Here is a 67,959-nt window from a genome sequence, read left to right on the forward strand (position 1 = left end):
TCTACCACTATCAAACTCTTTAGACAATTTTTTAAAAAAAGTGATGCCAACTGCTTGTGACCTCTGCAAAAGTAACTACGCTTACGTTTTCTATTCTCGACTTAATTTTGTAGAGATAAAAATCACAATTTCTAAAATAAAAGCTTTCAAAATTTATTTGTTGGCCTTATTTGCTGGATTACTATCATTTCTGATCTCTACAGATAAGTGTTTATTATTTAAAAATTAGTTGTTTGGGTAAAAGAATTAATCATAATAATCAAAGAAACTTAAAAAAAGAATTATGTTAAGTAGAAGTTACTGAAATACTATGTGTAGGCTGTAGTAATAGGTAAAAAATAATATTGATAATTATTATTTACGTTATTTTCTTTTTGTTCCATTCCTGTAATAATCTTACCCACTAAAACTTACTCTCTATAAAAAAAAAATACAATTTGGGTTTTTCTTTCTCCTTCTTCGGGTTTCTTCTTTTTCTTTGCAAATATTCTTCTTCTTTTTCTTGAGCCGTGTAACATTTCAGCAAGAAATGAAACCAGAATCAGTAGATCGACGATCACACTTCAAAACAAGCTTTGTAGTTGAATCATTAACGAGTAAAAAAGAGAAGGAATCGAAGGTAGAAGATCAGATATGTTTTATTAGGAATCGTTTTTAGCATCTTTAATTTGAAAATCCTCCATTTTTATCATCTTAAATCCCTGATTCTTCTTCTTTGTTGCTATTGATTTTTTTTTCTTTTTTGGTTGTTTCTTCTTCTTGAATCAGGTTCAACTTCTTGTAGTCATTCCTACTATTGTTCTTATGAAGATGATAAATCTAAACAAGTCTTTGTTCTTCTTCTCTCTCTCTCTCTCTTAAAATTGATACCCTTAATTTTGATGATGACGACGAATCTGATGTTGACGATGAATCTGATGTTGATTTTGATGTTGATGGTCATGTGGACCCAGTTTTGAACCTCTAATTTATCCTAGGGAAATTTTAAAAGGCCCCCCCGTTTTTGTTAAAAGGCCTCCCCGCTAAAAGCGCCCCTCATTATAACCCATTTGGTTATAGGGCCCCCTCTACAAAAGAGCACCTCCTTCATCAATATTTGACCTAACGGCAAAGTTAACGCCGTTAGGTCAAACTTAACCCAAGACCGGTGATGTTGACCACGCCACATCATCATCTTCTCCGGCAGAGTCGTCGCCGGCCGGACAAACTTCCGGCCGGCGACCTTCAAAATTTTTTTTTTTTATTCTCTCTCTCTCTAAAAGCAAAAAATTTTTTTTTTTTTTTTTTAAACTCTCTCTCTCTCTACAGATCTAGAGAGAGAGAGAGAGCAGATCCAAAGGGTCTGCGAACAGACCCTTTGGAGGTCTGTTCGCAGACCCCATTAGAGGTCTGCGAACAGACCTTCAAAGGGTCTGTTCGCAGACCCTTTAGATCTGCTCTCTCTCTCTCTAGATCTGTAGAGAGAGAGAGTTTAAAAAAAAAAAAAAAAAATTTTTGCTTTTAGAGAGAGAGAGAGAATAAAAAAAAAATTTTGAAGGTCGCCGGCCGGAAGTTTGGCCGGCCGGCGACTCTGCCGGAGAAGATGATGATGTGGCGTGGTCAAATGATGTGGGTGAAATACACCTTTAAAGGGGGTTTTTTTTCACCCATTCAAAGAGGGGGGCCTTTAACCAAGCTAAGTCAAAGGTTTTTTACTAAGTCAACGAAACCATGGGGAGGCCTTTTAACAAAAACGGGGAGGCCTTTTAACCGCACCTATGATGATTAAGAAAAAATTATTCAGATTTGAAGAAGAAATTTCGTTTTTTTTTTTTTTCTGCAAATCGAGTTTGCATGATCGACAACCCGAGATTACATTCTGTAAAGCTTGCAAATCCAGTTTGCAATTCACATTTTGCAACCCCACTTTGCAATTTATATTATGCAAATCCAGTTTGTAAAAAAAAAAGAAAAAGAAAATGACACTTTTTTCTGAGTTTTTTTTTTGAAAAAAAGATTGAAAGTGGATCTTGTAAGAAGCTAATGAAGTACCCTTTCTATTGAGTTTGTCTCCTCAATACTAATTGGTAATTGAGTTTACCTCCCTCAATAATTGGTAATTGAGCTTACCGCCTTCAATTTTCTACTTTCGTTAAAAATACTAAGACAATGTTTGACGTGTGGAAAAATAATATAACTACTAAAAATATTAGTGTTTGTAATACGTTGCTTTAGTGTTAGGATTAGTCAAGGATATAATTCTTAAAGACATATTTTGACTATGGATTATTTAATTTACGATTTTAATACCCTTAAGTCAAACATAACCCTAGTTTTTTTGCCAAAAATAGTTTCACAAAATAACAAAAAAATATAGTTTCACAAAATAACAAAAGGGTATTTTAGTCTTTTTATGTTCTTTTATCGGAATAATAACTATGAAATGTTTTGTAGTATTTTATTTTACTTATTTTCGCTATTATTTTGACCTATTTAAAACAAAAAATGTATAGCTATTTACACCCTCGTTATATACGTATGTGAGTTTGTTTTGAACTTTGATGGGAGCTTAATCTGGGGGTTTGGAGATGGTGTAAGTGATTTTTAGTGTCACATCCAACTAACTCATTTCCTTATTAAATGATAGATATTTTGGGCCAAGTAAAGTTTTAAAACTTTAATCTATATCAAATTTAATTTAAAACGTTTTTCACAATATTAATTGGACACTCTAGGAATATTAGAGAGTTTTTTTTCCCTTTCATTGCTTACACTAGTTTACATTAAAAGCATTGATCACATCAATGTAATGTAGTAGGAGTTTACTTTATCTTGAAAGTTATAATAGCCGCCATTATTATAGTGATACAATGGTTTTTCTCATGAAATCTGAAAGATCGTGAAGAACTTTGGAACTTTAATTTATTAAAATAAAATAGATTACAGTTTGTCTCACATCGGTAGCGAGAGTTTTCGGAGACTGAGATATAGATGTATGCTCAAGCTTAGTAAATGCCGAGGGTTTTTTGGGAGCTCGTGGAGCCTTCGCTAATAACAAAACTCCATACCTGTGTGAGGTGGTTAAAACGGGGACATCATTGACAACTGCTAAAACTTGGGGTGTCATAAGTCAACACTTGGTCGCCCAAGTGATTCATAGTGTTCTTTAAAAAAACGGTTCACAGTGTTGACATAACTCTAAAACCCTGGAAGTCCCAGGTTCGATTCCTAGAAGAAATGAAATCTATGGTTCTTGTATTTGGGTTATTAAAGGCATAAATAAGAGTATAAATTTGTCGGACTTTAGACTTTATGTTGTTGGACTTTAGACCCTTAATTACTAGTTTAACTTAGGCGGTTATCGTGTTTATGATTTTTTTTTTCTGTTGAGGATGTTTATGATATCTTTTTTTTTCTGTTGAAAGGAGGATGTTTATGATATCTTGATGATGTATCAATGCCTTCTAATGACTAACGTAGATCGTAGTCGATTTCTCAAAAAAAGAAAGACAATAACTCATAAAATATAAATATATATATATATATATATATATATATATATATATATATATATATCCGCAACAACTTTTAAAAAATTCGTGGAATTCGAACCCCTTTCGATAGAATTTAACTATTGAATTACAATAATATGTAGCAATTTGATATGATATGTGCATGATTAATAGTATGCATTTTGATCATTGAATTGACTCAAATAAGACAGACAAAATCAAACAAACGTATTGAAACTAGTGGGAGTTGGGAGACACAATAGTGGATTGATGTATCCTCTGCCCCCCACCTTTTTATTTTTTCCATTGCTTAGCCTATAAGAAATTGGAAGAAGACAATATGATCATGAAATTCCAAAAGAAAGAAACAACAAAAAAACGAGGACAATAGCTCTAAAAGTCAAATTTTGGTGAATACAAGAAAAAAGAAGACCAAAAGAAGATTTGATAAAAATTTGCCAAAATACAAGTTTAGTTTGCCATTACCCTTGTGATATTCCTAATTTTGTTGCTCTCACATACCTTTTGCTAATAACATAGTCTAGCATCTATAGAAACTCGAATTAGGAAGAAACTAGAGGCAATGCCCTTGAATGGGTATGATCTTGATCAATGATCATCATAGAATTATAGTATTATATTTCTTGTTCTTATTTGGGATCTAATTCGTACATTAGCAGTTGATTGTTCCATTGATTGCTAGGTAGGCATCTACTTCCTACCCAAATTATGGAAGTACATATTTTTCTTGACCTACTCAATAATGATTGAATTCGTCCTTGTATTGTATAGCTAGCTAAGTGGTGACAAAACCCACCAATTAATTGAATACAAACTTGGTCAATTAGATTGGCACCATTTAAGTTAGTGACTAGAGCCTAATAATGCTAATACCTCCCCTAGGTCAAGGCCCAAAGTCGGGGCTAGACTAATCATTCAGTACTCTCTATGTATGCAGAACTAATAATATTTCAATCTCTAATGTTCAAACGACCCGAAATAATATTAGTAATAAAAAGAAATTCATAAATGTCCAACTCACAACCTTTATATGATACAAGAATGTGGCCTCTTTCTAATTCTCTCTCAAATAATTAGCACGAGTCCACAGGGGTTGGTGTACTTTGGGCAAATAATGAAGTCCAAAGAAGAAAGTGGAAAAGGAAAATATCATTACTTTCATGTGACGGAAATAGAGAAGCTTAAAGAAAGCAAAAGTTGTGTCTTCCGTTGAAGCCTCGCCTCTTCACAAGTTAAGTTTGCACCACTTCCTTCGTCTCTCTACTTTGTTATCGTGTGGACTAATCAATTATTATAAAATATGAGTGAATGGTCCAAACCTTTCAAAGTCCGGACACGTACTTTCCTTTTTCGTACTTGTAATGCTTTTTAACAACGCCCCCAATCACACCTTCTTTTTCTAAATAATGCACCCATTAAATATTTGATTCAAAAAAGAAAGTTACCAACTAGCACAAAGCAACCATTCATTCATTCTTGTTAAAGTTTATTTGTTCCCACTATTTGAATGAAATTTAGTGGATCAATGATGTTATATGATTTGGGTTAACTTGTCGTCTTATTGGGTAATGGCTAATTTGATCTATTAATGGCCGATGTGTTCCACTAGCATGACATTTGTTGGTTAAAACTCGATAAATATGATACTCCTTAAAACTTTTGGAGTCACTAAAAAAAATGCAAGTTATTGCCACCGTGAATAGGTCATGTCGACCACAAAAAACGTTTGTAGTGCGTCAACTTTATAACAGACGCGGTAAAACTGGTGACGCCATTATGCCGTCGGCAATAAACTTCTGCTGACAGTAAGGTTAATAAACTTTTGCCGGAAAAATCTTTGTTGCTGCTAATAACTCTTTATTGCCAACGGAATCGAACGTTCAAAAAATAGATGATACTATAGTTGTTTTTTGTTGAACAAATAGATGATAGTTGTTAATGATTGGTAAGATGAAGAATTAATCTAAAAGGTACAACCTTAATGTAAAATTACTCCAAAGTGAACAAAAGTTCTAAGTCAGATTCGTCTAAGTTCTAATTAAAGTCAAGTTGAGGCCTAAGAATGTCACATTGCAGAGAACAAAAGATAAAATTTATCACCACATTCATGTGTTAATGTTAGATTGCTAGATTTTTGTTTGGTACGACGACATTTCTAGTCTACACATCCACTATTATGCATAAGTGTCAAATTTTGTCAAACAAGTAAAAATAGTACATCACATTCCAGTAAGTAAACAACCATGGATTTTGTACTCCGTAAAATGCATAATCCTGTGACGTTATATAATATACTAATGAGAAACATATAACACCCAACGGAGTTTACGTATCAAATCAAAGCAAATATTTTTGTTCACACGGCCACGATTAATTTTTACCAGTCCAAACCTGACTTTTTTAACCTACCCTTTAGTAAAAAAAAAACAAAATTGGCATTTTGGCCAACCACAAACAGATCAAATAGAGTACCAATATGGATCTTATCTAACAACACCTACCATTTCGTTTTAAAACCATAATGGCAGCTGGCATTTGGTAGTATGTTAGAAACTCACCATGCAGCTAGCAAGCAGTCTCTTGCAACAACAAAAAAAAACCCTAACAAGCAGTCTCATATATGCAAAAACCTCCCTTGCTAAGAAAAGCATTTTCATGGTTGGACTCAACCCGCTCACTCATTCAAACTTCAAAGCCCCAATAGCTACCCACCTTTTTCTTCTCTCTTTTTTCTTCCCCCTGATTTTCAGTTATCTTTCTAGTCATTTATCATTTTCAAAAAAAATAGAAAAGAACATAATTTTCCTTAGTTTAATCCAATTTGGAATATAATTATTCACCTTAATCTTGTATTCTTGTAAGAAAAACAAGAAATTCAATGGAATACCCAATTTTAAACTTTTCTTTTTAGTTAAGAAGTTATATTTTTTTTAAAAGATCCAAATTTTGTGTTTTTTGTGTTAAAAACTCAAATATATATTTTTTTTGGTTAAAAACGCAAAATTTTTTGCAAAGAAAGGTGTTGCAAGGCGTTGGTAAGATGTGCAAGACGCTCCAAAACTGTTGTAAAGCGATTGCAAAGTTGTTGCAAGGCGCTCCAAAGTTGTCGTAAGGCGTTGTAAAGCTATCGCAAGGCGTTGCAAAACTTTCGCAAAGTGTTGCAAATAAAAAAAACTCAAGAAAGCTGAAGACTAAAAAAAATTGACAGGTACTTTTTAACCAAATGTCAAATTTTGTAGGGAGTTTTGATCAAATTTCCTTAAGAAAAATGCTTATGTCGACAGAAATCTTATGGGATTGTCGTGATTCGTGCTTTCGATGATTTTGATCCAATAAACAACGAATCACAACAAGTCACATAGAATTTTTGGTCAGAATCTGTCTAGTTTTCTTGTTCTCTAACATTACTCATCATTTGATCATTTTTCAAGAAAAGAAAACTAATAAAATATAAAAATGTAAATTTTTTTTTTTGAATGAAAACAGGTGGAGAGGAGCGGTAGTTGGGGCCATTTGAAAATGTAGTGATGGAGGGGTTCCACCCCATTTCCCTACTCCATCTTAAGCTTTTTTTTCTTTATCTGTTTTTTCTTCATCCTTCTCTCTACTCTCTAGCTATAAATTCTAACCATTTCACATCTTAAACCCTCTCATAATTAAAGTTTTCTCTTCCTACTGCGAGGTTTACATTACCTCGCAGGAATTCAAATTAGAAGAAAACCCAACTTCTATATAAAGCACTACTTTCACAATTATATTCCAACTTTCTCGATCGTCATGGAGGTACAACAACAGCAACAACAACAACAACAACAACAACAACAACAACAACAACAACAATCTACAACAAATACGATTATACACAAGAAGAAACGATGGAACTTTTTAAGGATAATTTATTTTATGTTGAGAAGGGGTTTTATGTCAAAGAGGAAACTAATTATAGATATGAATTTGATGATGAAAAGAGGGAAGCTCATTAGGAAGACATTAGGAAATCTAATGTTCCACCACCACCAGCATCAAAATGAGTCTACTAGTAGAAATATTAGTACTAATATTGGTGGTTTTCGTTCTCAGGATTACGAATTCTCATGTGGTAATAGCCCAAATCCTGTTTTTTTCCACATCTCTTCGAAACGGAAACATAATTACTTCCCCTGTATCAACCCTCCCCAAGAAGAAGAAGAAGAACAAGAAATGGATGAATCAAGAGCAGTAGTTGTGGTACCTAAAATTGGTTACTCACCAGAATACTCGTACAACTTTACGTTTAGTACACCGGATCTTGCTCCCGGAGACAAATTTAGCCCAGCTATACTCTCCCCATTTTCAATAAGGGTGTCTAACTACTCGTCCGACGACGAGGAAGGAAGTAGTGGTGGTGGTGGTGGGATAAGAGAGATTGATGGAGATGCTGAAGAATTTATAAGAAGGTTTTATGAACAGCTAAAGTTGCAAAGTCGTACTCAATTATTGCAGTATCAAGAGACTCAATTTCAAGAAATGCTTGCTAGGGGAACTCGTTAGACATCGATAGATAGATGGATCGATCGACTTTCTAATTATAATAATTGTTGTTTTCATCATTACAATAATGTTTGTGAAATTGTTATGGCTGATTTTTGTAGATCCATGGGTTTATCATATTGTGGTCACACTTATTGATTGGTTTTAAGCTATTGATCTTGTTTAGTGCTTTCTTTCACAATAAAACTTGGAGTAATGTTTGAATTTAGTTTTTGAAACGTTAAGTTGAGGGGGCAAAGTGAAAATGGGACATCAAAGTGAGCTGTCCATCATAGATAGAGGGCTTCGTTGGGATTTGTTGGAGTATAAAAGTGGACGGGTGGGTGTGGGTGGATGATGATTTGGCTGTCAAATGATATTTGATTGCAGTCGTGAACTAGTTTTTCCTTTCAAAGTTAGGTTCTAGTTTTGCTTTTCTTTTCTTTTTTATAAGTACTCACAATGGGTTTTAAGCTTTTCAGACCCACCACTCATAAAACCCCCTCTCACCTTCCACCAATCCCTTAACTCATTTCGATATCATTGTTGATAATGTTTTCATATTTGGATTGTTGGATCTTTATACTATTCACTATATATCTATATAATAAAACAGAAGGGAAAACGATGACGGGGATAAACATCCTTTTTTAATAAAGTATATTGTTTAGAAGCCCTTCTCAAAATTTAAAATATAGTCTTTCGTAGAAATAAAGTTACCTATTTAAAAAACAATAATCTTTTCCTTCTTAGAAATGAAAGTATCAATTTAAGAAAAAAAGAAACAAAATAAATTTCAAGGGTTAAAAAAAGAAATTAAAATCTCTCTCTCTCAATAAAATAATAACTAATTTAAGAGAAAATAAACTAAAAAATAATAACTAATAAAAATCTCTCTCTCTCGATAAAATAATAATTAATTAAAATCTCTCTCTCAAGTGCCCGTGCCCTAGGGTACGAGATATACCCTAGTATATATATATATATATATATATATATATATATATATATATATATCAATTTTGTTTTTGAAACCCGAATATGGATTTGAAGCGAAGTTCATTCTATTTCCCTCACCACTTCTCTTCGTCATGAAAATTTTAATGACAGGAAATCGTGTCTTCTCTCTATAAACCATTGTGTCTTTTCTTTTGGCAAATACAACGGGTGTTTATTACAATACATTTTCTTCTCTTTGGCTTTTGTGTTAGTTACACGGTTGCCCATCTTTTATCACTTTGTCTTGTTATTGTTGTAGGTCAAGACTTTGGGGAATAAAGAAAAATCTTTGAGACATAAAGAATAAGTCAATAAACATGGATTTAGAAGGTATATTCTTCATTTAATCTAAAAATTAGATTAATTAAACATTGCTCTCTAATCTTCATCTTCTCTCTCTCTCAATATCTCAATATCTCTCTCTTCCGATGTCTCCCATCATCTTTGTTGTGTTCGCTCTCCCACTATCTATTTCGCTCTCACTGACTATCTCTTTGTCAGTCTCACTTTAGATCTCTCTCTCTTTTATTAGAGATAGCTCTGATCTCTTTCGTTGTAGACATATCTCTTTGTAGATTAATTTCTCTTTCTCTTTCTCTCTCTCGCAGTCTTTATCTCTCTCTGCAGTCTCTATCTTTCCCTCTCTCTCTTGCGGTTTTTTCTATGGAGATCACAAAGTTCGTGGCCACGAAATGTTTTATGGTCAAAAAATGTTTTGTGCCACGAAATGGTCGGGGTCACAAAACATTTTGTGGCCACAAAATCCTCGGAGGGCAATAGAGAAACAATAGAGAGAAACAATGAGAGATCAAGAGACATAGATGGTGAGAGCAAAAGAGAGATGGTGAGAGGGAGAGAGAGAGAGCATCTCCAATGTAAAACTTAATCTTAGAAATTCGGAGTGCCACATAGAATTTTTTAAGTTTTTCTTAAAAATCATCTCCAATGCAGAAAACTCAACTAAGATCTCAAAGATGATGTGTCAAGAGTAAAGTAGAGATATCTCAATTCTAAAATAACTAATTTTTTTTTTTTTTTACAAAAATAACCATGTCACATAAGTAAAATAAAAAATTTAGAGTTTTGCATGGGAGACATACAAGAATTGAGGATTTCTTTTTTCGCACGTAGGAGTGAGAATCTCAATTGGAACTCGACATATAGAATAGAGATTTTTTTGAGTTTTGCATTGCAATTGCTCTAACAGTGAGTGAGAGAGGAAAAGAGAAGAGAGAGAAGAGATGGGAATGATGGTGGTGGAAAGTTGTGATTGTGAAGGTGATAGAGAAGATGAAGATTAAGGGGGTAATGTTTAATCAAGTTAATTTTTGAGTTAAAGAATAATACGCCCTAAAAAATGTACAGAAAAAACACGAAATTCATGGAGAATTTATTCTCCTGAGATTAGTCTTTAAGCCCCAAAATTTCAACGAAAAAAAAAAAGAAAGCATAACAAAATAGGAAAGGACGGGCACCAACACTTCCTAATTCAAATGTTTTCATTTATATAACTGACCGTTTGTATAATTGTATAGTTTTTTAGTATTTGTACACGACATAGTTATTAGTATGTTGCTCCCTGCCCGTATTCCATATGGATGATCCGTAACCCGCAGAAGGTACTTCTATTGTTGGATATGGAGTATGACCCCTAACCACCGGCCCAACACCATACCCATATCCATCCGGATAAACCGGGTCCTGTGGCATATGATGACCCCTATTATCCAGTGGTGGAGCTAAGTGATAGAACACCTCAGGTGGAGGTGGCTGATTATGATGATGAAGATGGTGGTAGATATCTGGCGAAGGAGAATAAACTGGCGGGGGACAATAAATAGGTGGTGGAGGTTCACTAATATCAATCTTAGGATATAAATTTGAGGACGATGGTCGTGGTGGGAGTGGTGGTGGATAAGCTGCTGCTGGTGGGAATTGAGTAGCAAATTTAGTCTGCAGACCACCAGCAGCAGTAATGACTAGCACCTTGTAAGAGAAATTGAGGACACCGTCGCGTTTTCCGTCTGGACTTTTAACCTGATAACTAACAAACCTAGTTACTCCTCCTCCATTGAATTCTTCTTCTTGGGTTACTAATTCCTTCATGTGTACATACACATTTCCAATTGTATTGTCTCCAAGAACGGGGAGGCCTTCAGAAAGCAGATCGAATTCAAGAAACAGATTATCCTTCTTAATAGTAGTGGAATTCCAAATCTGTTTGAGATCAAAATGCATATCGTGATTCCATTCAGGATCTCCATTACCTTCCCAGTCAATCGGTGTATACTGTAATTGATATCGCTGCTTTATACCCTCTTCTTCTTCATTCACGATGGATACCTTTGCGTAGACACTAAGGTTCTGGAAGAAATTGAAGGTACTACTCAGACCATTACAGGACATTACTCTCAGGCTCAGCTCAATCGACCTTGCTGCTTCCATTTCTCTACCAATCTCTCTCTATCTCTCTTAGTCTCTTGAGTCTTCACACACTTCTTCTATTGACTTATGCAAGTAAAAGTCGCCAAACTGACTAACTAAGTCTTGATGCTTTAGACCCACCACCACAAAACCCCCTCTCACCTTCCACCTATCCCTTAACTCATTTCAATATCATTGTTGATAATGTTTTCATTATTTCGATCGTTGGATCTTGATATCGTCTTGATCCTTGATGTATTATTAATATATATATATATATATATATCAATTCCGATTTTGGAAACTGAATATGGGATTCGTAGCCTAGTTCATTCGGTTTCACTCACCACTTCTCTTCCGTCACGAAATATTCAATTATTGGAAGTTGTAGCCTAGTTCATTCCGCTACACGGTTGCCCATCTTTTATCACTTTGTCTTATTATTATTGTATTGTATTGTATTATATGTTCTCTTACTTTCTCCTCCTCTATTTTATAATACCAAGAAAGCATAACAAAATAGGGAAAATAACTTCCTAATTCAAATGTTTTCATTTTATATAATTGTATAGTTTTATAGTCTAAATATTCCAAAACACTAGGACATGCAAAAAAAATATCCATCACCGATAAAAATGAAACCAACAACACAAGTAGATAGATAGTTTATGCGTACCAAACATTCATCAGTATCTGTACCTGAAACTCCAATCACCACCACTACCACCACCACCAGATATATCTCGTTGTTGCTCGCCGCCTGTATTCCACATGGATGGTCCATAATGGGTGGGAGGTACTTGTGCTGCTGGACATGGAAAATGACCCCTAACCACCGGCCCAACTCCGTACTCATATGGACCGGGATAAACCGGCTCCTGTGGCATATGATACCCCATATTACCCAGTGGTGGTGGTGGAGCTGCGTGACAGAACACCTCCGGTGGCGGAGGCGGATTATGATGATGATGATGATACTGATGCTGATGATGAAGATGGTGAATTTCTGGTGGCGGGGGATAATAAATAGGTGGTGGAGGTTCATGAATATCAATCTTAGGATATAAATTTGAGGAAGCTGGTGGTGGATAAGCTACTGGGAGATCATCATCGTTGGTGTTGTTGTTGTTGTTGTTATTGATGGGCGGGATTTCAGTACCAATTTTAGTCCAAAGACCACCAGCAGCAGCAGCAATGAACAGCACCTTGTAAGAGAAATTGAGGACACCATTGGGTTTTCCATCCGGACACTTAACCTGATAACTAACAAACCTAGTTGCTCCTGTTCCTCCATTGAATCCTTCTTCTTGGATTAGTAATTCCTTCAATGGTACAGATACAGTTCCAACAGTCTTATCTCCAAGAATGGGGAGACCTTCAGAAAGCAGATCGAATTCAAGAAACAGATTATCCAAAGTAGTAGTAGTAGTAATGGAATTCCAGATCTGTTTAAGATCAAAATGCATATCGTGTTTCCATTCAGGATCTCCATTACCTTCTCGGTCAATTGGGGTTTTCTGTAATTGAAATCGTTGTTTTTTCCCCTCTTCTTCTTCTTCATTCACGATGGATACCTTAACGTAGACTCGGAGGTTCTGGAAGAAATTGAAGGCACTGCTGCTCAAACCACTACATGACATTACTCTCACCTCAATCGACCTTGCTTCTTCCATTACTATTACCTCTCTCTCTCTCTACCAATCTTTCTCTCTCTCGAGTCTTGAAACACTTCTATGACTTGTGCAAGTAAAAGTCGCCAAACTGACTAAATTAAGTCATCATGTCTTTTTTTGGGATGACCGGTTCAACACCTACACGTTTGCCCGTTCCTCATTACCAAAAATGTCTCATATTGAAACAAACATGTCTTTCTATCCTCCTATATAATAAGTTATAAATTCTTCACTTTCAACAAAAAAAAAAAAAGTTATAAATTCTTCTTAAACTTAACTGTCCTTGTTCTTTCCTCTTGTGTGCAGAGTGTTCATCCTTCATGGAAGGTTGTATGTGTTTTGCAAGGAAAACAGAGAACAATAATTGTCCTATTAGGAAAGGTGGGAAATTAAGCATGACAACTATCTAAGTTACAGGAGATGATTGATATATCAAGAGTACTAGGACTTCATAAGAATTTGATGCAGTTATACTTGGCTGGTCGGAGATACAGGATTGAAGGGAGAGAGAGAGAGATAGAGGGGAAAGGCGAAATAGGAGGAAGAAGAGAGAGAATAGAAAGAGGGAGAGAAGAGTCTCTCTCTCATACACACACCTGGTCACCGTTATATAATACTTAAGAACTTTACCCAACATAAACTCTTGGAGGGAAAAACCTCGAAGCTGTACTTTTAATTACTGAGGTTTGTTTTTCATTCTACTTCATCAAGAATAAAAATCACAACTTCTCCTTAATCAAATATTACAGCAAATATAAAATAATTGAAAAAAGACAAAAAGTATGATACATTGAAATAAAATTACAGAGACTGCAACAATTACTGCAACCAGAAAAAAAAATTATAAGAAATCTAAACAATCATGATACAAGATTATAGAAGAAAAAAAATACTCCTTTTTTCGTTTGAGGGATCAAATCGTGATGTGTTTCTATATACTAGTAGCTCTTTAGTCATGGTTCTGGGAGAGCATAGAAGTTGTTTCCAGCATCTCCGCATCACCATCATCCAATGACCAACCAGAATTTCTTAATGAGAACAACTTTGACCTGCTAAACCCGCTTCCTCTAAATCCAGTCATCCTCGATGACACCATTGGCATTACAAACACTGATGATGCTCCGATACTGTTGTCTCCTAAACCTAACGACAACGTGCATGCAGTCTGCAAAAATGAATAAAACTTCAGTGATTTTATATCCTCCCCAATACCTTGAACAATTAAGTTTTGAATTTTTCGTATTACCTTTGCTTTGATTACTATAGCTGAAACCTTCTTCATTATTGCTTGTGCAAACGGTCTCAGTTCATCAGTATCTGTCTCTTCACATGGCATCTTGACCACCCTGTACGAGATACAAATTCGCAACTTAGGAACAACAAAAAGGCAAATATAGCTATGGAAAGCTAAGGTAATTCTAAGATAATTGGCAGTATTAAGAAAACAGCTACTGTTTTTCAATTTCTAACTGTCTATCCTATCATTGACGTCTAAAATTTTCATTTAGTTTATATCAATTGGTTTCCTTTTCACTTTTCAGAACCTCCTAATCAAAGCTTTCCTGTTACACCCTAGAATTATATTTTGAGAAGAAACAAAAGTGAAGGTCCAAGCTTTCCTTAGGTTAGGATTCATATTTTGTTCTTGAAAAATTAAATTTGAAACGACCATGGTATGTCACGGATTTTACTTTACCTCTCTGAATTGTTGATAATGTTCTGAGATGTTGTGGACATCGAAGAAGAAGAATCTTTACCTTCACCACCTGAAAATTTTCAGTTAATTAAATTATAAAGTTTATAGTTATGTGACCTTACAGGCCAAATGAACTTGAATCTAATGGAGTTACCTTTTGGTTCATCAGGTGCCAACAAAGAAATGCCAACAAACACAGATGTCATTCCCAGTATGAACATTGTTGTCCTTAAAGCATCAAATACCTATTTTAACATCTAAATATAAGCTTCTAGAAAGGTTTAACGAGTATAGAGAATCACAGGTTGGATATGCATAATTGCCTGCTAACCTGATACTCCTGGAAATAAACAAATCCTGTACAAATGGAAAAGAAGGTCCAAGCAATCTGAAACATTGGAACAATTAGGATTGCATCGAACAATGCCAATCCCTCATTGAGTCTTGCCATCTGTTAAAGAACGAGAAATATCGACATCATAAATTTAGATCAGTATTTTCCCCAAATTTTGAGCATTAGTACTCATTTAAGGCATGCAAATTACGTTAAAACAGAAGAGTAATAATTACCCAAAATCCAGCTGTACTAAGAAATAAAAGAAGCATAGAGTATGTGAACCAGCTATGAAATTGATAATCGCTGGACATGGTCAGTCTTAATAGGTTAGACCTGTAGAAATGAAGAAGGAAAGAGACTATCACTAAAACAAGAAAAGTGAAGAAATATCATAACTTAATTTGGAGAAAGTCATAGCTAGTTTAACATGGAGCACACAACTTACAGAGATTTTGCAAACAAAACCGAGCATGATCCTATAGCACCAGAAACTATGGCATATGAGAAAGGTAACACCGTGTGCCAATAGGAGTTAAGTTCATGGCCAGGAGTGGAAAGCAATAGTTCCCCTTTCCTGCATTAACGAAACATATCAACTAGCTGAAAAACCTGATCACTATCTTTAATGTAAAGATACATCTTGATGAAGAGAAACAGTAACTTGTTACCTATAAATTGAATGATGAAAAATGACAACCAAGATCAAGATAATGCAGTAAAGAAGAAAGACAATGTTGCTGTACTTCTCTGCTAACTGTTCTGTTGTGTAAACTGCATAAACGACAGAAAACAAATAAACATCTGGCCCTTGACTGAACTTCTACATGTGGTGCATAGGCAGAGGGATCATCTAGACGTTACATTCTTGAAAGAGAAACATATGGAGAAAAACAATATGAATGGGCTGCTAATGACCATTCAACATAATCATTTACTACATATAGAAGCTCCGCCAAAGTTGATACATGAAAATAGCCGGTTTTTCGTTGTGCTAAGGAGGTTTCTTAGACATCCTCTAGTTTCAACACTATCTACAGGAGTGACATGCAAACCTCACAAAAAATTGGAAGTAATTACCAGGTGACTGGTGGTTGCCAAAAGCAACAAGGAATATGTTTCCAAGAACAATAAAGGCTGTGGCAACCAGTACCCTGCAAGAAACAAAACAAACGGTGAATAAATTGAATATAAATACAGGAGAAATGCTGATTGAGATTCAGGTCATAACATACTTGACAGTCACCATCTTTTTCAAAACAAAGTATGCAAATGCAATATTTGATACAAACTGTACAGATCCCAGCGCAGCAAGAAGCGACTGCCAAAATTGAAAGAGAATTTGTGAAACACAGTCCAGATTAAATGTCTGGTTACTTTGAAATCTACGGAACGCGACGGATTAAGATGTTTTGTAACAATAGAATAGAAAAATGTAAAATCGAATCATAGTTTCACGATGGTTCTGAGATCAAAAGCAAATAACAGGTCTGAATATTACCTGAGCAGCATATCCAAAGGAAATGAAGTTAAGACAATTTCCGAGAGCAAAAAACAAGATACCTGCATAACAAGGTTCCGAAACTTAGTACATCTTGTTTGAAAATTTAACAAGCTATGACAACAATATGAAATTACATCATGAATCGATCACAAATAGACAGTAATTACCAACTCTCCAAGTATGAAAGTGGATTATTGGCTTCAAACTGAGTTTGCCATTTGACCCATCATTCTCAAGGATAGAAAGTCTTTCTCTCTGCAAGACATCAAATTAAAAAAATAAAAAACTGGCAACCTACACAACTAGATGGAGATGAGCTAGGTTAGTGAACCCGTTACTCAAAATTTCCTAGATTTTCCCAGCAAAAAGGGAAATTTACTGTGACTAATCAATTAAAAATAAGGGTCGTAATTTTAAAATTACATACACGAATCACTTTTTTAGAATTGCAAAAATCATAGGAAACTGTAATTATTGTTAATTTTTTTAGAATTTCAATAATCACAGAAAACACTTTGTGCCATCCAAGTAAGAATATATTTATGTGCATTACAGTTTAGCTTAGATTCATTACATTTATATGCTATACTTTCTCTACATTAACGATTCAAGCCATGAACTTTCAGCAATAGTTTTTCTTGTGCAAATGTCCCTACTCACACACTATTGCCCGACGGGCCGATGTACATTATGCGGATTGAATAGCACCACTAAAGCAAAACACTTCATATTCAATTATATTTTCTCTACATTAACGATTCAAGCCATGAAATTTCAGCAATAGTTTTTCTTGCGACACACTACTGCCCGAGGTGTACATTATGCGGATTGAATAACACCACTAAAGCAAAACACTTGATATTCAATTATATAAACATGTAAAAGTATTGGCATGTGGTACTAGATCTGCTAATAAAACTGGAAGCCGAACAATTGAATCATGAGTGGGAGACAATGTAGCAACAATAAGAAATGAAACAAAAGAGAGATGATATTATCAAAATACCTCATTGTGTCCCAATTTTAAGAGGTTAGTCCCAAAGTTTATCGCAATGCTACCAAAGAGGTTGATGAAGGCTCCAATAACCCACTCCCCCATATGTTATAAAATGTGGAAAATAACTCTTAACTCTTACTTGTAACTGATTGTTGTTTCCTATCGAACTCACTCGTATTTACATAACACCAAAATAATGACAAAATCATCAGAATTCCAACCGTTTCTCTTCGATCCATTAGAGCTTCTTCATGTACACAATTTTTTCTTACTCCCCAACAAACTTGGATTAGTAAAGTTGCTTCCACAGTTTTAGGTATAAAAACCTCGATTACTTATCAATGACACAGCCTGAAAAAAATTCAACAAAATTAAAATAAATTTGAAGTTGATAAACATCACAAACATGAATAAATAGCTAAGAATTCATTAACGAATGAATCGGAGATCGTTCAAATAAGAAAACCCAGATCTAGAGCGAAATCTGATAAACAATAGAAGAGTAAGAAAATGAAATGAGGATCTAGTATTTGTACGATGGTATTGTTTGTGGAAAGGAAAAAAGAGTAGATATCAAAATTTTCAGATCGAGTGCCGGATTTAATGACGATCGTATAGACAAATCGAGGATATAAAGAATAAATAATAGGAGCTCGTTAGTTCCCGATATAAGCAAATTTAGTTGGAGAAAATAAAAATTAATTACCTTGAGTTTTGTTCTGTGTAGGAGAAAATGGAAGGTGCCGGCGAACGGGCGAAGGTTCAGATAGGACACAGAGGCACAACCGGTGAAAGCTTCCCGTGAGAAAATGAAAAAGGTGACCTAGTTTTTTTTTCCGGTGTGGATGAAGAAGAAGAGAGAAAGTAACTTGAAGAATAGAGAGAGAGAGAGAGAGAGAGAGAGAGTCTCTGTTTGTGTCTTTGTGGGAGGGAGGGGGGCATTGACGCTTTGGTTAGTGATTGAAGGAAAGAAGGGTGAATCCAACCAACAATAACCGCGCGAGAGAGAGGGCCGGGTGGGTGGGTGGGAGGTTGCTTCTCTCAACGCTTTTCCCAACTCCCCCTGCGTGCCCCGTTTGGTTCCGCTAAAAAAACAAAAAAAAAAAACAAAAAAAAAAAAAAAAAAAAAAAAAAAAAAAAGCTAAAAGCTAGCTTTTAACATATTTCAAACGCTTACTAAAAATTTTTAACATATTTCAAACGCTTACTAAAAATTTTACGCGTTTTGTTTAAAAAAGCACTAGCTTATTTTAAGCTAGAAAAACTCATTTTCTCCAAAAAACAGAAGTCACAATTTTGTGGCTTTTGGTTGCTTATTAAGAGTTGGCTATGAAAATATAATAAAATATTTATCTTTTTTGCTACCGTTAATAAACATCCACCACCATCACAACCACCCCACCACCTCAACCACCACAATCACTCCACCACCTTTGACCATCACCCCACCACCTCTGCCACTATTCTACTACCATCACCAACACTTCACCACTTCCATACCACCTCTGGCGTAACTCTATCACCACCACTCCACCATTTCGCCGCAACTCCACCACCACCACAACTAGTTTACAACCATCAAATTCTTTTACAACCACTCCACCACCTTCGCCACCACTCTACTACCATCACCTACGCCTTCACCACCCACCCACCCCCCCCCCCCCCCCACCCCCCACCCCCGCAACTCCACGACCTCCAACGTAACTTCACCTTTGGTGCAACTCCATCCACCACCATTCTAGTTTCGCCCCAACTCCACCACCACAACCACTGCACCACCATCGCCACAAATCGACCACTCCACTACCACACTATACCACCTCCACCACCACACTATTCCACCTCCACAAACACCATTTCACTACCGTTTACCCCTAACCACCAACGCCCCCTCCATTCTACCACCACCATCACTACCATAACTCTGCCACCATTAAGCACCACCATAACACGTCCACCACCATTGAGCACCATCACCACTACATAAGGATCAAATTTTGATCTTTAAGTGTTTATGAAAAATTAAAAAATTTCTATTATTTTATTTTAGTTTTTAATATTTATATATTTCTTTATTAATATAATGATATAAGCATATTGTTTAATAACTACAATACGAATGATATATATTTATATATAATGATATAAGCATATTTTTTTATTAATATAATGATACAAGCATATTGTTTAATAAAATTTCTATTATTTTATTTTAGTTTTTAATATTTATATATTTTTTTATTAATATAATGATATAAGCATATTGTTTAATAACTACAATACGAAGATTAAGTTTTTTTTACCAAATGTCACATCCTAGCTTTTTAAGATATAAAAAAAAAATTATGTAGCTTACCAAACGACTCAGACATTCTCAACAAAAAAAAACGACTCAGACAGATTTTTAACTCTTCTATTTATGGACTTATAAAAAAGCTCTTTTATTTATGGACTTTTAGGTTATTTTCTTTTTAGCCTAGGGATTTAACACCATTCTTTTTTGGCCTTCTAGTTATCATAAATTCAAAAATATTTTTTTTTATCACGATCAATTTAAATAGTTTGATCTTCTCATTTCCCGTAGTACTTTTCCTCTCAAATTAATCCTCGTTTGTCCCTTCTCTCTACTCGGATGTTTGAGAAGCAACCTTCATGACAATTTATCTTCTTCTTGTTCTTCTCTTCGTTTTTTCTCTCTCCCTAATCTATTTGTCTCTCCATTTCCTTTTGTAGGCAATAGTTACTTGGTGCTTCTAGTGATCCATTAGCAGCACGAAGTCGTTGTTGTTAGTGGTTGATAGCAGCATAGCTTCTACTAATGAAACTTCAACAACAACGATTTATTACTGGTAATGAAGAAACGATAATCGTTGGTGCAGATATGGGAGATCTTCTTTCAGATGGAGGAAGAAGGGTTGTCGGTCGCAGATGATCGCTTCTGAAACTTCGGAGAAGTTAGAACACAAATGAGGGTTAATTCTTAGAGGAAGGGTACTATAGAAAATGAAAAATTCAATTGTTAAAATTGACAGACAGTTTAAAAATATATACTTTTGAATTTTTGAAAATGAAGGAGTCAAAAAGAAAGTTGTCATAAACTATGGGTCGAAAAAGAAATACCCTTTTTTTATCTGTCTAGTGTCTCTCCCTACCCTTTCTGTGCTGTAAAAGTTAAGAGGAGAAGCCCTTTTCAATGGTTTGAACCCCACTCTTGTGGTGCAAAATGCCACTTTTCCGTTTTAAACAGTTTTCACTTCCTACTACTAGTACTATTTTATTCACCCAATTGCTTGACATTACAAAAGGCTCAAACTCAAAACTATTTTTTTTTGTTGAGGATGCTCAAAACTATTTGATCTTTGTTAATTACTTACTCCTTCCCCATCCCAAAATATTTCTCTCTCTTGAATGGCCAAACTTAAGACTTGAAAAGTCCATAAACATGAGAATCAACCAGGTCAATTTTCTTTCAACAAAAAAAAAAAAAAAAGCAAACTAGGTCAATTTTTCTTAGATGGGGAGTAATACTCAAGTCTCAACATCACCTACCTATGCTCAAACATCTCTGATCTACTAACTACTACTAATAACCTAGGCACCACGATTGTTGAAATTGCTTTTGTTTATTTCTAGAGGTCAACAAGGACATGTTTGGATGTCCTAATGATATTATATACTTGACAAGGCAATCAGGCAGGCAGCTACTTGAATAGCAAAGTGTTTAAGAAGTTTTCGTCGTGGCCGATCCAAACTCCATATCTCAAAACGACAAAATATATATAATACTTGAGTACAAGACTGAAACTTCCGACCTCATCCTCCCTAACAATATGGAGATATAACATAACACAAAACAAGGACATTTCTCAAAGAAGATCCAGTGCCGGTCTTTCTTGACTAATGGGCTTCCCAATGTGGTCACGAAATTCTTGTTTGCGAGCCTATATATTCTCAGTACATCCAAAAATGTGCTTACTGCTTCGATATATTACGAAAAAATATCACAATGAAGCTTTTGAGGAAACTTTGGGGGTCTACTGAATTTGATCTATCTGTTCTTTGCATCATCATCTTCCTCTATACAACTGTCTGTTCTATCTGCATCAAAGCTGCACAAAACATCTGGATTAAGAATGGGTTTAAGCCTTTTTATGATACACAATCAACAAATAACTACCAATTCCACCCAAAAAAAACTTCTATTACATGAAAAATGTCCTAGTTTTAATTGTATGAATACACCATAGATAGAAGAAGCAGATCAAAACAGGATGACGAGAGTCTACTTTCACAATTATAGATTGCTATAATAACTCTATGCATCCTCTTATTACGATGATACAAGCATGCTATGCTGCTTTTCTGTTAAATTGTGTTATTCAAGGTCCGCCTAGTAACTTCGCCGCAGTGGGTTCCCCCAACAAAAGGGACTTCCACTATACGGCCGCCCACTATCTTCTACATTGCAAGATGGCGGACGATTGGAAGGATATGGAACTCTGTATAAGTTTTGTTCAAGGTCCAAAGGAGTATGCACACCTCATTCAGTGGAAGCACTATGCACGGGCTTTTGACCAAACTACCAACGAAAAGAAAGGCAAAGACGGCTGGGTAGCCCCTCCCACATTCCACTGTCTGGGCATTGTGGAAGCTAGAAACACTTGCATTTTCAAGAACTGCCACCTAAACTTTGACACTTAGATCCAATCCCTGAAAACTACCATTTTCTGTATGAGTAGGGAACTAGAGTAGAGGCGAAGCAATTACACTTTCATGATTTTGTTTGCTCTTGGGATGCCATCTTATCTTAGTTTCGTTACTATTTCCTAGTTCTTTTCGAACTCGAGCTCTGCTTTAGTTTGTATTTTCCCTTTGAATTTGAATACATGTGTTCATTCAACGTACGGAACTGAAGCACCAACATGCAATTGCGTACTATACTATGTTGGTGGTACTGAGACATCATTCCTAATAACAATGCATAAAATCATCCTAGTGCTGAAGAAACAACTGAAGCATGAACAAACTCCACTTAAATTACCACCACTTGTCATTGTCGTATGAAAATGCATATTAATGCAGCAATTAGTCATATTCCTTGAACACTATTCCTTGCTAGCCAACATCTGACAAGAAAAATAAAAGTTGAATCTTCAAACAACAATCATAAAAGAAAGGAACCAGAAAAAACGCACCGAAATTCAAGCTTGGGTTCCATCCATGGACTTCATCTGCACATGATTAGAGACACCAACTTGGAACTAAGCCTTCTAATTCCTAAAGTTTTCGCAACCACAGCATAAACAACCATCACAATTACCACCACAAACAAAACATGAATGACAAAAACAAAATCAAGAATAGCAACAGCTCTCAATCTAGACTCTTCCAAATCACATTTCGTCGATCCTTCAACTCCACTAACAACATCCAACAACCTATGACATCCTTCGGGAATAAACCCTTCAACATAAAGGGTTAATCCAGTTTGAAGAGCCCAAAGACCTTGTAAACAAAAAGAAGCAGCTAATCCAATATCAGCTACAAACAATTTAGGTTGACAAGCTAGAATTAAACAGAGGATTGAAGATAAGGCAGAAACTCGGGCAGACACAGAATCACATTTGGCTTGAAGATCAGAGAACTGAACAGAAGCAAAAGAAGAAGAAACAGAGAATTGAAGGAAGAAAATGGCGGAAGCAGTGGCGAAAAAGAGGTCAGAGGGGAGAGGTGGAAGAGAAGTAATTTCAGAGAGGAGAAGAAAGAGAGAGAGGACGAGGAAGAGGAAAAGAACAGAAGCTGATTGGAGAGAGGAGAAACGATGAACAGGGGTTGATCCTTTAAGGAGAGGGTCAGAATAAGTGGAAGTTAGGGTTTGATGAATAAAAGCAATGAGGAGGAAGAAGATGAGGAGGTAGAGTTGAAGGTATTTGAGAGGAGGAGAAGAAGAGGAAGAGAGAGGGAATGGGTGGAAGGGTTTGACAGTGTATTCTCTTGGTGATTTAAGGTTGTTTCTTGTTGTGCAAATGAGATGGTATAGACCTAGAGAGAGAAGGACTGAGGATGATAAAATGTTTGAGATCAAAGCTGCCATTTTTAGAGAGAGAGAGAAAGAAATCACAAACAACATAAGTGGGGGCTCTCTCTCTCTCTCTGGTATACCCCTCAAAATAGATCAAAATTCCATGGAAGAATATTTGGTGCTTCTTCAATCACAACCGTTTGTTAGTTAAGCATCCAGTGAAAGAGTAACTACCACAAGGAAAGCCAACAACCCCTTTCAAACAAAAAAAGCCAACCCCTTTCAAACAAAAAAAGCCAACAACCCTTGGTTGGAGTGGCAAGAGGTTTAATCTTCCACCAATCAAGGGGTCAAGGGTTCCAGGCACGCTGACAATTAAAAAAGGAACTACAAGGAAAGGAACATAATGAAAAAGAAGAGTTTACAATCACTTAACAGAACATTTTTGGTATAACTGAACATTCCACTGCAATTAAAGTAACTTGATGATTAGGAATATAATACTTAGTAGGATAAACGAGCCTGGACTCCTCAAGTTATAGCACTCGATGAGCTTACACACGTCGTTGGCTCCACCAAAGTTTAGTTAGTCCGTCTTGTTATAATTAGTCTGATAATGTGGGACGACTCTGACATTGCTCAAACTCAGTAATTAAATATTCCTCGTATTAACCACAGGACCTGCATAAACAGAATAATACATACATTAGCCAATCGTTCAGAACCTTCAGTTCCACGAGATTTGCAGAATATAGATTTATCACCTAGAATATTGATATTGTATCCCCCCGGGTATCTCGATCAACATCATGTAAGAATGATTTCACAACTTCAGTCGTGCAATTAGCAACATAGGGAAGTTAATCAGAATTAGCAACGGTGGCGCGAAAATAATGGAATAATTCAAACTTTGAGTGTCATAAGTACCTGTCGAGAAATGGTGAATTTGATATGCACCAATTGGCGAGAAAGAATTTGGTTTTCAATTAAGCTACTGGAATTGATGAATCTATAGTTCTATACATGAATAACCCATCCAAACCTGTGATCGTCCAAATACGCCCACGCGAGCCGGGTATACCAGTGTAAACAACATAATACCATTTTCTGCCTTGTCTCATAGATCAGTATTTGATAAGTGCTGGTAGTGAAGCATGGAGTTCAGTTAAACACTGAAAGATCCAGTTCAGAAGTTGCTCTCTTGGTAGCTCCAGAAGTAGTTCCGCCTGTGAAGTAAAAGAAAACTGAAGATCTTTAAAAATAATCCGTTAACCATTTTTTTATGGTTAAAGGAATGGCACAGAGGCCATTAAAGACCAATCATTTTTTATACTAACATCTGCTAGGGATCACTAATTCTCGAGGCACAAACCTTGTATCGTTTGAGAGGAAACATGCAGCAGATGTTTGAATAATTTAATTCAGCTCCACGTAAAAGACATATAGGCCAAACTTACCCTGGTTACAGCCATCTAATACAAACTTAGTTCAAAACTCATAATGTGGGATTGGCTCAGCTCTTGCTAGGAAATGATTAATTCTCTGGGCCCCATTTCCCTGCATCTCTAGTGTGGAAATGAAAATGGAACCTCCCAGAACCATGCCCTAACTACTCCAAAGAGTAACAAAAACTAGAATACTATCTGGTGGAAAGCGTGGCGCAAAATTTCAAAGAAAATACACACCTTGATTTGGTTATCCTCCAAAACTAGTGAGTTTCTCTGAGTATCTGACGTCATCGTCTCTGTCACGATCTTGAAAACCTTCTTGCTCATGTTTGTTTTCATGCCAACCATTTTACCTGATGCATATATTCTAGTAATCCCTAGATCTGCTGCCATCCTCTTCACATAGAGCTTTTTCAATAGCATCTCCATTGAAGGCGGTTCTTTTCCATATTGGCGACGTAGATTCTCCGTGAACTGCATTAAACTCCATGTGTCTCTCTCAGCGGCCTTTTCAGCCTCATTAATTATTCCCATGGGGTTCTCCAGATGATTTATGTAGTCAGAAGGAAGATGGGGTTCTATATTTATATCAAGCTGAAAAGAAAAGATCAAGAGTTTGCTATTAGGTAACACCAAAGATTATTTTTTTGATAAAATATGCTTCCTATATCTTTTTACCGAAGGAGTTTGTGTAATTAACTCGAAACTAAGTTTGAACTCTAATCTAAGATGCACAAATTCAATTTTCTGTACACGTATAAACATATCCTTACATGTACCAAACAAGACAACAGTCTATCGAATAAAGCATGGGGGTAGTCAGGTCCAACCTTATCAGCGCATGCAAGCATCTGATTTCTACTGCCTAAGTGACAAGATCTTTACAGTAAAATGGAGGGTCCAGACCCAACTTGTGTGCCACTAACCCGACCTCGGTGGTTTATCTATAGATGTAAGTTCTATGCACATCATACGACAGTATAGGCTTTTTTCAAGGCTCTTTTAGCAAACCTGTACACTCTCGTAAGGAACTGAGACAAGCCGATGTTCTTCAACCTGAAAATCAACAGTAGAAAATCAGACGGTTTGAAGTGTGTATATAAATGTGGTAAAACAGTAGAAAGAGCATTGTGAACACAAAGTACCTTGGACAAGCTCTCGAAAAGCATTTCAAAGAACAGATCAATGCCCACATTGCCAACATCTCCTGTCTGCTGTTCACCAAATATATTCCCGAACCCTCTTATGCCCATGTCCCGCTCTGCAAGTTGGAATCCTTGGCCAAGATTACAACATTCTTCAAGTGCTTGAAGTCGCTCCTAAAGTTAATCAGAGACAAGAAATTGTTCAAATTCTTTCCTGGAATAAGTACAACTACTAAATCGGAACCAGATTAATCAATTGCAAAAGAGATGACGGTAAGGGACGGAAAGAGCAAATAAAGATGTTAAAATGAGAGTGATACGGAGAACAGACCAGTGCTTGCTCAGACAGCAACGACTTCTCAGGGAAAAATAAGTACGCATAAGCTTCCTTATCCGCCCGACCTACCCTCCCACGGAGCTATTGAAATAGAAGAATATACAGAACTCAGTTAGGAAAAGTTCACTCCAGTAACATCATGAAGAGATTATCATTGAAGCTAGAGCAAATGAATCATTTAACACCGCATCTGTGTGAACTGAAACATATACAATAGGTAAACAACACTCCTTGTATGCCTCTAATATAAAAATTATACTACAATTATTCATCAAATATGTGTATGATGCATGTGTCAATGCCTTGTTGTTCGGCACCTATCCTTTTCAAGGATGTGATGCTAACAAGGAATTTTCAGCATCAAAATCACCAGAATGACACTTAAATGAACTTGTTACGAAGCGCAGAAATGTCTCATTTGAACAATTACATAGTTGATGCTAAGATTTTGTAGCTACATTTCCCAGTCCAGACCAGTGTTTTCCTTTAAAAATAAATAACTTAGGAGAGGTAAACAAATAAAGCGTCAAGACCTGATACAATTGTGCCAAGCCAAATTGGTGAACATCTTGGATTACTATGGTATTAGCATTTTGAATGTCAAGCCCGCTTTCGACTATATTTGTACAGATTAGTATCTTGATTTCTCCTTGGGAAAATTTCTCCATGGTTTCTTCTAGCTGCTTTGAGTATTGCTGCAAAGCAAACCAATCAAATTAATTTGAGAACCACATAAACCTAAAGACAAAGCGAAATAAACAGAATAAGTAGAACTACGAGTCTACGATCCACCCGACCAATCAAGCTTTCATTTTCTAATTTAGTTTTTAGTTTTTCCTTGAGAGTACTAGCTCAATCTTCACAACTGACATCACATCAAGTGTCTACATTATGGACTAGAAACACGTATAAGAATATTGCACGATAAATCATACCATAAGAAAGAAAACATTATGCATATGCATATCGTAGTTGCAGCTGAAAACAATAAAAATGTCTATGTGAGGTTTTCTCCATCATATGAAGAAAAACCTTGCTCCTTGAACATTAACATTCCAGTATTCTTATCACTCAGTCACAGGTCACTTCAGCGCGTAAAATGCCAGATTTCGTGTACTTGCACACAAGCGTGTCGGGATTATACTATACCATTTTATATCGACATCATCTTAACAATTATAAGAAATTTAGTACAAGTTACAGTTCTTAGATATGCCTAAATATCTCAACATAGTATGTAACTGTAGTTGATACCTTTCCATGTGCAACCGCTATTTCAACATCAGGAAACGCTAGCTCAAGAAATCCCATAACTTCGTCAAGACCTGTATTAGAATCGATAATACCGAAGTCAAAAATCGAATAGGAACTAACTCCCAAGTTCTAAGATACTTTTTTTAACTATAAGACAACAAGAAAAGAAATGCGAAAATAAGACAACAAGAAGAGAAATGTGAATAACTAAATCCAAGTCTCAACCCAAAGGCTTTAGCTCATCCCTAACTAATGCTTATTCCAGTTCATAGAATATCTCTGATCTCTCTCATCCATTAAATTAAAAATTACACTCATGTCAGGCAGATCAGCAAATGATAAGAGTAGAGAAAAGAAATGTAATTCTAATATTCAATGCACGTGTCTTGATTAGGCAGAAATAGATTTTCATTTGTAGATAGAATACCCAAGAAAAGATTAAGTGAACTAGTTACCTTTTATACGAGGCAAAACATAGAAAACTTGGCCACCACGATCCAGCTCATACTTGATGGCTGATAAGGCCTTTTTTTCACTATATGCAGAAAGATGAGTTTTTATAGGAACTCTTTCTGGAGGAGGTGTCGAAATTAAACTGATAGACAAGAAAGAAAAATTTATTAAAATGAGTTGCTACACCGTAACATGTTGAAGTTCATTGTGGATCTTTGAATTATTTCAACCTACAACTAAACTAATAGTCGGATAACGTCAGAGACAAAAGTCAATCAAGTAACAAATGCTGTAAAGTCATTACCTTGCATCACGAAACCCAGTCAAAGCTAAGTAAAGGGTCCGTGGTATAGGGGTTGCCGAAAGAGTAAGAACATCAACTGAAGTTTTGAATGAAGCAATCTTCTCCTTTTGTTTCACGCCAAACCTCTAAGAAGAGAACCAGAACTCATGGAAATCAAAAACTTAGGGTTTGACTAGAAAAAATTAAATGCTTTATATCTGAAGTAAGTGAGAAAAAACACTTTCCATACTTCACATTTTCTCCTTGTGCTTTCACTCTCAAGCGGAAAGAAATTTTATCAGAGAGCAAGGGAAAATTATGGCATCGAAACGAACTCTTGATTATTGTCTTCTTTTCCATTACCATATGTTTCTTTAAGTCAACATAAAACTAAGCAAGTAATACATGATTTATGGTTCTCTAAGGAGGAGGATTGGTAGCATATATAAAGAACGAAAGCAAGACGCTCACCTGTTCCTCATCAACAACAAGAAGACCAAGATTATTGTAGAACACCCGATTACCAAGAAGTGCATGAGTTCCAACAATAATGTCCAAATCCCCACTTTTAATCATTGAAAGGTACTGCTCTTTCTCTGACTTGGTCTGCATATAGCAGAAGGTTTAGTCTCATCATAAAACACAACTCGGGAATACATCAAGAAATAAAATTGATACTAAGACACATTTTGTCAAGATTTAAGTGGCTTGTGATTTCAATATCATCATTCTGTCAATATGATAGTGGTCTAAATAGTTCCTCTTCCGCAGTAGTTACGACTTACGACATAGGTAGAATTAACCAATGTAGGTATTTTATATAGAGGTAAGAAATAATATGGAGAATTGTACTATTACAAAGATTCGTATGAAGAACATGCTTGAAAAATATTGGAACTCAAGCTGATGTGTGGTAAAGGCCAGAGAAAACTCCCTACCTGAAACCTGCTTAAAAGTCCAACCTTGATATGAGGATACTGACTAAACCGGTCAGAAATGACATCAAAATGTTGCTTGGCTAGAACGATAGTAGGTGCTAAGACCATAACTTGTTTTCCTGATGAAACAACACAAAAGATAGCACGTAGAGCTACTTCAGTTTTACCAAACCCAACATCCCCACATATCAATCTGTCCATTGGAGTTTCCCTCTCAGTCAAATCCTTCTCAACATCTATGAAAGCCTGAAAACAAAAGGTAGAATCTCCATATAGTAAGCGGACATAAAGCATGAAAGATTATAGTCGGGATTTTGAACAAGCACTTGTGTAAAATCTCACACTGTTGAGGGAGGCACAGTGATGATACACGAATAAGGGCCCCAAAATGTAAAAAGGAATAGTTACTCAAAAGACCACTCCCCGTTGCATAATTCAAACCACAACCTCGAGAAACTTTAAGCTCTTATAGGTTAATAAGTTATACCATGACAACAACCACTTACTATAAAAGAATCAATCATTAAGGAAGGCTTATCTAGCAAAAGCATATGATTCCAACAAGCAATAGACATAATATAACAAGAATTAGTTCATTAGAGCATAGCTAACTTGCGCGAATTGATATTGGGTATTTAAACAAAGTAGAAGCATGCAGAACAAAAAAATATGTCAGAAAAAAAAAAATTGGACTTATTCGACACGGCTGTGCTACTACATTTTGTTTACTGGGTTCTCAATACCAAGCGTCAAATGATACATTTAAGTAAACTCATGAAAATGAGAAAGAGTGTCACCTGTTTTTGATCAGGAGTTGGCTCAAAAGGAAATCGAGAAGTGAATTCAGTTACAGCGGAAGTTTTAGGATACGGAGGCCTCTTCTGTTTCAACCTATAGAGGTATAGCTCCATCAAATCAACAACCATCTTCTGAACAGCTATCTTTCCTTTTATCCTTCTCCTTTCCCACACAGTAGTATCATTCAATTTGCTCAGTGTCCTTGGCTTCTTTGTTTCATTCGGACTGGTAATTCGAACAAAGCAGTTAGAATACTCAATCCTATTAAAACAACAAGATAGATAATGCCAAAGGGTACAACAAAAAAACTCACAGATTGTAACGATAAAGCAAACGTGAAGCTTGCTTTAATGGAAGTTTCGCCATTCCGTCTGCATATTCTATGAACACATACTCGACGGGTGCTGTCGAATCCTTTGGTATATCGAATTTAATCCCAACAAATCGCCCAACTCCTACCTTCTTGTGAACAACATAATCGCCAGAACGAAGGGTATAAGGATCAACTTTATAACTAAAAATCTCACCTTTTTTACCTTCTCTATCTCCTTTCAATTTCTGCAAACCTCTTTGTTGCTGCTCCTTTACCAACTGAATATACTTCTCTGCTTCATCACTATTCATGACAGGTTTTGAAGTTTCCCTATTTCCATTTTCACGAAGAATCCTTTCGTTCAAAACTGATATGGAATCTGGTTGTTCAGAATCAATCTTATCTCTTTTCTGTGTCAGTTTTGTAGCAGCCCCAGAGATAGAAAGACCTTCAGTGTAAACAACATTGGTTCGTAAAGAGAAACGTTTCGTTCTATTTTGGAGTAATAAATTGAATGAGAATAATCCAGAAACCCTAGCGGAAGAACTGAGTTTGAAGAAAAGAGAAGAAGATGAAGAAGAATCGCGTTCGGATATTGAGATTGGTAGTAAACAAGCTACTACTGCTACGGCCATTGATGGAAACAGTAGTTTGAGAGATCAAATTGATATGGAAATGAGAAGAAGGGGAGAAACTGCTTCGAAATCCGCCATTAAAGGTTGTATTTTGAGCTACTGTGAGTGAGAAAGGGTTTAGGGGATAAAATGGTAGCGAAGGTTTCTCTGTACACGTCAGTCGCGGGAAAAGATATTTATCAGACAAGTTTTCTATTATACGCCTAAATTTAATTAAGGGATTAGGATTTAGGCCCAACTACTAATACTGCATCCAAAATCCTGAACTTCGCAAGTTCCATTGCAAGCCGAGGTAAAATTTATTGTTTATTAGTTTATTGAACTTCAATTATTAAATGTACAAATAAAATAGTGTAATTAAAGCTTTAGTCTCGTAGTTTAGTTGGCTTTAAGTCGTAGTTTAGTTGAATTTTAGTTCTGTCGTTATAAAAGTTTAGAATTTGTCGGTTATCGTGTTTATCACATTTTATTTAATGTGTCGATGTCATTCTAATAATTGTCGTAGTCAAATTCCAAAAAGAAAAAAAGATTAGGCAAAAGGAATTTTTACAAGCGCCTAAGTGTTAAAAGAGTCTTTTTCTTCACAAACAATTTTCACTCAAATACCATCTTTTTTTGTAGAAACAATAGCAGTTACACGGAACACCTTTAAGACTTCCCGCAAGCAAAAGGTCCAAGATAAAGTTCCAAAGTCACGAATTAACTAAAGGTCCACTATACTTGCATGTCAGTAAAAATTTGTTCGACTCGATGCAAAAAAAATGCCTTTTTGCTTGTCAAATCTTACCATTGTACAAACAAAAAACATCGAAAAAATGTCGTTGGCTTCCGATATCTATTAGTAGCATTTGAAATATGCATCCAAACATGATTGTTTGGACAACCACCCATGACCCAACCTAACTTGGGGACCAATTCCCAATTTTTCTCAAATGAGTCTTTTTTTTACATTCCCACTGTACTTATTGGGTTGATTCCTCATTTCAAAATTCATGGCAAGTTATTCAATACAATAAAGTAAATTTGACCAGTCAAAGGCCATTGACTAAACTGAAGAAGAAATAGTTGAGGAAAGATACAGAAATCTTACTACTATGAAATGTTTAGTAGAAGTTGTTCAAAATTCAGCTTCTCTTTCTCTCTCTTAAACAAACCCATCACCACCAAACAATTTAATCAAATTCTCTCCCATGTCATCACCAATGACCTCTTCAAAGATCCCTTCATATCAAGCAAACTCCTTTCTCTCTCACCATCTTCAGATACTCCTACTTTCTTCTCTCAAATTCCAAACCCAAATCTATTCTCATGGAATTTCATGTTTAGAACTTATGCCCACAGTTCTTCACCTAAAGAAGCAATCTTTCTTTATAACCAAATGAAACAAAATGGTATTTCACCTGATAATTATACCTTTCCTTTCATTCTTAAAGCTTGTGGACGTCTCTCATTTATAAACAAAGGTGAAGAAATTCATTCATCTAGTCTTAAATTAGGTTTTGAATTTGATGTTTTTGTACAGAATTCTCTTATTTCTATGTATTCTTTGTGTGGGTTGATTGAAATTGCTCGTAAAGTTTTCGACTTTATTCCTGTTTTGATATTAGATGTTGTTTCCTGGAATAGTATGATATCTGGGTACATACAGAATGATTTTTATGGGAAAGGGTTAGAGATATTTGGATATATGTTGTTGGTGAGTAACTCTGTGAAACCTAATGAAGTGACTATTGTGAATGCACTTACTGCTTGTGCAAGAATTGGAGATTTTGTTAATGGTAGAAAGATTCATGCTTTCTTTATAGAAAATGGGCTCACTTTAGATGTCTTTTTGGGTTCGTCGTTGATCGATATGTATGGAAAATGTGGTTGTATAGACAATGCTAGGAAAGTGTTCGATCAAATGCCGGAGAGAAATGTAGTGTGTTGGACATCTATGATTTCCGGGTACACACAATCTGGTTTATTTAAGGAAGCAATTGGGTTATTTAGGGAGATGCAGATGGCGAATGTGAAAGCCGATGAAGCGACAGTAGCTTGTGTGATTTCTGCTTGTGGTCATTTGGGTGCTTTGGACCAAGGAAGATGGGTTCACGCTTATTGCGATAGAAACGAAATCAAAATGAATCTCACTGTGAATAATGCACTTGTTGATATGTATTCGAAATGTGGGGAAATTGATAAAGCTCATGACATTTTTAACGAATTGGTTCTGAAAGATGTTTTCTCCTGGACTGTGATGATATCCGGGTTTGCCATGAATGGAAAGTCTAGTGAAGCATTAGACTTGTTTTCACTGATGGAATCATCTGGTGAAGTTAAACCGAATGAGGTCACTTTCCTTGGTGTGTTATCTGCTTGTAGTCATGGTGGATTTGTCGATAAAGGGTACTATTATTTTAACTCAATGACCAAAACATATAATCTTACCCCTAGGCTCGAACACTACGGCTGTATAGTTGATCTTCTCGGACGTGCCAAACTTTTGAAGGAAGCAGAAAATTTTCTTAGAGCAATACCAATTAAACCGGATGCAGTTATTTGGCGGTCATTGCTGTTTTCGTCCAAGACTAATGGGAATATCGAACTGGCCGAATTCGCAGCAGAAAGAATTTTAGAGTTGGAGCCACAGAAATGTGGAGTTCATGTTTTATTATCGAATGCTTATGCTGCAGCTTCAAGGTGGAATGATGTGAAGAGGGTGAGGACAAGTATGGACATTCGTGGCATAAGCAAGCAACCAGGTTGCTCATGTATTGAAATTAACGGGGTTGTACATGAATTTTTAGTTGCAGACACTTCACACCCTCAAGCCGCTATGGTATTCGAGACTATTTCGGGGTTAAGTCGAATTTTAAAGTTTAAAGGATATTTCGTGGATTTTTCAGATTATTTGGAGAATGCAAGACAAGTCGGTGACTGAGTTAGATCAAGGCATCCTAGAACTTGGATATATAGCCATCAAACTAAATTTCATTCTCCCTAGCCTGGCCTTTGGAGTTGATGCAAATAATCATAAGTTATCCTTCCGGATGCCTCGCTCTCTTTCAAATCGCGCCAGAATTTCTATCTCCAACACTCATTCATTGATGTACCAAAAGTTCATTTTGGGTTGCTGATAGCTGAAAATTCCTCTAAATTATTGGTTTCCCCAGGAGGGAATTTCCCGGAACACAAGTAATGTATCACCATCTCAACAAGAAGCATTTCCTTTGGAAATCAAATATATATTGCCAGCCCTTCATTTATAATGGAACTAATTTTATAGCCCATACAAGGTATTGGTGTTCGATTTTCCGTTCTTTTTCAGTTTTTTGTTCAAAATGAATTCTGGATATCATCTGCCAATTACCTAGAGATGCAACATAAGTCGAAACGTCCATTTTATTCAGACAAAATATCCCCGAGAAATACAAGGAGGCAAACAATAGACGTCTAAAGAAGTAATCATCATCACATTCCTTCACTCTAAGAGACAGACAGATTCTCCAGAGTGATCACAAGAAGGATGGAATACAAAACTACTACTCCTTCAACAAGAGAAGAATCAAAATACAACATAATATATTACATATTTCTGATAACAAATAAACACCACAAGCTAAACTAACTCCCCTCTTTTAAGAGTTTGGTTGATTAACTAGTGAGGATGACTTCCAAGTAATGAATGATTCAGTATCGACCCGATCCAACTCCGACCGATGCCAATGTCTCTGCCTTTCGCGGGCTGCAATTTCAACCAGATTTCATTACAACTTTCATAAAACAAACAGAAAACAGAAATTCATGGATGGAACGAATGAGTTTCGTTAGTACCTGGAGTAAATGTCACCGCGGATGGGGTTAGGGATGGTTGCTTGATTTGGGTCTTGGATGTGACCAACTTTTCTAAGAAAAGACTTGTTAATGAATTTATCAGAATTATGAACGGCAAGATCAGGTTCTTCGACTTCAGGAACAGCGCCTCTTCTCTTCTTATTGATTTGAACAGCAGGTGCGTAATTTAACTGCTGTTTGGCTGTGTGAACTCCGAACGTCATCGCCAGCAACACCAAACCCATCGTCACATATATCGGTACGTAATCTCCCTTCAACTTTGTCCCTAACCCTCCCCTGTTTTTTCGTTCACCATTAACCAAAACTCACATTTAAAATTTCAAATCACATATATGCAAATGGAAGAAGATGTTAGATGTGTAAAAGAAGTAATTACTTTTTGTGGGTTGGAGGTGGTTGGTGGTGAAGGGGAGCTTCGACGGTGGCAGCAACTGGTTTCATCTTAGGGAGTGTGGATGTAGTTGCAAACATCCTGTTTCCTTCCATTCTCTTCAACATTGTCCTCCAGTATGTCTGCATCAAAACCCCAATTTGTTTATCAATGTTCGCACTTCAGAGAGAGAAAGTGAAGAAGAGAGAGAGAGAGAGAATGACAAGAAAAACACTTACAGATGCCCTGGCAGCCATGATTGAAAAATATTACTGTAATAAAATAGATTTGAATTGTGTTTGGATTTTCTGTTTTTCTTTTGTTTTTTGGTCTGAATAAGGGGAGGGAAGTTGGTGTATTTAAAGAAGAAAGGAGACGAATCCAGAGAGAGAGAGAGAGAGAGTTGACGGTTGGAAATATTTCAGGGGGAGAGAATCAACAGAGGAGCGAAACGTGTAAGCAAGTTAGAGGAGGGAGGGGTAAGAGACTCCTCTAGAAACGGTCTTCTCATTCTCAACAGTATTTTTCGAATTTTCCAGCCATTCTCTACCCTGAGAAAAAAAAATACAGTACTATTTCCGGTTAGAAGAATGGGGTTCTTCTAAAGACAAGGGGTCAAGCTTTCAAAAGAAAAAAAAAAAAAAAAAAAAAAAAAAGACAAGGGGTCAAAAAGCTGTTAGCATTCATCTCTATTACCACCAGACTCAACTGCTCTTTTTTCTGTTGCACTGTACAACTATGTAGGCACCGGTCAAAGCCAACTTAACCCTAATCCCTCCATCCATCTCTCACAAAATCTGAACCAACTTCCCCACCATCATATTTCCCAGACAACCCCTCTCTCAAAATTGAATCTTCTTCGACAATTTTATTAGTTATTGCTTCTTCTTCCAATGCCAAAGCCAAGGGAATAGATGAACGAGAAGAATCTCTCTTAGGATCCCAAATAAGAACACATTTCATTTTTGGGTACTCTAAGAAAAACCCATATCTTGAATCAAAATTTAAACTACTACTACAACTAAATTTACTCCTTGTTCTCGAAATACCTAGGTTAAGCTTTAAGTAGGTCATTCCTTAACAAAAAAAAAAAAAAAGCTTTAAGTGGGTCACTGAAAAAGAGTCACCTGTAGCAGGCAAGACACTTCCAGCTTGCATTTTGAGATTATATTCAAATATGAAAACAAAAACCCACCATCAAAAAACCTATTCAAGATCAATAAAAATGAAAATTATTTACTCGAGATAGATTCAACATCAACAAATTACAACTGAAAAATGATCTCTTTAATATTTGAGGGTTTATCAGTTAGTTATACAGAAAGTGAGATGAGTTCATTACCTTTGGATTTAATGAAATTTGGAAGGAAGAAATAATCAGAGTTTTGAGTTAATTACTAAAGTTTTGGAAGAGATTGAAGTATTGGGTTTTGGCAACAGCCATTCAATTGGGAATGAAAGGTTTAGAGAGGGATATTATAGATAAGAACTCTTGTGCAAACCCGTTTGAATTCTTCATCTTTTGGAGCTATAGGTAGTAGTAGTAGTAGTAGTAGTACTGTATCAGAGGTGAATTCTGAGAATAAAGATGACCTAGATAGTTCCCAATTTGAACAACCAGAGAAGAAGGAAAAAAACTAACGGAGGTGAACATCACTCACATTAAAAATCGATGCTTATAGAGAACTCGGGTCAATGATCATTAACCCGAGTCAATAAAATTTTCGGGTGCTAATAGTCTTTTGGCCCGGTGCCTTTAGAAGCACCCGAAGAATGGATACTTAGCCATAGAACAATAACCTTAATTTTAGAGGAATAAGAAGAGAGATATCAAGAAACAATCAACTTCATTTTTTTTTTGAGGAAGTAACTTACAAAGTCATTGCAACGGCATACGTACATAAAAAAAAATACAAAATGTGATAAACACGGTAACCGCTGAAATTAAATTTTGAAACAAACAGATTTAAAACTCAACTAAACTACAGGTCTAAAGCCCAACGAATTAAATGACCTAAAGCCTAGGTAACTACATTATTTATACCTTCTTAAGAACTCAGGTTCAACAAATCATGGATTCTACCTCTTCTAGGAATCGAACTTGGGACCTCCAGAATTTTGGAGTTCATACCTTCTTATGTCGTTTGTTTTCCATTACTTCTAAGTGTTTGATTTTTGTTTTTATATTAAATCTAAATGTTATGAAACTGAGTAATTGTCTATTTTGACCTTAAAGCATTTAAATATTATAATTTCATACTAATTCATTAAGTTCACGAGTTTAGATACCAAAGAACTAAGGTTTAAGAATACTTTTTGTCGATAACATTAACTGCAAACAATTAAGAATTATGAAAGAGAAAGAGCTCACGTTGCATCATGGAGGTTGGGTGGTTCCGTGATTAGTGAAGGAGGAGAAGTGAAAAAAATTAAGAGAAAAGCTTAGGCCAAAGATCAGAGAAGAAAGGGAAGAGTTGTCGCTAAAATCATAAAAAAAGTTTTGCACTTATTTATTATTTAAGATTTTCTTTTTAGTTAAGATTATGTTGGTCATTATTATATTACGAGAAGGATAATAATGTCATTTTTAACACTTATAGAGTAAGTGAAAAAAATAAGCTCCAAGTTATAGATTACTTTTTTGCACTTACTTTGCCATCACTTTGAAGTGAATCACTTATTACGTGAAAAAACAAACGGCTTAAAATTGTCGGACCACACTTAATAAGTGAAAATCAACTTTTCATATCTCAACTGATTGTTTAGTTTATGTCAACAATATTTGAATATCCGAACAATTTCTTCAAAGGAAAATACATGGAATCCCCTTGTCAACTCGTATATAAAAATCAATATTGATGCTTCGTTCAAGAATATAGAAGATCTTTCATGTTCCAACTGTAAAAAAAAATGAATATTGATGTTGTATTATCTAGAAATGCAGAAGGAAGCGAGTGCAAAACAATATTATGTGGAATTTCATGGGAGTTGGAAAAGAACATCAAATATATCCACTTAGAAAGTGATAATCAAAACTTCATCAATTATCTGCGCAATTCCAAAAAGACGATACAATGACAATCAAAAGCTCACATCTCAACAATCAGAAATCTCATTCCGAAATTTCCAGGCATTACCTTCTCACACATTCACCGCAATACACTACAAAAATACGTCCTATTTGTAACGGCTTATTGTAACGGCTTCCCGGTGAGCCGTTACAAATAAAGTATATATAACGGCTTCCACGCGAGCCGTTATAAGTATGTACTCTTTTATAACGGCTATCATATGGATAGCCGTTGCAAATGAACTATTTAATTTAGCGCCAACTATTCGATGGCGCCAATTTATTTCCCGCCTCTGGCGTGTTGTTGTTTTAATATAACGGGTGCTTTTCCGTTATAACAACGACTTGTTATAACGGCTTTATTCGGCGTAGCCGTTATAAATGAGTCAGACTTGTTATAACGGCTTATGTCCGTTACAAGTGATACTATATATAACGGCCTTTATTATTTTGGCCGTTATAATTGTGAGCCCTAGAAACCACCACGGGTCCTATTTCGGTTTTCTCTTTCTATTAGTGAGAGAAAATAATAGTTCCGGCGTTCGAACCTTTCCTTTCCTATTAATCTTCACCGGCAAAAAAAACCCTAGAGTTCCACGGCGGTGCCACCACTGCTGAGCTTCGACGCAGGGATCATCCCCGCCACTCGCTTGTTCCGATAAGGTGAACTCATCTATCTCTCTCTCTCTCTCGTCGAATGTTTCTAATCTTTCGGAGTTTTCTATTTACGCCAAAAGTTTAGGTCAGGAATCTTGTTTCTAATCTCTCTTGTCGAATGTTTCTTTATGTATCTTTTGACCTAATTTAACTTTATCTCGCGAAATTTCTCGCAAATTTTCGATTTCTAGGGTTTCTGATGTACGGATCGAGAATTTATGATAAATTTTTTTTGTTTAATTTTGTTGGTTTGAATTGTGATTTTGTATTTGCAGAGTGAAGATTGTGATTTTGGTGGTTGTTCATATGGAACTGAACTTGTTCATATTGAATTGTTAGTAGACTAGTTTCTTCCCTAATTGTTAGTTGAGAAAAATGTACTAACAGTTTACAGTTTACGTTTCTTCCCTAATTGTTAGTTTCTTCCCTAATTGTATATTAAGAAATGATCCAAGAACAGAGTTAACGTTTTTCTTTTACATTCGTTTGGTAGGTAGATATAACGTAACGAAATTCATTTCAACACCTCAATAATTGAGATAATATGTTCGAAGAGGACGTGAACGAAGACGACTACACGAAACAATAGTAGAATACATAATAATTGAATAATGCAGATGTAAACCTTAACTAAAGGATGTGTGTGGAAATAAAAACAGGTGTTTTTAGGTGAATTTTGAGGGGCCAAGGAATGCTTGTTATTAGTTGTATGAAATCAATAGAGTTGTGTAAATTGAATGAAAAGCTATCATATATGGAGCTAATATTTTCACTTGAATGCAGAAGATTTCGCTATCTATAAATATGCATGTCTATAATCATATATTTCATATCATAGGTTTCTTCATTTTCTTAGAAGTTAAACCTACAAGTTCCAACAGTGGCAAATATAACCAAAAGCTTAAAATACACAAGCCTTACTCTTATGTTATGTTTTCTTACCGTATTCGTCTCTGATCGTCCGAGTACTTTCCTCAATGATTTTCATGTCACCTGGTCTGATTCACATATCAAACAATTAGAAAGATTGTGATTCACATAGTGAAGGATGTTATTTCTTTTCAAGTTTCTTCCCTAACTACTTAATTTGAATTTCATATTTGTTTTTCAAATTTTCCGAAAGATAAATTATATGAGATTAACATTTAACTCAATCCCAGAGAATGTATTGTTCAAGTGATATATTGTTAGATTAGGAGCTCATGTGTAGTTTATAATAGTGTAAAGAACCGATTAGAACTTGGTTATCTCTAAAAATGTGAACAAAATTCATGTTGGGATATTGAACCAATAACGTAAAATGAAGTTATGCATCATGGTTGGAGTTGAATAGATGAATCAAAGCCAAAATTAAAATAATTTCTAGTGAATCATGGTTTCCTTCATTATCTTCACCATCTATCCAAATGCCAAGGAAATTGATGGTACTATACCTTGGAAAACTTCCAAGGAGAAGTTTAAGTGTACAGCTTACTTGCAATTTTTGTGGTGAAAGAACAAAAAGACTTGTAAATCGATTAGTATATTGATGGTGATGGTGTTATTTTCTTTCCGTAATTTTTCCTTTTTCAAAAATAACATGTACGAGATGTTTCTGGTTTTTTAAAATTTTTTGATGTGTACCACTACAAAAATACGTCTTATTTGGAGAAGACATTACTAGAGCATATATCACAGTATACTACACCCATGACAGTGATCTTATTAGAGGTAGTAGTAGTAGCACTGGGCATGGTTCCGTGTTTCGAGACGACTTTTATGCATAGTGAATGAGTGAAGATAGAAGCAAGTAGAAGTAGTGAGAGAAAGCTTGAATCCATGGGTAGATTGAAGAAAGGTTCTGAAGAAAGCTTTATTGAATTGAGATGATTATGAATGGTAGTAGTAGTAGTAGTAGTTGATGAGAGGTGAGAATATGTGGGGTATATAAAGCTTTATTTTTGGCTTTAGGATGAAGTTTAATATGGTTAGCTGGGGGATATTGAGACATTTTGCGATCTATATAGATATGTAGTATAATTTTCTTTAGGATGGCTAAGGGTTGAATTGGTTGATAAAAACTTACCAGTTGCAGGTTACTTGTCCGATCAGACCTAGTAAACCTTGGAACCTGATTCGGACTATTTGCTATAAGATCAATTTGTGACTTCAAGTTGACCTGATCTGTTTAGAGGGAAGCCTGGGCGAATTATCGGCGATAAACCAAGTGACTGAAGTTAAAATTTTGATTTTTTCTTTCATTTTTAATTGAATTGCTTTAAGGTAAACTATTGGCATCCTCGGTTTCACTTAGCTATGAGTTAAATTGGTCCAATTACCAGAGAAAGACAAAAATTATGGTCTCAATGTCTGCCAAAGCATTTCCGGATAGATATAGGTTTTCTAAATTGCCTACATACTGCTTATGTGAGGTCACTTTATGGGTAAAACAGAAACCTAAACGATGTATTTGGTTCTCCCTTCTCCTTGTCGTATTGTCATACTTTGTTAAACCTGTCGTTAGAAACTTTTAAATCTCTAGAGAATCGGTGATATATGAAAGTCAAATGATGGATATGTCATAAATTCAGTATTGAACTACAATTTGTAAGGTAAATTATAAAGCATAAAAATTATATGATATATCATTGATGGTTTTAGAGTGAGTTTTGAAATCTTTGTTTGAAGCTCAGTAATGCTTAGGTCAATTATTCGATAAAGTTTCTTGGATACAAATGTTCTATTAGGTGTTCTTCTTTTCATATGTGATTTATAATGATGAAGATTTGTTTTTTTTCATCACCAAAGGAAGCAGGTTTTAAAAAGCCAAACTTGGGTGTCATTTCAAATCTTCAAAATGAAAATAACCAGCTCAGAAAGGAAGTTGATCAACTTATGGAAGGCCAAACTGCAATGCGTGAAATGATAGAGAGACAAGCTGAAATGGCAGAGAGACGAGATAGAGATATTGCTGCATTGATGACACTCTTGCAGCAACAACGACAACCAACTACTTCAGAATCTTCACAACCTAGGTAAGCTTGTTTCCCTCCATTAAATACTTAATAATTTTTAGGTTAATTAGAAAGAGAAGTGAGTTGCTTTCTCTTTACAACATCATGTTATCTTTCTGATTAGATTTGAATGATTATAGTGGAGTTTATGGCATAAAATGAACTCGGGTTAAGACGAAGCCGAACTTAGACTGAACCAGTAAGTTAGTTGTTAATACTTGTTATGTTTGAAACTTTTAGAATTTGATTTGAATGATTATAGTAGAGTTTATGGCATAAAATGAACTCGGGTTTAGCCGAAGCCGAACTAAGGCTGAACCACTAATTAAGTTAGTTGTTAATACTTGTTATGTTTGAAACTTTTAGAATTTGATTTGAATGATTATAGTAGAGTTTATGACATACAAGCTTATCAATATTCTAAATGTGGTTAATTTGTGTTGTAACTCTTATTTAACAGCTATAGGAGTTAAAGATGATGCAATGTGGAGCTATACAAGGTCGAGGTATGAAGTGGTCCAACTCCTGCTGATGATTTGAATGTAAGGGATAAGTGTGTGAGATTTTGATTTTATATAATGTAATATGTTTGGGTTGAATCGATGCACGAACTTGAAACTTATGTTACTATCAATCAATATGAGTTGTTTCGTTTTACTATTGTGTGGTTAGCTCGAGATGTCTCTTTTGTTTTGGTTTTCTGAATTATAAACAGGTACATCAGTAAAAGCTGCAATATTTTGCAGCTGGATTCCACAGCTTTTGAATTTTTTTTTTTTTCAAATCAGACATTTATAACGGCCTTTCTCATCAAAGCCGTTACAAAAAAACACATTTCTAACGGCTACTTTCAAATAGAGCCGTTACAAGAGGAAGTATATGTAACGGTTTTAGTCAAAACAGCCGTTACAAATGAGTCTTCCCATTTGGGGCCATCAAATTCCCGCCACTTTTGTGAGCTCTTTTTATAACGGCTGAAACACAACAAGCCGTTATAAAAAAAGTTATTGTAACGGCCTTTAGCCGTTGCAACTGTATTTGCAACGGGACTTTGTATAACGGCTCTTTTTTTTTATACGACGGCTTTCAGCCGTTATAAAAACCCTTTTATAACGGCTTTTCGGTCTTTTGTAACGGCTTTGGCCGTTATAATTGGGACGTGTTTTTGTAGTGATAACAATACTCATGCCGACAAATTTGCAAAAATGGGTTCGTATCCATAAGAATAACAGAACTTGGTCTGTAATACCGCCCCCCTTCTTAGTTTGAGTTGCAATTATACTCTTATTTAGTTGGGTTATTTCCCTAATGGCCCCCAACTTTGTGACAAGCTTCCCGCCTGGCCCCTTACTTTACGAGAAATACCCAAATGGCCCCCTTCCGTTATAACACTATCACTCTCTCTCCTCCATCATGTTTTCTCTCTCTGTCAACTCACGCCACATCATTTGTTATGCCACCTCATCACCTTCTCCGGCAGAGGTCGCCGGCCGGCGACCTTCAAACTAAAAAAAAAAAAAATTTGTCTGTTCATTGAAGAACAGACCACTCCGGCAAAGGTCTCCCTTCGTCGGAGTAGTTTTAGAGAGAGAGAGAGGAAGAGAGAAATTTTTTTTTTTTTAGTTTGAAGGTCGCCGGCTGGAAATTTGGCCGGTCGACGACCTCTGTCGGAAAAGGTGATGAGGTGGCGTAACAGATGATGTGGCGTGAGTTGGCAGAGAGAGAAAACACGATGGAGGAGAGAGAGTGACGGTGTTATAACGGAAGGGGGTCATATAGGTATTTCTCGTAAAGTAAGGGGCTAGGCGGGAAGCTGATCACAAAGTTGGGGGCCATTAGGGAAATAACCCTATTTAGTTATATACACTTACAACAACAAAAAAAGAATTATCTCTTTCATACAAAATAAAAATCACGTAGTTGACACTACAATGTAAAAGAGTAAAGTTTGATAACACCTATGTCTAGCGTTTACAATCTTGAAATTTGTCAATTCCACATGTAAGCATATTCCTTTTGGCTCCACAATTTTGTCAATATGAATCGACAAAAGAGAAACTTTATTCTAAAGTAAATACAGGAATGCCGAAGGCAATATCTCTTTCACCCATCAATTTGATCCAGAATTACCCGAAACAAGACACAAGATACTCCATCCCCACCAATACACCCTTTTCACACATAATGGTAGATCATTTTGATGGGCCTAATCGACCTCGTATTTTTATTCTTTATAATATTCACGGTACGGTATTGTATAAAATACAAACGTCATGGCCTCATGGGTTAACTAGTAATAAATTTATAGAGCTACATTTCAACGGTTCGATGGAGTACCATGACATCAATTATTTGTAGCCTTCAAACTCTAGAAAATCTTTTTGAAATAGCCAAAAAAATACACAAGAATAGAAAGATACATGTATCTTCACTTATTATTGTACGTATTTATGGCGTATTTGATAGATACAGATGCAAATGGTTTTTGTATTTTAATCAAGCCAACGTATTGAGAGAGAGACAGAGAGAGGGGTTTGGTGTTGTTTGTTCCGCCCCACTGGTTTTAGAGAGAAGAGAAACTCTAACGTGCGCTTCTCTCGTCCCATTTGGTGTTCTCACTCATTTCTGTCTCAATTTTTTTGCTGCTCGTGTTAGCTAGGGTTTTGTTTTCTTTCCTGCAAATTTCCCGGGTTTAATTTATTTGGATGTATGGGAAATTAGGGTTTCAGGAGTTGTAATTTTCGTCTTCATTGATTGTCATCAATAGAGTCATCGATTCCCTCTAGTGGTAAAGAGGAAGAACAAAATCTTCTCAATTTATGTACTCTTTTTTATGTAGTTTGTTGTAAATTTGAAGGTATAACTCAACAATTTATTAGGTTTTCAAAATAAGATCTTTCTCCCAGACCACATCCATGGTTCCTACTCGATTTGCATGGCCTTATGGTGGTCACCAAGTCTTGCTAAGTGGTTCATTCACTGGGTAATTGTTTATTTTTTCATCATTTGGGTAATGTGCTTATTATCTGTTTCTCTTTTCTGCTTTTGTTCGATTTGATTTGATTTAATTCTTTATCTATTTGATTAGGTGGACTGAACACCTTTTATTGACGCCAGTCGAGGGATCTTCTAATGTTTTTCAGGCAATCTATAATCTTGAACCTGGGTATCATCAGGTTTGATCTTTTGCTTTTTGTGTATTCGTTTGATTTCGTACTTTTGAATTGCTATCAAGGTAGAAAGAATAATTGGAATACTTATAATTTAGATCATCAATATAGCAGAATGTAATGCCCGGTAATCGGGTTTGACATGCAACGTTAAGTCATTGTTTAATAAACGAGATAGTTACCGCGATTATGTTTCAATACATTTATATGCGTTCAGTAATGCAAACATGTTACGGGTTTAGTTGCCACTAACAATTTTATGGATTACGGTAATAAGATTGCGACACACAATCTTTAGTTCACCATACCGCTTGGCTTCCTCCACTCCCGAACAAATCCTTGTTGGTGGGTTTTGGAAGGAAATAAATACCTTTCCAAGAAAGCCACCTTTTCATGTAGGCGAGTCGAGTCATCCTTCTTCTTCAAGAGAATAGAGTTTTATTTTCTAATTTCATTTCTCACTGGAAATTATAACTAATAATATCAGTATAGCACATTCTTTTAAGTATTCATGTGAAAGTAGGTTTTGTTTGGGCTAAGGAGCAATTGTATAACTACACCGTTGCATTTGCAGTATAAATTCTTGGTTGACGGTGTGTGGCTTATCGATGAACAGCAGCCATATGTAACAGATGAGCTTGGAGTTGTAAATAATATTATACTTGTAGAGGAGGCTGAAGTAGTGCCTTCAATCTTGCGTCCAGAGGCTTCTAGTTCTAATTCAAACATGGATGTCGATAATGGCATTTTCAGGCACCCGGTTAGTTGATAAGCTAGTTTAGTATCTCCTCATTTTTGGGTTTTACGTTTTCCCAATAATGGTATTTCGTGATCTTCATCCATGCATTCATGTTATATCAATTAGGTGTCATTAGCAGCTGGCACACGTCAACAACAGGTATTGCGAATTCCGGATAGTGTAGTATATGCTTTCCGTCGTCACATCTCCTTGATATTGAAAAGATATACAGCATATGACTTGCTACCTGAATCAGGCAAGGTTTGCATACTTTTCAACTCCTTTTCCATGTTGTAGTTTTTCTTTGCCTTCATATCTTTCTTTTTCAAATCTCAAATACATGGTTGATGTAGCCGTGCAAAATTTCAGGTCATTGTATTGGATGTTATGTTGCCCGTAAAAGAAGCATTTCATATAATGCATGAACAGGTATGTGTATTTTATTATCATTTTATTTTCAGTTTTCTAATGCCCTGTACAAGGGGGTGGCACACTTATACTAAAGACATAAGAAAGAAAGAAACAGAATTTGGCACTGAACGAAGGCCACTACACTTCTTCTTTTCGTTGCAGAAAATCATTTGGAATAAATACATATCCAAGTGAATAAGTTATTTCTATTATATATTGACTTGATGAACTTATCTTATGACTAAACACCATCTCATTTAAAAATGATTAACTTAAATATTGACTTTTAGGAGAACTCCTACTCGCTATGCATGTTAATTTTCTGTCTAAATAAGTTGCAATTCTTTCAAGGAATCTGCTAGATGGATATGAAATAATGTAAAACTTTTTCTAGAGTCTTGCTGTTGCGCCTATACGAGATGATGACAATGGACAGTTCTGTGGAATGCTATCTGCTTCTGACTTTATATTGATCCTAACGGAGGTACTCCTACTGAGATTGTTACTCTGTTCATCATTCTTTTTTATTGTCTTGTAGAACTGCCTTAATTGATTCATCATAGTGTACTAACAAGATCTAATAGCCACTGAGTTATAAATTACTTAGCTTTTATTTTCTTTGAAAGTCGCTATTTAACAGGCGTTGGGAAAATAGAAGTGAATGTATTGCTACTGGGTCATGGTTACTCACCATTTGACTTACTATGGCATATTCTTGGTTTTTAAGAATCCGTGGAGTTAGGTGCTACCACTTTTCGAACATTTTGGTGGCCATAAATTGAGTTGATACGCCCCCAAGACCAAACATGATTTGTGTTATCTTAGGACTCCCTTGGTTACATCACCAACATGCACAGATTAATGTAAGAATAATGAGTTTTTAATTTTAAATAAGTAGCTTTCTTTAGTTTAAGGTTGGAATTGCCTCTGTATCTGATGTGACTTCCCGTCTCTCTCATTTCACGTCACTTCCTTCTAGTTGGTTTTGTAAGCAGCCTGGCGATTGGATTACTATTCAAATGTCATTGGGTCGTTGCTGGAGTTGATCAGGGCCTGAGAAAGACAGGTCCATGGAATGTGGACATTGGCTAACATTGTTATTATGTAATTTGTTACTGCCTAAGTTATTCATGGTACGGAAGCTTCTCAATAGTAGCTTCCTTGCTATGTCTTGTTACTTTTCATGTAACTGGAAAGTCGTTGGTGACCTTGCTTCTACTGCAGTTGCGTGGCAATGGAGCTATGTTGACAAATGAAGAGCTTGAAACGCATACAATTTCTGCTTGGAAAGAAGGAAAATCTCAACTTAACAGGGAACCTGTTGGGGCAGTGGATCAAACTTTAAGGAGGCCTTTGATCCAAGTAAGGATTAGTTCATATATATACATATATATTGTAGTTCACCAATAATAAGACGGCTTTTATATAGGTTCATGTTTTAATTAACTTGAAACTAAGTTCTGATAAATCAAGTATAATTACGTTGTCGTAGATATGCTGTTATTTGGCCCGTGAAGCTTGTTACTGGATCTTTTAAAATGTATTTGTGCATTTGCCTGCATTCAAGCATCTTAATGTAGATGGTCTCTTATCTCAAAAAAAATGTAGATGGTCTCTTACTCTCTTTGTCTATTTCTTAGGTTTATCAAGTTTTTATGGACTGCAGGCTAACCCTCACGAGTCTCTGGAGGACGTGTCTCAGAAGATTCTGCACCATAAGATATCTACAATTCCAATCATCCATCTCCCTCAAGATGGGACCTATCCCCAGTTGCTATACCTAGCCGGCCTTCCTGAAATTTTAAAACGTATACCTTATCTGACAATTGATCTCTTCCCTTTTACTTGATTCCAAGGCATAATATATGATTTAGGTTTCCTCTTCTCCAGAGATTTGTAGAAATTGTACATTCTCTCCTGGAAGTTTGCCCCTTCTTCTGCAAACTGTTGGTAGTCTCCGTCTGGGCACGTGGGTGCAGGGAGGCGGTGGACGCCATCTTACAGTCTTGAGGCCCAATGATCCTTTAAGTTCTGCTCTTAGTCTACTAATAGCAGGTATGCTATACATATACTGTTTTTTGAAAGTTCCTGTTACTGTTTCACGGTGATGTATTCACAATATATTCTCTATACCTTGCTCTGCGACATCTGGCTTCATCCTGATGCTTCTTTTTCCAGACCAAGTAAGTTCCATCCCCATTGTTGATGATAACGGATCACTTTTGGACGTGTACTCCCGGAGGTAAATTACCAAAGTTATTTAGTATTCTTTCGTTATAAAATTTATCGTTTCTTTCTTTGAAAAAAATAAGTTTTGTCGGAAATTAGCTGGAAGCTTCGCTGTTCTGAACTTTGTGTTCATCTACTGTTTATGTGCACATCTACTGTTTATGTTCACATCTAATTCCGTCATTTGTGGTCTTCTTATGTGCAGTGATATTACCTTGTTAGCGAATGGTAGTGCCTATTCTCGTATTCGTCTTGATCAAACAAGCGTTCGTCAAGTAAGTCTATACAAGTTGATGATCCGCCCTACAAGCTCCTCACTGCTTTTCGTTCTGGTTATATGGTTACGGGTTTGCTTTATTGTATCGGGTATCTATATCTTGTAACAGTAATTGATTCTAGTGTTTTGAATCTGATTTCAGGCTCTACAACTGGGTTATGAGATGCTGCCTGGTTCCATTAATGGGCATGGACGTTGCAGGACATGTTTGAGTTCTGATTCTCTGTTTGAGGTTATGGAGCGCCTCTCTGATCCAGGTGAAGCGACAAACTTATTATTAGCTATCTGTATATATGTGTTTTGAATGTCGTAGAGTGTGATTGGAATCCTTTTGCAGTTGTTCGGCGGCTTATCGTGATTGAAGCGGGAAGCAAGCGAGTGGAAGGGATCATCTCATTGAGAGATGTATTTAATTTTCTTCTGGGCTGAAGCTCTGTTGTAAATTCCCTAGTGACATTTCTAGGGTTTGTCCCAGTGGGGGGAATAATCTTCTTAGAGCAATCCATTTAGCACAGATTGTCATTGTTATGTATAAAAATGTCAAATGGTTCGACTAATACAAAATGTCTATTTCAAAATGGCCGTCAGAGTTGCTGACCTTTTTTATATTCAGTATCAAATATTTATTAAGGTCAATGTTTGGGGGAACCAAGAAAAATTTTCGGGAAACAAATATTTTAGGATAGAAAAACAAATTTTTTTTCCAAACACACTCTTTCTTATGTCACCGGCAAAGGGCCGCTCGCTTGGCTCTTGACCGCAAGCGCCGACGACCTCTCTCTCTCTCTCTCTCCATCCCTCTCCCCTTCGCTGCAAACCAGACGAAGGTTGCTTGGATTTTGAACCTCTTCCCAAGATGAGGGTTCTCGCGAAAATAAAGAGAAGAAAGGGAGAGAGAGAGAGAAAAGGAAGAGGGAAGAAGAGAGAGAGAGAGAGGAGAACGGTGACGACGAACGGAGTTGGTGGTGCAGATGTCGTCAGAGTTGATAGGGGAGGTGTCGGGGTTGACGGTTGGATTGAACAAAAAGTTACAAAATTGTTTTATTTCCATCCAAAAGGTTGTATCGGTGAAATTTCTGCACTTTCTTCGATCTTGCGTTTTTCGTGGTCTTCTTCTTTGTTTATAAATAATCCTACGAAGGAATTACATATCCCGTACCTTCTCTTTTTTCTTTGATGAGATATGATCCCACACCTTCTTAGGTGCTGTTTGTTTTTTAATTTTTTCAGATCTGAAATTCAGATGTTTGTTTTTGGATTTAAGAAAATCTGAAAAGTTAGCTGAATTGAGACAAAGGTCTGAATGGGCTGAAAAAGAGCCCACATATTTCAGACTTCAAAATAAGTCTGAAATGGAAGGCCACCATCTGAAAATAAGCCAAATGACAGATATACCCTCGTGAAATCAATGAAATACTATACTTTCAATCTCCATCTTCTCCACTCATCCACCACCACCACTACACCCCTGACCACCACCATTACACCGTCGACCATCACCATTACACCGTCGACCACCACCATTACACCGTCGACCACCACCACTACACCACCGACCGTCGACCACCACCACACCGTCGACCACCCCAAAAATAAAATAAAACACATCAAGAAAGGGAAAACAAATTTAATGGGAAATTTTGAAGCAAGGATATGATGATTATCTTGCAACTATAATTAATTTAAATTCTGTTTATCAATGCAAACAATCAAATCCTGATTTTATTAAAAAACATACTTGAAAAATGGAAGAAGACCTCCTGAACCAACACCTCGTGAAAGTAAAACTTGAAAAATACCTATTTCTCTCTTTACAACACCAAAAAAATCTCATAATACCCCAACACAAGTTGTTGTAGATCCTCTTCAAAGAATAATTAATGGAGAAAAGGACCAATTTCCTGCTCTTTTGCTTATAATAAAACGAAACCCTAGATTCGTCCTCCGGATCGAGGCGATTTTCGAATGTATTTGCCTGTGGATTTGGCCAAATCCACATAGAAGGCGATTTTTTCCTCCATCTAGCTGTTGTGTGACCGATTTCTTCAACAAAGCCTAGATTTGTCCTCCTGAACCAACACCTCGTGAAGGATTTTCGATTTCTTCAACAAATCCTCCATTTAATCAGGACCAAGACTGACCGGTTCTTCCAAAACCTCACTGAAGCCATTACGACCTAAACCCTAGTAGGAGATCCAGTTGAATCTAAGGAATTTGGGGAGGTGGAGAGGTTATAGAGAGAGAAAGAGGAAAGAGATAGGGTGTGTGTGAACTGGGGGAGTAGAAGGGCAGATAGAATGGAGAAAACAGAAATGAATTAGGGCTTCAAATTTTAGTTCTTTTCACGGGACAAGTTCAGTTATATATAAAAGGGTATAAGTGTCAAAATTAAAATTCAGACACAACAATTCAGATTGAAAAACAAACATTCTAACATGTAAGTTGATTCAGCCAATTCAGTTCAGCCAATTCAGATTCAGCTAATTCAGATTCAGACAAAGAAAAAAAAACAAACAGCACCTTAGATGTCAAAATCTCCAATTTGAAGTATGATCACTTGGGAAATGCTTAAGTAAAAACAAAATATTTGAAGTATGATCACTTGGGAAATGCTTAAGTAAAAACAAAATGAAAACGTGGACGGCAGGATTCGAACCTGCGCGGGCAAAGCCCACATGATTTCTAGTCATGCCCGATAACCACTCCGGCACGTCCACTTGAGTGCTATTTCTGTACGCTATTGCATTATAACGATAACAAATCCCCTGACTTTTGAAAGGGCTGAGTGGCTGACGGTGTAAAGTAGTTGGGCCACCACTCTATAAAAGGAAACCCCTCCTTCGGCCATTCTTCTTTAAAGATTTTCTCTCTTTTAAATTCTTTTATTTTGATTAACTCCTTTAATCTGCTTTCCCTATTCTTCTTTTCTCATCTCTGATCCAATCTTTCTGATTAAGAAATGAGCTTCACCAATTGGGTAACTACTTAATTACAATTGACCAATCGAGTCTTACTATATATACGAGATTATACTATAGAACAACATTGTCCAATGAATAAGTTCTATATTAACATTACAAAAACTTAGAAAAGAATCTAAGAAACTAGACAACATTAGGAAATAGGAATGTAAATTAGAAATTTTAAAACTATACTTAAAAGTTAGTTAGATCTACTAGTTCTACAAACCGAACACCTGTTTAGAATCAGATACTATTCTCGCTCTGTAAACACGTCAACCAATGTTGATAATTATATCCATAGATATTGTTGATCATCTTTACAACGCGTTGATTCGTCCCATTAACTGTGTAAAAAGGAATACTATTTTTTTAGCAATGTCCGTGTATCTTACGTTGTTTTCTATTGGTTGTCCGATAAACAGTAAAGTAGTAAAGAACGCTACAGTTCAAAATTTATCCGGTCAGAAAGATAAAAATGTACACCTGTCGAGAAGCACTAGTGTGAAAGTCGAGTAGCTAGCCAACTTCTAAGTGCAGGACCACTAACTTTATGAAATGGTATCACCCATTGTAAAATGTTAATGGGACTAATTTATATATAAAGAAAAAAAGAAAGTAGCATGGAGATTAATATAGTTATCACAAGGGGATAAGTACCAAGCATAGATAGCTAGGAGGAATCATAAACCAAGAAGCCAAGGGTGGGGGGACCATCCATCCACATGTGATTCTCCAATTCATATATATTTGATTATTAGTATAATGTTCCCTCTATCAACCTCTATAAAAATAAGATGGTTAGTGTATTTTGTTATCTAAAACTATCTCTAATCTGATTTGATCCAAATTATAAGATGTGGAGAAAGAAGAGAAAGAAGAGAAAGAAAGTGGAAATGATCTCTTGTTGAGGTGGTTGTCGTGGTGGTTGTCATGATGTGACCAAGGCACATAAAACCTAATTACTCCTCAACACTAGCAATGGATATGAATGAATGTGATTGATGCATTCATTGGCAAGTCAATATAGGCAAAGGGAAGGTCAAGCCTTTCTTCATCTGATTCTCTTCTACCACATCTTCATCTTCTTCTTCTTTTTCTTCTCTTTGATCAATATCTATGGTCATCTATTTTGATGTTTACTTTCATTTCTAATAGGATATGATGTATCTTTCTCTCTCAAAGAAGATGTGTGTATTAGACGAGTTTTTATCAAGTATTGAGTGTTCTTATTAACTAAGTAATAATTAAAACTACTTTGAAATAATTTCAATTTGTCTTTTATATTTGGTGTGGTTTTTGAGTTCTTTCCTGCCTTTCTTATGCTTCTAGTTCTATATACCAATTAACAAGGGTGGCTTGATACTTAAAAAAAAAGGGTGCCTCGGTCCATGGTCATACAATTCTTTATTTTGGATCTTAAATGACACATATTTCATTATATTTTACTTTTTTTTTGTTGTTGTTGAAACTCATTATATTTTACTTGCTTCCATAATATACACTAACTGCTTCAAAAAATACAAAGAAAATATGTCAGCGCCGGGGACGACCCACAAGTTAAGGGTTAGGAGTCAGGTTATATCACTGATTTGGTCTGCTGACATGGCAAGGCCAATTGGGATGGGATCCATACTCTAAAAAAAAAAGATTGGGATGGGATCACCATCTAGGATTCCCATAATCCCATCGGGCAAATCAGTCCATTGGGATCTAGGAGAAAATTTATTCCATACTAAGCTTTTGTACCAGCCAACAACCAACCAAGTGGTTTTTTGGAGGTCAAAATCAAAGGAGAAATATATCATACCATACATGTAGTAGTATAACAATAATGACGTGATCTACTACCCGAGAGAACATTCTTCACCAACGCAACCAAGGTTCACACGTGTTTAGATGATCCACGTCTCTTCAAAATTAACCACATTCTGATATAGAAGTTTACGAGGTTTGTGATCTTCAATTTTAGAAGCGCAAAAATGTGACGCTAGACAAAAGTAATATTTCTTACCATCTAATCCAAAATCTCCCTCTATAATTGACGTGACATCATCCAAAATAGTAAAGTCAAATGAGAGTCTTACATTATCTTAAAATATATTTGATGCACTTCAATGAAATAGGATTATACCATAAAACCAGATAATAAAAATCTTTAATTGAAAAAAGAAAATAGATAAGGAAATAATGGGTAGTCCTATAGATTAGTTTGGAAGCTAGGGTTTTTACCCATTCGGCTTCCAACCCGTAACGGTAGATATTCATCAGAAAAGGACGCAATTTTGGCGGTAAAACAATCCAAGGTACAACCACGTGTCGCAGTTTTATTGGTGACTTATGTATGTATTGTCGGTCATGTCATTTAGCCATGGCATGTATGTCATGATAAGTTGTTTTTCCCGCGCGACTACGAGGGTTTTTTCCCCAAAAAGGTTGAGACTTGTGAGAAGAGATTCAGATAGAGAGAGAAAGAGAGAGAGAAGAAGAAGGAGAAAGGTTTTGTTCTTTAAACCCTAGTTTCGAACCGATTCACAGTATCCGTTCTCTCAAATCAAGGTTAGAGTCATTCAATTAGGGTTTCTTATTGTTATGTTCAGAGATTTCAAGCCGTGGATCTAGAACTCAGAAACTAAACGAAAGAGATCGGGATCTATACGCGTTCGTTCAATTGTCTGCTTCTTGATCTGTTTTAGTAAATATCAGGTACGTATCGTTCTCGATGATTTCTTCTTGTCTCGATTTACTGAAAATGTGTTTTTGATCTATTCGTTTTCTTAGAAATTATTTGTGTATGAATTTCAGCTATTTCGTTGATGGAAGAAGTGAAGAAGTCTTTAATGGCTACTAGTAATTCTCAACAAGATGAAGGTTGTACTGTGGAAGATCGGTTCTCAGAGCTTTGCAAGGTTTGTTTTTTTAGTCTTGTTTCCTTTTGATTTTCTTCATCTTTTTTTCTCTTCAGTTTGCTTTATCTTTTGATTTGTAAAATTGTGAACATGACTTATTAGTAAATGGGATTTTGTTTCAGAGTTTGTTATCTCTGGAGGAAGACATGTTTGCCCAAGCTATGAATTTGTTGAAAGAAACCAAGCATCTTCTACTAGCTAACATCTCAACTATTGGAAGTGGAACGGTAACTTTTCTGCTTATTAGATAAGATCTCATGTCTTTTTTGGTTATTTTGCATATGGGTATTGGAATTTGAATGGTGTTCTTTCGGTTGATTGAAAAACAGCCAGAGGAAATCGAGAGGTTTTGGTTTGCATTCATTCTGTATTGTGTGAAGAGGTTAACTGCGGGGAATGACAAGAAAACGACGCATGAGAAAGACGAAGGTGGATTTACCTTATGTCGGATATTGAAGGCTACAAAGTTGAAGTAGGGTTTTTCTCTAATAATTATATACTCTTTTAATAAACTATGCTGTTATTTTAGTTATTTATCTTTTGTCGTCTATGTTAATCAGTGTCGTAGATTTCTTCAAGGAGATGCCCCAGTTCTTTCTCAAAGCAGGGCCAATTATTAGCAATCTGTATGGCGCAGATTGGGAAAAGAGATTGGAGGTAATTCCAGAGCCTTACTTATAGAACATATAATCGTGAACTTGTAATTCATTGGTTGCTCATTATTCTCCACTTCTTGTGTCTGGCTAGGCAAAAGAGTTACAGGCCAACTTTGTTCACCTGAGTCTTCTCAGTAGGTGAGCGTCATTTTTGTGCTTATTCTCAAGCTCCTGTTTACAGCTTTGTATGCTTATCTGGTTATATCTTAAAGTACATTGTTAGTTGAATGTAATGGAAAAGATACATTCACATATTACAATCCGAAATGATTGGTCGTTATTGATTAGGAAAATGTAGTGGAGGATTTTGAAATATTTGGAATTATATCTCAAGGAAGTTTGTTAAAAATGTCAATTTTGTTCAAAATCCCCATCAAAGTTTTAACAAATATTCGTGCAGTAAAAAAAGATATCAGGGTTTTTCTTGTATTAATATAATGGGATTTGTTTTCTTTTGAGTCGGATGAGATCACCATATGTATTTGTTTCGAGTGCAGTACATGTTCTGAAAAATTCATGGTTTAGAGATCTTTACTCTTGATTTTCGTTAAAAATTGATTCCAAAACCTGTTAACACGTGTAAACATGCTACCTGGTATGTTGCCCACGTTATTGCTTCTCACCGTTGTTCGGTTTCTTTGCTCAGTTTCATAATTTTTTTCCCGGTAAAATGGAATCTCATATTTATATTCCACAAATGGATCTGAAAGTAAACTGAATACAAACATAGTATGTAATAACTGAATATGTTAAATAGCAGCTTATTAAAATAAACAAGGTAAGCAAAGAGAGGTTAACATATGGACCATAAGTACTTCCAGGGTCCTACCGGTAGCACATGAACCTAATAGACAACCCTCTTTTGGTAGAGTGGTAAGCGTAGTTTTAGGCATTGACGTAGCCGTCATCACTATCGGAAACCAAAAATGGATTAAACCGGATAAAAGGCTATCAGGGAACTAAATACTTCCTTTCCTACTCTCGATACGTATAAGTCGACCACCTCTAGTATTATGATAACCTAGTGTTGACAGAAAATAAACTATTAGAATCTTAAAATACCAATATTGTATTATCTTTGAATTCTCTATTTCCTTCAGAACATAGAGTCACCGGCCTCCATTAATCATGTTCGTACAGCGACATACACAATCAACTTTACCAGATAGCTTAGGTAGAGGTGCTACATCGAATACTTGTGAAGAGAACTAGGTACGTCTGTATTGCATCTTGATTGAAAAGGAACAAGCAGCAGCCTAGAATACATTTCTAAGATTAGATTGTATTATGGTTACACGGATATCATGATAGTTTTCATTGCTGGATTACCTTAAATGTTCTTTATGATATTTTGGCCTCTTAATTACCTGACTATTTATGGAGTTATCTCTTAATTGCATTTTATCACTCTAATCTTTGTTTACGATAATCGATTGTAAAGTGTAGACCTAGGTAACCACTCTCTTGTTTCTTCACTATAGGTACTACAAGCGTGTATACCTTGAGTTCTTCTTGATGGGCGATGCAAATGACGAAATTCAGACAACTAATGCCAGCAACACTGGTATTGTGTCAGACTACCATCGATTTGGGTGGTTGCTCTTCTTGGCACTCCGAGTCCACGCGTTTAGCCGCTTCAAGGATCTTGTGACTAGTACAAATGGCTTGGTCTCGATATTGGTTAGTAGTTCTATTCTCATTCTGTAGCTTATGATCAAGAGGGTGACTTTGTTCTATTAGTACGCTAATATCTCTTTAAAATGGAGTTCCTTATCCAAATCCTATTCTTATAATTGTTATTTAATATATGTATTGATATCTTGAGTGAAACCATTTTTTTTAACAAGGACATAAAATTTATATTGAGTGAAACCATTCTATTAAGCAGAGATGAGGCTAATATATTCCAAACTAACGACAGGCTATCCTGATTCTTCATGTCCCTGTGCGCTTCAGGAAATTCTCTTTTGATTCGCCACGCTTTGGTAACTCTCTTTTAACTTTACTGATGTCTTATTACTTCATTTATCCATCTCTTATGCATATGTTGTTTAATCATTTTGAACTAATGCTTATGCGTTCACCATTCGGTTCAGTTAGAAAAGGTGACAAAGGTGTTGACGTTCTTGCATCTTTGTGTAACATCTATGATACCTCCGAGGACGAGTTGCGGAAGACAATGGAGAATGTAAATGATTTAATAGTGGAAGTTTTGAAGAAGAAACCCCGTCTGGCGTCGGAATGTAAAGTTGAGAACTTAGAAAATGTTGACACGGGTTAGTTTGAGTTGGTCTTCTTCTTCATTCATTTCTAACTATTAAACGGGTCTCTGACTGTTTTTTCTAGGATATTTTGATTTAAAAGTATGTTGTGATTCTGAAAGCAGATGGGTTGACATTTTTTGAAGACCTGATGGAAGAATCGTCCTTCAATTCTACTTTAACTATTTTGGAGAGAGATTATGATGATGCAATTCATAATAAGTGTGAGCTGGATGAGAGGGTATTTGTCAATGATGAAGATAGCTTACTTGGTACAGGAAGCTTGTCTGGAGGTGCTATGAATATTAGTGGGGCGAAGGTATGTTCTATTATCAAGATCTGAAGCTCCAAAGCATGTTAAACTTAAATCATTGTTGATGAGAAGATAGTTATTTCAGATAATTGTTTTTTTTGGTGTAGAGAAAATTTGATATGATAGCTTCTCCATCAAAGACAATCACGAGTCCACTATCTCCCCCACAATCTCCTGTTACATCACCTGCAAATGATCGTTCTGTTAGGGCTAAAATGATGGCACCTACACCTGTAAGCACGGCAATGACAACTGCGAAGTGGCTCCGTGCTGTAGTCTCTCCACTTCCTTCAAAACCATCGGGCGATCTGGAGCGCTTTCTTTCCTCTTGTGACAAGGATGTAACCAATGATGTGGTACGTAGGGCTCACATAATACTTGAGGCTATTTTCCCCAGAAACGCTCTCGGAGAACGAAGTACGACGGGAAACTTGCTTAGTGCAAACATGATGGACAGCATATGGGCAGAACAGAGAAGAATGGAAGCTCTGAAACTATACTACAGGGTTTTAGAAACAATATGTAGAGCAGAATCTCAAATATTACATGCGAGTAACTTGACTTCTTTACTGACCAATGAGAGGTTTCACCGGTGCATGCTTGCTTGCTCAGCAGAATTGGTATTGGCAACCCATAAGACTGTTACTATGTTGTTCCCCGCCGTCTTGGAGCGAACTGGCATTACAGCATTTGATTTGAGCAAGGTGATAGAGAGTTTCATTAGACATGAAGAAACTCTTCCAAGAGAGTTGAGACGACATCTAAATTCTTTGGAGGAGCGATTGTTAGAAAGTATGGTTTGGGAAAAAGGCTCCTCAATGTATAACTCTTTAATTGTTGCGAAGCCTGCCCTTGCTGCAGACATAAACCGCTCGGGATTATTAGCAGAGCCCATGCCATCGTTGGATGCAATTGCCGTGCACAATGACATTGCTTACGGAGGCTTACCTCCTTTGCCTTTCTTGCACAAGCATGAGACTTCAACAGGTAATTGTTAGTCAAGTTTCGATTTTAGATTTATGCACTTGACTGTGCACAAAAGTTTCTAGTTTAATCCTCTCTTGGGTTCCAAGAGCTTGATTACATAATTAATTGTCCTTGTTATCTCTCTTCATTTAAGTAATTAGGGAAATCGATTGATGATATTGGCTGTCTTCTTTATGTTTTCTGAAGAAAAGATGTTGTCTTTAATCTTTATCAAATATGGGATGTTCTGATGTAAATACTTCTGAGTGAATCGTTCATTGTTCAGGTCAGAATGGAGATATGCTGTCACCCAAGAGAGTTTGTAGTCGAAGTGTATTAGTTGACCGCAACTCCTTTACGTCACCGGTGAAGGATCGTTTGCTGGCGTTAAACAATCTAAAATCGAAGTTACCACCACCTTTTCTGCAGTCAGCTTTTGCGAGGCATGATTATCTTTGAAAGGATTCTCTGTACATAGTATTAGATTCACTTGTTTTCTTTATTTGTATGTAGTACATGTACATATACATATGTATACACATGTATCTATGTGCATTCCTGTTATTTATTTATTTATTTATTTATCCTTATAACCTTTGGCTACTTATTTACAGCCCAAATAGACCAAATCCAGGAGGTGGGGGAGAAACATGTGCTGAGACAGGAATCAATGTTTTCTTTAGTAAGGTTTGTGATATAGAAATATCTCTTGGTAGGCATTTTTAATTGATTTAACAGCATTTAACTAAGTTGTATGAATTAGAATACGAGCATTTGGGAGCTCTTGTCAATTAAGATCGCTTTTGCTCAGTTGAAATAGTTGTCATGATCCAATGTCAGCTCAACTTTCGGGGGCAGCAATCTGCAATCTTATTTAGGAAAATCGTTGATTGGATTGGTCCCAAGAGACTACTATCCCCATGATAGGTCCATCAAAAGGTGTTATGGGGCTTTGAGTTATCGGTAGAGCAAAGATATATCTATTCATCGACTATTTTTACAGTATACGCTAGTACTTAAGTCTACCTGGTACCTCCGCTGAGATTGTGACTTGGTATGGTACGGTAGAAAGAGTATTGAAATTACTCTCACATTGACCTGTTGAGTGGACCAGTCGCTTAAAAAAAATATTCCCCTACTTCTCGTTTTCTTTGAATGATTTGAATGTGTTATATGTCGTAGATTCTAAAGTTGGCTGCTGTTAGAATCAATGGCTTGGTTGAAAGACTGCAACTATCTCAACAAATTCGGGAGACTGTTTACCGTTTCGTTCAACAGATCCTTAGTCAACGGACGTCAATATTCTTTAACCGACACATCGACCAGATTATACTCTGCAGTTTATATGGCGTATCAAAGGTCTGCTAGAGAATACATTTGGGCATGATCTTCCTATAATTTGTCAAACTGTTTCTGTTTGTAACATTTTTTCTTACAGAGCTTCTTTTTGTGATTTGCAGATCTCTCAACTAAACCTAACTTTTAGAGAGATCATATACACCTATAGGAAACAACCACACTGTAAACCTCAAGTTTTCCGCACTGTTTTTGTTGATGGATCGGCAGCACGCTTTAAAGGAGTATGTGGCTTGCTTATCGTGGACCATTTCTTTTCAGCTAACAATGGTTCTACAAAATCTAATTAGAGTATGTGTTGGAAACAGAAACCCAGGCAGGAGCATGTGGATATTATTACATTTTACAATGAAGTGTTTGTTCCGTCCGTAAAGCCTCTGCTCATGGAAGTTGGTCCTGCTGGTTCAACTTCAAAAACCGACCGGTCTACTGTAGATAACAATAATACTGACGGTTCGTTCTCAGTTTTTCTCCATCTTTACTTTTTCCCTAGGATGCCCTGGCTCTAAGGTATAAGTTGTTTCTTGTTTTAATTGTGCAGGTCAATGTCTAGGATCACCTAGGGTATCTTCATTTCCATCTCTTCCTGATATGTCTCCAAAGAAAGTTTCTGCAGCACATAATGTTTACGTGTCCCCATTACGATCTTCAAAGGTACACATGCTCAATTTATTCCCTTACTTGCGGTGTCATCCTAGTGGTGTAACAGTCCTTTTGCATTTAGCAGTATTAAAATCTTTTTCGAGCAAGTTGCTTGACTTGAAATTAGTTTTCTTTGGGGGAACAAAAGCCCTCAGGACAGATTAAGCTGGTTATGGATACCTTTATAGCATCTGTTCATAATCTTAGCTCATATATTTGTTTAACTCAAGGTTAAATTATGCACTACAGATGGACGCCTTAATCTCACACACCTCTAGAAGCTATTATGCTTGTGTTGGAGAGAGCACTCATGCATACCAAAGTCCTTCCAAAGACCTGACTGCGATCAATAATCGCTTAAATGGGTAAGTTTAGATTTATACTGATAAAAAGACAAGGTATAAACCTTGGCATAGATTTGCCGACCATGGTGCTTTTCTTTCCCTTCCAGGAGGAAGGTTAATGGCAGGCTCAATTTTGACGATAATGGTGGTGGCTTGGTGAGTGATTCTCTTGTGGTGGGAAGCCTTTACGTTCAAAATGGAAGTTGTGGTGCCAACTCGACCACTGTTGTTAATGCTGCTCCGGTTGCTGCTGCTGGTGCTGCTGCTGGTGCTGCTTTGAGTCCACCAGCCTTGAAGACTGAACAACCCAACAACTAATCCTTGACAGGACAAGAAAATTAGTCTCACACCTTGTATGTAAATTGTGTTATTTCCAGAAGCTTTCTAACCTTATACCTTTTAGGGTTTTACTGTCCCCAGTGTTGGACGTCTTTAGGAAATATCATCGCCAACAACTGTTAGACTTGGTTACCCCAATATAAAGAGGTTGTAGCTGTTCTAATTTAATGATATCAAAAGAGTTTCTGTCTATCTTTTTCAAAATGGAAGATGACTTGAGAGAGTGCCACATTATATATATATATGTGTGTGTGTGTGTGTGTGCGCGTGTGTGTGTGTGTGTGCGCGTGTGTGTGTGTGTGTGTGTGTCACCCTCTGGTTTTTTCCCCTGTATCAAATCCATCAGCTCTTCCCGAACCCCATCATACTTTGAGGACTCTCTGAGGCCAGGGTCGGTCCGACTCTCTGCGTGGGGCCCAAAACCGAACTGAAGATGAGGTCCTTTTGCGTATTAACTAAAGGGCCTAAAATTGCAAACTGGAGCCGACCACATGCGGAACATTATGTGGCCGGGTAGAGAGAAACGGGTTCTTCAATTGCAGCCGGCTACATCATCATCATTCAGCCTGTGGTCCGCCCTTGCAGCCGGCTACATCACCATCATTCAGCCTGTGGTCGGCCCTAATTTCAGCCGGTTTAGCATGTATCTTAACTGAGAGTAATGCTAAATGGCCCAAAATACTAGTATGATACTGTAATTTACTACTGAAAATTAAAGGACAGAGTTGATTTTAAGCATGTGTATTCAATAAAGAGGTCACTAGGACCCAAAGATCTCATTGATGAGAACTCCAAACATCAACATTTAGCTGATCGTCTTTCACACGATTCAAACTAATCCCATTACAAGTTATACAACTGCTTCCCTTCCACCAACCAAAAACACCCAAAAAAAAAAGTAGATTAAAACAGTTTCCAACAAAAAAAAAACCCCGAAAAAGTTACAATCTTCAAAAGAAATAAGAGGAAGAACCCAAGTCGAAACCCGAAACTGAGTCTGAAGCCGGAGGCATTTGTCCAAAGAGCGGGCTGTGTACGTACTCGGTCGAGTCAAAACCCAAATATGACCCATTTCCCATTGAGGTTTGTTCGGGTACAGAACCCGTCAAATCCGACCACATTCCCTGGTCCATATCATAACCCGAATCCGACATGTTGGAGTATCCGAGACAACCAGAATAATCCGACGCTTCGGAGGGAAATGGAGGGAGTTCATGATTTCCATTGTAAAATTGGGAGGACCCACCAACACTAGTACCTGAACCACCAACCGCAACCGTTTCGTGTCGTTGCGATTGAGAGATGGGAAGAGTTTGATTAGTCCAATTAGAGGCTGTTCCTGAAGAGTATCCACCGGAAAAGTGACCCACATTACCGGAATCCTGACCAAAATAGAGTTGGGTAGATGAGTTCTTTGTATCTTGGGGATGAGCTGGAAAATTATAGAAAGAGGAGAGGTTATTTTGTTGGTCGGGTTCGTCGGGGGATATAATCGATGTGACCGAAGACCCATGGGGCATGTCCGAGTAGACGAAATTGGTTCGAGCCCGAGAACCACGCATTGAACGGGCAGCTCTATCGTATGCCAAAGCGGCTTCCTCAGCGGTGTCGAAAGTACCAAGCCAATGCCTCTCTTTGGTTGATGGGTCTCTTATTTCAGCTGCATATCTTCCCCATGGCCTTCTTCTAACTCCCAAAAACCTTATATTTGTTTCTTGGTTTTGTTGTTGTTGTTTTGGCTCCTGCTTTTTCTTGCTCTTCTTTTCCTTTGACAGTATTGAAGAAGAAGAAGTGTTGGTGTTGAAATCCATGAGAGATAAACTAAAAGAAAAAAACTAGAAAGAGAGAGAGAGAGAGAGAGAGAGAGAGAGAGAGAGAGAGAGAGAGAGAGAGAGAGAGAGAGAGAGAGAGAGAGGAATTGATAATTTGATGAGAGTAAGGAAGGGAATGTCTTTTTTTGTAAAGAAATCTCAAAATGTGAATCCTTAATTTGAAGTTGTGAATTTGGCTGCTGCATGTAAGTTGTTTAAATAAGAAGAGACTGGTCTAATATACCATTGCTTTTTTACCTTAATTGACTCAAGTCTTTTCCAAATACCATTTGAGTCCTCTTCTTCCCATTCATGAAAATATGATATGGAGTATAATATTTGTTCTTCAAAGAAGCTAACCATGAAGAGACTCTCAACCAAAAAAAAACCCATGAAGAGAGGAATTGGGTCCCTACCATCACCTTACAATTTCTCTTTTGGGAGGTTCTTAATTTATTAATAAATTAAAAAATTTAAAAGGATAATTTAGTAATTATAAAAGAATAAATTCAACACGCAAGAGTGAGATTCTGTATTAATTAAAAGTTGCTAATGATAAATTGATAATGATATGAGAATGGATCCATGTTATTAGGTTTTTAAGGCATTAATTACCTTAGATTAATAAAATCTTGTTACCACCATTATTCCACCGTCCACTCTTGGTTACTAATTTAAAAGGTAATATTGCAGACAACAAAGATACGTAAAAACTCTGAAATTATGTGACATATACGTTCTAACTGTACCTAAGGTCACAAGTTGTTTTATTGGTGCTCAACATTTCACTAGAATGGACCTATCGAAGATGTGAGTGAAACAACAAGATCACATGACCATAACCCATCCGAGCCTCATACTTTACCGATTAAACTAGTAGAAGATCACAATATTAAAATTTGGTCTATATCATACAACTTTTTTGATTTTATTATAAAACCTCTAAGCCAAGGGCCAAGGGTTAGATAAACAAATGGAATGGGCCAACTAGTAATGATAGACTCAACCAATGAAGATGAATTATAAGTACATTGGCGTGCATGGCTTGCCCTTCTCTTACAACTACAAAAATGCATGGATTGCCCTTTTTTGATATTATTAGAGGGCCCTAATATTTGATTATGTGAAGTTAATGATGAATTAACAAACTTTGATTAGTTAAAGACTCACCTGCACCTTATGATTGTCTAAAGATGGAGGATCATTGGCTTAATCATGATTATAGATGGTGGATGATACCTTTCTCAATCAAATTCTTAGAGAGGGAGAAGGGCCCTAGTTTTGTGGGTTCCACCCATCGTACTAATAATAACTAAAAAATACTAAAAAACTAAAAAATACTAAAAATTGAAAACTAATTAGTTGAGAAATAGAAGACACTGAATAAAAATTAAACTTGATTAAATTAAAATTAAGAAGATGTCTTTTGTGAATTATAAATTTATAACATCTTTTCACCGAAACGGGCTCTTCTAAAGGTTCTTTCTTTTAGTGAAATAAAGTCGATAACAAAATTATTTGTGAGGAAGATCACACTACAAAATTAGCTAAATTTCCTTATATAGTTCCTTAAAAATTCAAGTTTATCTCATTTCATAAAATAAAAAATTGACAAAAGTGTTGAATTAATTCATTGTTTTTTTATCGGTTAGATTCCCTTTTTCTTCATGATCATAATCATATATTAAGAGAGAATGAATATACATTCCCCCTGTCCACGGCAGAGCTAAAATCCGATTCTAACAGTCCAAAATCTTATTAGATTTTTGTTTATTAAACTAAAAACTTTTCAAGGCTATTGCAAAGAGGATTAGTTTAATGATAAATAAGTATCAAACCATCACCACTCTTTTGACTCCAAAACCCTTAATCAACCTCTAAATTAAGAAAGGCTAATTAAGGTTTATGGTTAATGGTGGTTGTGATTATAAATATAGAGTTTCATCAATTAGATCATGTTACCTAATAATCCTATTTATAAGGTCTCTTTTTAAAAAGTTGGGTATTTAAGGATATTTATCATTGCTTTGCCATGTGCTTCCTATTTCAGCCAAAATCAATGATAAGTTCCACAGACCTTCTCATTTTTTTATATATATTTTAAAATCCAAAGGTTCCATTTATTTATTTAATTTGTTAATTAATTGTTAAAAATTTGTTTTTGCAACTAATTAATGTGAACCCATAGAATTCCAAATGAAGGAAATGGGTTGCATGTGAAAGTGGTAAATAGACTTCCCCACTCTTAAAAAATTTCACTAATAATTTATTAAAGAAGGTGAAATGCTAATGGGCCATTGATGAAATGGACCCTATTAGTAATCCATCAACCCATTACCCATATATGTTTCTCAAATGAAAAGAATTGATAAATGTGTGTGTGAGTCATCTAGCTAGCTACTCTTAAAAGGGTTTTGTAAACTTTAGACTTAGTGAAGAAGTCTGTCTAAAGAACTCCAATTTTTAGGAATGTTTTTCCATTTTGCACCAAAATCTATGTTGTTTTTTTTGGATTTTGATCAGCCCAATGTTTAGAAAGTCAAAAAGGATATACTAGTGAGACATTATCTTTATCATTTAATACAAATGGAGTCATCCTAGTGAGAAAGGTTTAGCAAAAGTTTCATGGGGATAAGGATTTTGAGAGGGTTTAGTATACCAAGGTTTAGTTTGGTGTGTAATTATTGTGAACTTGTCTTGAAATGAATTGTCAATTAGGGTTTGTCCAAATGCAACCTAGTCAATGATTCTCAAATGGTTCCCATATGCTTACATTTTAAAATTACAAAATTAAGAAAAAGGGGGATAAGAGTGGAGTCAAAGTCATCTAAGCTAATGTTAACCTAGTTGCTAATAAAAGGGGTTATAACTAAGCATGAAAACCAAAAAGATTTCAACTTTTGACTGAAATGGGGGTGATGATATCTAGGGTTGAGGGGTCTACTGAGACAACAACTGTGTACAAACAAGATTTCCTTCATCCAGGCTCCACGTGGTGATGAATATATTATATGGCCTATAAAAGAGGTGTTTCACTTGTACAGATTGGGTTAGCGGTTTATGGCAGGCTTGGGTCCTGCCCAACCCATCGACCCTCCCCTCATATGTACAGGTTCTCTTCTATGCATGGCTTTGGCGTGGAACGGTGTTCCCGCTCAAGGTTAGTTGGAGCACTGTGCCACGCTCAAGGTTGGAGAGGCAAAGTGAACTTCTTTACGACCAACATGAATGATCATAAATAATGCTCCAAAATCTTCCACCTACGAAAGGAAGTAGAACGTAGAGACACAAATTGGCCACATGATGTCTACCAAAATTTTATGGGCCCTGACATTCTTCTCACCTAACACTCGAAAATGCCCTCGCTGCATTCCTGTGAGACTATTCCACGTGAGGAAAAGGTGGATGATGGAAGCTGGAAGATTCAAACCAAGTCCTTGTGCAATGTGATGGCGCAAAGTCTAAAGTGTCCTGAACCGAGGTAGAACTCCTATGAACTATGCGGTGGGTAATGTAGTATTTATCCAATGAAAGATGAACTCGGGAATCAGACTGTTTTACTAAAGCTGGATTAAAAATCTTGATTAACCACCCCTCATTTCAGTTGCTCATTATGCTACAGTTTAGTTTTTTCATAAGAGAAATGATGATCCTGTTGGGGTTTTTCTTTTATTTCTTTGCTAAACTTGATGAAGTCGCATAAGTTTAACTTGATACAATCAAAGACCCATCTCTAACAGTAAGTTAAAACCAGAGCACGAAAAGTAGAAGATATTATGTCTCATCATTTTAATTTCCTGCCAGCCAAGTATGAAGTATTCATTCATCTTCATATAAGATGAGTTTTATATCATGGTCGTCATCCCTAAAACAAGAGATGGATTTAAATGAGAATCAGAAAGCTGTTGACTTCCAGAAGGAGGGTTCACGAAGCAGCTCGGAGGCATCATCTGAAGATCACCCACGACGACGTCAGCAACTGAAACATCATCAGCAACTGAAACGGCATCAGCAACTGAAACAGCGTCAGCAACTGAAGTTGTGTCTTCCAGTACGTCTGACTCCTCTTTGCTCATTTCGCATCCCCCCGTGTCAGACAGGACTCTTAGAAACTCATCCAGAGCTTCCCGCATCCACTCATATCGACATAGTTTGAATGCATCTCCAACACTTAGCTACAAAATGCCAACAAAAACAAATGTCTCTACCAAGTTAGTTAGTTCGCCTTATGAGTATTTTCAGCCCATGATGAGAACCACCACTCAAAATCTGCTAGTCGTCTCGCTTAATTTTTGTCCAACTACATGAGCTAACTTGTTTTGGTCACGACTCACGAGCAGAATAGTCGTTTCAGGTTATTTTAGATAATATA

General features: G+C 36.3%; 9 protein-coding genes, 1 long non-coding RNA gene, 1 other non-coding gene and 3 pseudogenes across 17 annotated transcripts in view; 5 read left to right on the forward strand and 9 right to left on the reverse strand.

Annotated features, from left to right (window-relative positions):
- Positions 1-7,044: 7,044 nt before the first annotated feature.
- On the forward strand, positions 7,045-8,228 carry LOC147542364 (uncharacterized). The gene has a single exon (XM_086637828.1). The coding sequence runs from the start codon at positions 7,290-7,292 to the stop codon at positions 8,040-8,042; it is 753 nt and encodes a 250-aa protein (XP_086493954.1). The 5' UTR covers positions 7,045-7,289; the 3' UTR covers positions 8,043-8,228.
- A 2,273-nt stretch (positions 8,229-10,501) lies between these two features.
- Positions 10,502-11,465, reverse strand: LOC147542365 (uncharacterized). The gene has a single exon (XM_086673348.1). The coding sequence runs from the start codon at positions 11,463-11,465 to the stop codon at positions 10,560-10,562; it is 906 nt and encodes a 301-aa protein (XP_086529474.1). The 3' UTR covers positions 10,502-10,559.
- A 512-nt stretch (positions 11,466-11,977) lies between these two features.
- Positions 11,978-13,117, reverse strand: LOC147542366 (uncharacterized). The gene has a single exon (XM_086673347.1). It carries the CDS (start codon positions 13,115-13,117, stop codon positions 12,131-12,133), a length of 987 nt encoding a protein of 328 aa, XP_086529473.1. The 3' UTR covers positions 11,978-12,130.
- Positions 13,118-13,760: 643 nt separating this feature from the next.
- On the reverse strand, positions 13,761-20,812 carry LOC147542367 (putative magnesium transporter NIPA8). Its single transcript, XM_086673346.1, has 15 exons — positions 20,105-20,812; positions 18,355-18,733; positions 17,658-17,999; positions 16,819-16,906; positions 16,649-16,710; positions 16,383-16,468; positions 16,228-16,301; positions 15,819-15,921; positions 15,596-15,724; positions 15,384-15,483; positions 15,145-15,264; positions 14,968-15,058; positions 14,814-14,883; positions 14,364-14,463; positions 13,761-14,282 (listed from the first exon to the last, which is right to left on the reverse strand). The coding sequence occupies exons 3-15, from the start codon at positions 17,748-17,750 to the stop codon at positions 14,067-14,069; spliced, it is 1,332 nt and encodes a 443-aa protein (XP_086529472.1). The 5' UTR covers positions 17,751-17,999; positions 18,355-18,733; positions 20,105-20,812; the 3' UTR covers positions 13,761-14,066.
- A 2,037-nt stretch (positions 20,813-22,849) lies between these two features.
- On the reverse strand, positions 22,850-23,891 carry LOC147542368 (uncharacterized; annotated as a pseudogene).
- Positions 23,892-24,077: 186 nt separating this feature from the next.
- LOC147542369 (DEAD/DEAH box helicase) lies at positions 24,078-31,492 on the reverse strand. Its single transcript, XM_086673349.1, has 15 exons — positions 30,643-31,492; positions 30,329-30,554; positions 29,532-29,777; positions 29,065-29,199; positions 28,615-28,739; positions 28,313-28,452; positions 27,858-27,928; positions 27,137-27,298; positions 26,598-26,684; positions 26,267-26,440; positions 26,133-26,177; positions 25,359-25,715; positions 24,601-24,899; positions 24,438-24,502; positions 24,078-24,354 (listed from the first exon to the last, which is right to left on the reverse strand). Exons 1-13 carry the CDS (start codon positions 31,275-31,277, stop codon positions 24,798-24,800), a joined length of 2,505 nt encoding a protein of 834 aa, XP_086529475.1. The 5' UTR covers positions 31,278-31,492; the 3' UTR covers positions 24,078-24,354; positions 24,438-24,502; positions 24,601-24,797.
- An 852-nt stretch (positions 31,493-32,344) lies between these two features.
- Positions 32,345-35,785, forward strand: LOC147542370 (pentatricopeptide repeat-containing protein At1g08070, chloroplastic pseudogene; annotated as a pseudogene). Its single transcript, XR_015239743.1, has one exon. The product of XR_015239743.1 is annotated as a pentatricopeptide repeat-containing protein At1g08070, chloroplastic pseudogene (transcript).
- On the reverse strand, positions 34,644-36,036 carry LOC147542371 (ribosome biogenesis NEP1-like protein). Its single transcript, XM_086673350.1, has 4 exons — positions 35,724-36,036; positions 35,491-35,627; positions 35,094-35,390; positions 34,644-35,004 (listed from the first exon to the last, which is right to left on the reverse strand). The coding sequence occupies exons 1-4, from the start codon at positions 35,739-35,741 to the stop codon at positions 34,950-34,952; spliced, it is 507 nt and encodes a 168-aa protein (XP_086529476.1). The 5' UTR covers positions 35,742-36,036; the 3' UTR covers positions 34,644-34,949.
- A 3,004-nt stretch (positions 36,037-39,040) lies between these two features.
- Positions 39,041-42,861, forward strand: LOC147542372 (uncharacterized). Of its 3 annotated transcripts, none has more exons than XR_015223699.1 (3): positions 39,041-39,253; positions 41,999-42,225; positions 42,665-42,861. It is a non-coding gene; the product is annotated as an uncharacterized LOC147542372 (long non-coding RNA). The 3 variants fall into 3 exon arrangements; XR_015223698.1 differs by having other exon boundaries at positions 39,073-39,217; XR_015223700.1 differs by having other exon boundaries at positions 39,083-39,217; positions 42,006-42,225.
- Positions 42,862-44,654: 1,793 nt separating this feature from the next.
- Positions 44,655-49,608, forward strand: LOC147542373 (sucrose nonfermenting 4-like protein). 2 transcript variants are annotated; one of them, XM_086633033.1, is made up of 14 exons: positions 44,682-44,992; positions 45,084-45,187; positions 45,293-45,380; positions 45,949-46,134; positions 46,240-46,374; positions 46,483-46,542; positions 46,919-47,008; positions 47,749-47,886; positions 48,191-48,332; positions 48,415-48,579; positions 48,703-48,766; positions 48,959-49,028; positions 49,173-49,287; positions 49,368-49,608. In XM_086633033.1, the coding sequence occupies exons 2-14, from the start codon at positions 45,120-45,122 to the stop codon at positions 49,457-49,459; spliced, it is 1,413 nt and encodes a 470-aa protein (XP_086489159.1). In that variant the 5' UTR covers positions 44,682-44,992; positions 45,084-45,119; the 3' UTR covers positions 49,460-49,608. The 2 variants fall into 2 exon arrangements, with proteins under 2 accessions (XP_086489158.1, XP_086489159.1); XM_086633032.1 differs by having other exon boundaries at positions 44,655-45,187.
- A 2,057-nt stretch (positions 49,609-51,665) lies between these two features.
- On the reverse strand, positions 51,666-51,747 carry TRNAS-AGA (transfer RNA serine (anticodon AGA)). The gene has a single exon. It is a non-coding gene; the product is annotated as a tRNA-Ser (tRNA).
- A 2,373-nt stretch (positions 51,748-54,120) lies between these two features.
- On the forward strand, positions 54,121-61,966 carry LOC147542375 (retinoblastoma-related protein-like). Of its 2 annotated transcripts, none has more exons than XM_086634437.1 (19): positions 54,121-54,696; positions 54,796-54,899; positions 55,022-55,126; positions 55,229-55,371; positions 55,460-55,556; positions 55,647-55,693; positions 57,037-57,235; positions 57,477-57,540; positions 57,652-57,831; positions 57,942-58,135; positions 58,237-59,116; positions 59,382-59,538; positions 59,710-59,782; positions 60,278-60,454; positions 60,556-60,675; positions 60,760-60,904; positions 60,993-61,105; positions 61,343-61,458; positions 61,545-61,966. In XM_086634437.1, exons 2-19 carry the CDS (start codon positions 54,807-54,809, stop codon positions 61,753-61,755), a joined length of 3,114 nt encoding a protein of 1,037 aa, XP_086490563.1. In that variant the 5' UTR covers positions 54,121-54,696; positions 54,796-54,806; the 3' UTR covers positions 61,756-61,966. The 2 variants fall into 2 exon arrangements, with proteins under 2 accessions (XP_086490563.1, XP_086490562.1); XM_086634436.1 differs by having other exon boundaries at positions 54,361-54,696; positions 57,939-58,135.
- A 522-nt stretch (positions 61,967-62,488) lies between these two features.
- On the reverse strand, positions 62,489-63,587 carry LOC147542376 (ethylene-responsive transcription factor LEP pseudogene; annotated as a pseudogene). The gene has a single exon (XR_015223520.1). The product of XR_015223520.1 is annotated as an ethylene-responsive transcription factor LEP pseudogene (transcript).
- Positions 63,588-67,352: 3,765 nt separating this feature from the next.
- Positions 67,353-67,959, reverse strand: part of LOC147542377 (nudix hydrolase 13, mitochondrial-like) — a 4,113-nt gene continuing 3,506 nt past the window's right edge. Inside the window, exon 5 of the mRNA XM_086634870.1 lies at positions 67,353-67,762. Coding sequence (XP_086490996.1) covers positions 67,433-67,762 — 330 coding nt within the window. The 3' untranslated portion in view covers positions 67,353-67,432. The remainder of the gene's footprint in view (positions 67,763-67,959) is intronic.

Source organism: Eschscholzia californica, unplaced genomic scaffold (genome assembly GCF_041429995.1).
Source record: "Eschscholzia californica isolate CP2 unplaced genomic scaffold, dmEscCali1.0.p SCAF_4, whole genome shotgun sequence".
Taxonomy (NCBI): domain Eukaryota; kingdom Viridiplantae; phylum Streptophyta; class Magnoliopsida; order Ranunculales; family Papaveraceae; genus Eschscholzia; species Eschscholzia californica.

What these genes read in the sequence shown, in the direction of transcription:
- LOC147542373 (XM_086633032.1), top strand. Translation starts at nt 45,120, where the DNA reads ATGGTTCCTACTCGATTTGCATGGCCTTATGGTGGTCACCAAGTCTTG. An exon ending in TAAGGAGGCCTTTGATCCAA is followed by an intron (nt 47,887 to 48,190) that starts GTAAGGATTAGT and finishes TATGGACTGCAG; the next exon opens with GCTAACCCTCACGAGTCTCT. An exon ending in ATCAAACAAGCGTTCGTCAA is followed by an intron (nt 49,029 to 49,172) that starts GTAAGTCTATAC and finishes ATCTGATTTCAG; the next exon opens with GCTCTACAACTGGGTTATGA.
- LOC147542364 (XM_086637828.1), top strand. Translation starts at nt 7,290, where the DNA reads ATGGAGGTACAACAACAGCAACAACAACAACAACAACAACAACAACAA.
- LOC147542369 (XM_086673349.1), bottom strand. Translation starts at nt 31,277, where the DNA reads ATGGCCGTAGCAGTAGTAGCTTGTTTACTACCAATCTCAATATCCGAA. An exon ending in GACTTTTAAGCAGGTTTCAG is followed by an intron (nt 29,200 to 29,531) that starts GTAGGGAGTTTT and finishes TGCTATATGCAG; the next exon opens with ACCAAGTCAGAGAAAGAGCA. An exon ending in TTGTTGTTGATGAGGAACAG is followed by an intron (nt 28,740 to 29,064) that starts GTGAGCGTCTTG and finishes TTCTCTTCTTAG; the next exon opens with AGGTTTGGCGTGAAACAAAA.
- LOC147542375 (XM_086634436.1), top strand. Translation starts at nt 54,807, where the DNA reads ATGGAAGAAGTGAAGAAGTCTTTAATGGCTACTAGTAATTCTCAACAA. An exon ending in CTTAGAAAATGTTGACACGG is followed by an intron (nt 57,832 to 57,938) that starts GTTAGTTTGAGT and finishes TGATTCTGAAAG; the next exon opens with CAGATGGGTTGACATTTTTT. An exon ending in AGATAACAATAATACTGACG is followed by an intron (nt 60,905 to 60,992) that starts GTTCGTTCTCAG and finishes TTAATTGTGCAG; the next exon opens with GTCAATGTCTAGGATCACCT.
- LOC147542366 (XM_086673347.1), bottom strand. Translation starts at nt 13,117, where the DNA reads ATGGAAGAAGCAAGGTCGATTGAGGTGAGAGTAATGTCATGTAGTGGT.
- LOC147542365 (XM_086673348.1), bottom strand. Translation starts at nt 11,465, where the DNA reads ATGGAAGCAGCAAGGTCGATTGAGCTGAGCCTGAGAGTAATGTCCTGT.
- LOC147542367 (XM_086673346.1), bottom strand. Translation starts at nt 17,750, where the DNA reads ATGGGGGAGTGGGTTATTGGAGCCTTCATCAACCTCTTTGGTAGCATT. An exon ending in TGGCAACCACCAGTCACCTG is followed by an intron (nt 15,922 to 16,227) that starts GTAATTACTTCC and finishes TCGTTTATGCAG; the next exon opens with TTTACACAACAGAACAGTTA. An exon ending in TTTATTTCCAGGAGTATCAG is followed by an intron (nt 15,059 to 15,144) that starts GTTAGCAGGCAA and finishes ATGTTAAAATAG; the next exon opens with GTATTTGATGCTTTAAGGAC.
- LOC147542371 (XM_086673350.1), bottom strand. An exon ending in CCACCTCCAACCCACAAAAA is followed by an intron (nt 35,391 to 35,490) that starts GTAATTACTTCT and finishes ACGAAAAAACAG; the next exon opens with GGGAGGGTTAGGGACAAAGT. An exon ending in CGCGGTGACATTTACTCCAG is followed by an intron (nt 35,005 to 35,093) that starts GTACTAACGAAA and finishes TTGAAATTGCAG; the next exon opens with CCCGCGAAAGGCAGAGACAT.